Source organism: Orcinus orca, chromosome 15, assembly GCF_937001465.1.
Source record: "Orcinus orca chromosome 15, mOrcOrc1.1, whole genome shotgun sequence".
In the NCBI taxonomy this organism is placed as follows: Eukaryota; Metazoa; Chordata; class Mammalia; order Artiodactyla; family Delphinidae; genus Orcinus; species Orcinus orca.
In genome coordinates, this window is record NC_064573.1 from 12,039,601 (window position 1) to 12,110,755 (window position 71,155).

The window sequence follows — 71,155 nt, forward strand, 5'->3', positions numbered from 1 at the left end:
TGTTACTGGATACTTAATCCAAAAATATTTAATCAGCTTATGTAACGTGTGAGGCAATGTTCTGGGTGATGGACAAGCCATACAAACTCTCTGGGTCTTAGACTCCTTAAAATAAGGGTGGCATTTAGATTATTCCTAAAATCCCTCCCTATTCAAATACTGAATCTCTGTGACTTTCCAGTAAACCCCTTCTTATTCACTTATCACCTTTAGCAATAATAAAACTTATTTATCCCTTCCATTCATCACTGTTAATATTTCTCTCTGATGTCTACCTGAAGGTAAGGAGATCATCCTCACTTCAGCCTCCCTTGAAAACAGAAGTCTTAGAGATTCTGAGTTTTCTAGAACAAATCTGATTTCAGATCAGAAAAAAATCTAATGTCAAACCAGAACAAACCTGATTTCAACCAGAAAAAAAAAAAAAAACTGTTTTCCAACGTGTTGTCTCTGAAAACAGAAGTCTCAGAGATTCTGGGTTTTCTAGAACAAATCTGATTTCAGATCAGAACAAATCTAATTTCAAACCAGAACAAACCTGATTTCAACCAGAAAAAAAAAAATCTGATTTCCAACCTGTTGTCTCTGAAAACACATTTGCATTGTGCCTTGACTTAGGATTTATGGGGAAACCGGTCTCAGTAGAGACAACTAGAAAGCTTTGTTTAAGTACCTTCTGTAAAGCTTTGTGACCCATTGGATACACAAGGCCTCTCCCAGCTGAAGGACTTTCTGGCCAGCTTCAGTCACCAGCTGTGCTTCTCAGGAAGGATAACCAGGTCAGCTGGCCCCAAACCCAGGACTCCCAGGCCTTACCTGGAAGAGGCTTAGAGGGTCTGTGAGTATAAATAGTCTTACTTCAAAACAGCAGCCCTAAAGCAACGTGAGCCACTGAGCCCTGCGGCAGCTTTTTCCTCCAAGTCTTGGTCCTCTAATCGAATGTCTCTCTCTTTATGAGGAAGAGAAGAGATTGCCTGGAAACCTTGGCTAACCCTTAGCAGGCGTGCCTAAAGCCCTGTCTCTGACACAGTCAGCAGCCCTGAAGAACCATTAGCAAAAGCCTTCATTCTGATGAGAGAAACTTCAAAGGCCCCAGATGAGGGAAGAAGTGATCCTGGGAAATGTTGAAACGACAAATAGCAGTATTGCCGCTGACAAAAGATGAAGATGAAACAAATGTTAGAACAGAAAACATGGTTTTATTTTGCCGGGCTCTCACTGGAAACTATCATCAAAGTCTTTAACTGAAATGAAAAAAGTGTCGATATAACAAGCCCACTAGAGCCAACTCGGATTTCTAACAACAAAAGTCATCTCTGAAATAACAAAAGCTTACAAATTAATGAAAAATCTCAATGCAGAAAGTCAGGCGTATGGCCCCAAATAGCCTTGTGCTACACATTCGTTAGACAACATTAGGGCTGGAGGCCACTTAGGGATCAGCTGGGTAAACCCCTTCATGTTACAAAAGAGGAGACTCGGAACACAAAAGAAGTGAAGTACCTTGTTCGAGGTCTTAGAACTAGTTAGTGACTTCTGAATTGTTAGCAACTGCCTTCTCTACATCCGTGAGACCAATCGCTTCTCCCTTCAAATCCAACTTTGCCCAGTTATTGAGGCAGCCCTAATCAGGGCTGAAGTTCAAGTTCAGCAGCTGCTGGGGCCTAGTATTTGTCCTCCTGTCTTAGGTCCATTCTGTGTTACGCTCAGTAAGCCATAGACTTGCTGGGACCCGCCTCCCTACCACCCCACAGCTGCTGAGCCAGAGGTCCGTGTGCAGACCTATGCCCTCTGCAGTCAGGTCTGTCTGACGTATGACATGGACCACAGGGACCATGACTGTAAATTCCGAAAAAATATTGGGCAAAAAGGATGGAGGGCTGGCGAAGGCATGGTGCATCCTGGAAATTGAAGCCCACAGAGTTAAATATTAGGGATAAGGGAAAAGATAGAAAACCCAAAAGATGAAATAAATGATTTTTTTTCAAACGCTGCTTAGTATGAGAGGTCCTGAGGATCAGTCAATAGGTGAGACATTCAAACAATTCAGTCTTTTAGAATCTGCAAAAGATTTGCAGCTGTGTAGCTTAATCTGCCTTTCAGATATACAGATAGCACATTTTTCAAGAATAAGTAAACTTTTAAAAAGTATATATATAGTAAAAGTCATGGAGCCTATAGAGATGAACCTTCAGATCAAAAGGGAAAAAGCAGCATGGAAAATACTCAGAGAACGACAATCTAAGAACAATCTCTTATAGAATCTAAAGATAATGTATGGAATCTGTTTGACACATGCAATAGAAATCAAGTCAATGTGTTGCTTATGAAATGTGATTCTTCTCTCACTATCCAGGAGAGAAGAGTCTGGTATGAAAAGTGAGAGAGTTGGCATAAGGAAGGATTGCTGAAAGGACTCTCAACCCACACTCTCTGCTCAGGTCCTCTGAGTTCCCAGCCACTTCTCTGACCTTTCATCCATCTGACACTCTCTTCTGAGCTCCACACCCAGCTGTGAAGCTACCTTCTTGAAATAATGTACACTTTGCCCTCTGTATCCATGGGTTCCAAATCCATGGATTCAACCAACCACGGACTGAATTCCAGGAATACGGAGGGCAAACTGTAAGTATATGTTGCAAGAATCTCAGTGCTAACCAGTTCAAAGTGGGACCCTTGGTTCCCATCACACCTAAAACTCCCAACCCCTGCTCCCCCTTCAGCTTTTCCCCATTGCAGGAAAAGCACCTCCTTCCATTCCTTTGTTCATCCCAAACCCTTCAGTAACTTAACTTGCCCTCACCACTCCCACACATACCCTGGTACATTCGGTACATTCTGTTTAACAGTGAGACCCGTGGTTCCTTTTTAAAATGTGTCTCTAACGCATTCCCTTTTCTAAGCATATTCCTCTACTACTGTAATGTCATCAGCCCTCATCTCTTGCCAAGACTATTAAAATAATCCTCGTATTGGACGTCTTGTTTCTACTTTTGCTCTATTTTATTTTTCTCCATACAGCAGTCCAATTAATCTTTGGAAACTGCACATTTAAGTGCTTCCTTCTTCAACTTAAAGCCCTTTAATAGGTGCCAACAGCATTAATAGTTAAATGTAAATTTCTTGTGTGACACACGCACCCTTCACGACTGACCTTGCCTCTCTTCAGCCTCCTTTGCACATCCCCGCCCGGCTCACAACTTCCCTCCCACACTCGTACCGTTTCAGTTCTCCTTCAATAAGCATCTTTTAATATCAGGAGTTTGTATGTGCTGTTTCTTCGTCCTGGTACACCTTCCTCATTAACAGCCTGGTTACTCCCACTCAAATTTAGATCTTAAATGGTACTTCTTCAGAGAGGTCGTCCCTCATTGCCAATCTAAGTACGTCTCCCAGGTGACTCCCTCATGGCAGCCTTTATTTTGCTTCTTTTCCTAATACTTAGGATAGTTCATCATTGTATTGTTTTGCATCCTTTTGGCTCACCTTTATGAGCTTCACTCCACAAGGTGTAATGGCACAAGAAGACTGTCCACAAATAGCAATCTTCTGGCATATGGTAAACATGGAACATGTGTTGCCTGCTTTCCCCCTAAATATCCTATTTTGATGACTGTATAGAAGGGGAAAAAAGAAATATACCAATGAAAATAAGAAGGATGAGAGGGAGTTCAATGGTGGGCACAAGGTTCTGGTTGATTTCTGGAAGTCATAATGTATGTGGCAGGATATCAATGGATGAATCAAAGTGAAGGAACAAGCAGCTTGGCACACGTAAAGGAGAATGCTCGGGTACTGGTGGGCTTCAGAATTCCCAGACAGGCTCGGGATTCTGAGTCAGCAGACCCTGAGGGAGAGAGGGCAGAAGGGAGATGGAACTCCAGTGGCTCCCACTGGCTCCATGCCTCCCATCTATCTCCCTGTTGGCAGAGTGATGGGCAATCCAGAATTGCTCCCTAGGGAAAAATAAAACTGTGAACTTTTTTGGTAAAGAAAATTTAAAAATCTGGCCAGAGAGAGAAGGTGCTTTTAATATGGAGACTAGAACCTGAGAGTAGAATTTATCCTACTCTGAAATTTGAAAGTTAAAGAAGGAGGAAAGGGAGTGGAGGCAGGTGGGGAAAGAGGTAGGCACGCCAGGCTTTTCTACCTGCACGCCCTCTGGTACAGAATGCAGGTTACACACCGCTCCATTAAAAGCAGGCTTCTCAGTTAAGCATACTTTTTGACAGAGAGGCCTATTGAATAAAGAGCCCTACCTATACACATAGACAACAGTAGAGGCAACATAGACGAGCTGCCTACATCAATCCTCAAAATTATTCATTACTGGATAGGAGTCGACAATCAAAATGCACAAGGAACCTTGAAGAACATCTTTGGTTTACTATAGAGGGAACGATACTGACACTCAGAAGAGCTGATCTGGAAGAAACAATTTAGACAAGAACGTGAACAATTCCCATTTGGTATTTTTAGCTAATTCAAGAGCTTATTACACACGCTCACACAGACACAGACACACAGACCGATACGACAGAAAGGAATAAACAAAAGGCAAGAAAATATGTTTCTGAAATTAAAAACATTATTGCCAAAACAGTCAATAGAAGGACTTGGAGAAAAAAAATCGGGAAATAGCTCAGGATTTGAAAATAGAGAAAAGTTGAGCTGTAGATGATCAATTCAGAGGGTCTAACACTTGATGGCCATACATTTTGGACAGTAAGATAGGAAGGGAAGAAATAATCAAATAAATTGTACCACATGTCATCAATTCTAAAATGACCCCCCCTCTAAAATGCATTATTATTTCATGTATTGCTAAGGAAATAAAAGCTGTGCCAATTGAATTATGAGACAATACTTTGTTTCACTTGAATTTTTATTTATAAATATGTAAAGAGTTCCTTTAGGTGTGTTTAGATATATATTGTCTTCTTCATATGTAAAATGCAGTATTTTCAAAATAAATTGCAAAATAACTTAAAACCATATTCAGAATCTGATTCTTTTAAATGTTTATGGGGCTTAAAACCATAGATGTTCATTTTTTCATCACAGTATTCTTTATTCTGCCAGCAAGAACTTTGGTATGTGGGCATTACCAAACGTGAGCAAACATAGCCCTATTGTCTGGGATTTTCTTCCAAGCTACTGACGCTCTTTCTGCAAGTTTTGATGTTAGCGTATAATAGGGAACCTATAACACAGGGTTATAGGGTTGTCCTTTCTTAGGTCCTATAAATTATGGATTATGGTCATTGCTTTGCAAGAAAATTGGGAATTTCACTCATTCTTCCAAATCTAGATATTCACTTCTCTAATATCAAATTCCACATCACCGTTTCACTTCAGTAATTTTTGGCATTTACAGTAATTTTTTAAGGCCAGATAATAATATAATGTTTAAAAATTAATGGCAACTATACTCGACACACATAGCATCAACAATAACCTGAAGTGAAAAAAATAAAGACACCTATGACTAAAAACAAACATATATGGACAATGAAAATTACATCTAGACATATCTTACTTTCAGAGGTGTGAAGATGTACAAAAATGGGTCTTATTATGAAGTACAGTATACTGGTGATATTTTTTATCAGATTTCTATTATTTTTTCTATGTTCATCTGTCCAGTATTGAAAGGCATGTTGAAATTTTAATTTTATCTTCATTATGAATCATACCCTTTCTATATCAAAAGACAGCATTTCTCCATTTTAATTCACTTCCTTAAAGTCCACCTTTTCTGCTATTAATAGTTTGACTCCTGCTGTCCCTTTATTTAAATTTCCCTGATAGATCTTTGCTCACTTGATGTCACTTTGTTTGAGGTATGCTAATTGAAAACCACATTTGACCACCGTTTTTCATTTTCAATCTAAAAGATTTTTATCTTTTAATAAGGAAGTCACTTTTAGTTCCACTATTAAATTTACAATATTTAGTCTTATTTCTCTTAGCTGGTTTTAGTCCTCATTGCATCACATTATACTATGATTTCTCCATTCTTTTGTTAAATTATTTTTATTGTGAAATGTATCACTGATACAACACAATGGATATACATATATGTATATTTAAAGATTAATAGTAAGTTGAAGAAGCATCTAATATCCACTATCCAACTTAAGAAACAGAGTATCAGGAATAATTTTGAAGCTTCCTGTTGATCTGATTACATTCTTTCCCTGCCCTGGATTTCGTACTATCCTGTATTTTGTGTTAGCAATTCCTTTGCTTTTTCTCTATAGTTTTCTCTATAACTACATAGATGTAGCTCTAAACAACATAATGACCAGTTTGCTTATTATTTAACTTTGTGCAAATGCAGTTGACACTTGTTATTTTTACTCTGCATTGTTTTACGCTGATAGCTGTGATTAATTCATTTTCCCTAATATATGGTGTTCTGTACAAATTTGTACAACCTTGTACATTGTGTTCTGTATGAAAGGTGCTGACAGTGTGAATGGTGCCCCAGAGCTGAGTAAGGTGATAGCCCTGATTCCTTGGTATGAATACAACATAATTTATTCATTTTAATAATTCAGCATTTTTTCCTAGGGTTTCTTTTAGCATTTTTTCTTGCTGTGATGAAATAGTATTGCTATGAGCATTATTTTACATGTCTCTTGAACATACAGTTTCTCTAGGGTTTCTAACTAGGAGTGGAATATCTGGTAATAGTGTATACAAATACATGCAGTAATAAACTGTCTTTCTCTTGCTAATCTTTTTGTTAAAGAGCCTCAGCTGAAAACCTAAGGTGGTGGCTAGAAGTAAAGTTTCCCTTCCCTACAAAAGCATAAGATGGACTGGACCACCATTGCTGACTTTGAAACTGGAAGAAAGCCACCAAAAAAGGCCCCCAGCTGACAGGCAACAAGAAAGCAGGGACCTCATTCCTACCACCACGTGGAGCTCAGTGCTGCCAGTAACCTGAATGTCTCTGGAAATGGATTCTCCCTCAAAACCCCCAAAGGAGGCAGCCCTGCCGACACCCTGACTTTGACACTATAAGACCGGGGTAAGCCACTGACCTACAGAATTGCGAGACGAAGATCCTCTACTCAAGCCACTGGGATGGTGGTTAAGTGTCAGCAGTAAAAACCAACACAGTGGATGAGCTTGGCTTCTGATAGTTCTGTTGATCCAAATGCTTTTAAATAACCTGATCAATGTTATTTTAAATTAATTGTTTTCTCTAGTTGTGTTAGTCTTTAACTGGCAGGAGGAGGCCATGAACTGAGACGTATCACAGCTCAGTTATGGCCAAAACAGGTTTGGTGGAACGCAGACACGTGATCAGTCTTCCAAGCAACATATTCTAGTAACTGTCCCTAGTTCATCTCTGTGTTTCCTAGCTGCTTTGCCCTTGTTGTTTATTCTAGGATGGACAGCTATGGAACAAAATTTGGCCAACCTAAGACTATGGTTTTGGGGTTGAGGGGTGGAGCTCTGCTTCAAGTGCTGTGGGGAAAGAAGGAAGCTGACACACTGAGAAACAATAAAACCAGAGATGAAGAAAGAGCCTAAGGCACTTGGGTCCATAGTTCTAGTTATTCCTCAAGCACTTTTCTTAACTTGATACTGGATAATAAATTGCTTTTTTCTAAGTTAGAAAGCAATGTGTTTCTGTCATTTGCCAATGGCAAGAATCAGTGTTGAATGCTGTATTCATTTCCTGTTGATGCTGTAACAAACTGTTATAAACTTAGTGACCTAAAACACCACAGATTCACCATCTCAAAGCTCTGCTAGTCAGAAGTCTAACGCAAGTCTCTGGGCTAAAACCAAGGTGCCTGCAGGGCTGCATCCCTCTCTCAGGGCTCTGTGGCAGAATCCATTTCCGTGTCCTTTCCAGCTTCTCCATCCACGTCCCTTGACGGGGCCCCTCTCCTCCATCCTCAAAAGCCAGCAACAGTGAATCTCTCTGTGCTCTCCCTCCATGGTCACATCCCCCTCTGACCTCTAATTTCTATTTTAGTTTGCTTTCTTTTATGAATGAGATTGAGCACCTTGTCATGTGTTTACTGACCTTTTCTGTTTCCTCTTTTGTGAAGTATCCATTTCATGTCAATTTTTCTACTGGATTGTTTGCTGTTTTCTTACAGATTCTTTCATGGCAATATTTAACCACTAAAGGATTTATCCTTTAGTGGTTAAATTTGTTAAACTGTCATCTCCTGGTTTGTGCTTATATTTTTATAATTTGTATGGTGTATTTTAAGCTTAAAGTACCTGTATTTTAATGTAGTTGATTTTGTCCATTGTTTACCTTAACTGTTATGCTTTTTATATATTGATTAAGAAATCCTTCTTTGGGAATTCCCTGGTGGTCCGTGGTTAGGAATCCGTGCTTTCACTGACAAGGGCGTGGGTTCAATCCCTGGTCGGGGAACTAAGATCCTGCGAGCCTTGCAGCATGGCCAAAAAAAAAAAAATCCTTCCTTTCCCTAAAGTCATACAATATTCTGCTATATTTTCTTGTAAAGCATATAAAATTTTCATTTCTCGTTAAGTGTTTACTATCTCAATAATTGTTTTCTTCTTTTAAATAAGGAATTTTTCCCAGCATACTGTATTGGGCTGTCATTTTCCTATTGACCTCTAATACCAATTCTTTTCTGTTTCACATTTCATATATGAATAAGTACGCTTCTGGGCTCTTCTGTACTATTAATCTGTTTGTCTATCCCTGTGTAAACACCACACTGTATTACCAGGGCTTTATGACAAGCTTCAATATCTAGTAGAGCAGAGCTCTGCAACTTGATCTTTTTCTTTAGAAATGTGTTATAAATTTTGGCCTTTTGCTTATTCATATAAATTTTTAAATAAACTTGTCAGGTTCCATAGAAGCATTGCTAGAATTTGGATTAGAATTACATTACATCAATAGGACAAGTGGGGGAGAACTGACAATTTTTTAACTCAAGGTCTATTCGTGATATGAAATATGTCCATTTATTTTGGTCATCGTTAATGACTGTCAATAGCACTTTATAATTTTCAACATAACAGTCTTGCTTATCTTTTGTTAATTATCATTCCTAAGAACATTATATTTTTAGTGCAAAATTAATTACATTTTCTAACTATTGCATTTTAGATGCATAAAAATGCAATTGACTCTTGTCTAATAATGATACTGTGTACAGCTATAGCAGGTATTGCTCTAACCTCTTTATCAACCTATTAAATCCTCTCAACAACTCTGTGAGGGGGTCCTGTTATCATAATTACACTTTATTTTGGCATTCAAACCACCGCATCAATTTGGTCACAGGGAATTTGAAGTAAGGCAGGGTAGGCAGAGTGACGTACAAGGACTGCAGCTCTTTATGGAGAAGAGAACTTGCCGCAGAACAAAATGCTGTTGGTTTCATGGTGCCTGATGAAGAAAAGGAAAGGGTGGTCTGCACAAAATCTTGGCTCAGTTCTGCTGCACCGGGAGTTCCTGACCACCGCGGTGGCCGCAGCTGCCTCCGTGCCCTCCTCGTTGACCTCTACAAAGCACTTGTGCACGACCTTGGACATGGGCACGTTCTTCTTGGCTGACATTCCAGAAAAGTCGGCCTTGGCTTCCTCAAAAGCATCAGTCATTCCTAAACTTCGAAGAAAAGCCTCCAAGTCATAACTCTCCTCCAGCTTTAATCTGGGAAGAAAAACTTGAACTTTATCCTTAGTCAGCTTTTCTGGATTTGTCCAGGCTCTGAACTTCTCATATGTAAGTGCCTTTTCCACCTGAAATAATGAAGAGTTAAATCTTAAAAGCTAGATGACAAGAGCCTGGTACTCACCCATCCCCCCACGCATTAACACCTCCACACACACGCATGACCTGCAGTTAGATGGTGAGATCTAGTCCAAGACAATCTAAGGGATATTTCCTCTTATAAACACACCTGGATTTCCCCTCAAATTCTTGCATTTTCCTTGTTTTATGGACACAAGAACAGTTAGAAAACACCTGAGACAAAGATAGGGTTTTATTTTTAACTATCTGTAGCAAATTCATTTCAAGCATTTTTTTAGTTTAGAAAATTCTCATAACCAATGGATTGTATTCATGCGAAACACTTTACCATGAGTTTGAGAACTTGTTCGACAAAAGGGAGACAAAGCATGGCTCAGAACTCTGATGGATGAAAAATGGGGAAATCAGGGATCATCTGAACGGGAAGGAAGATGTGGATTCTGGGGAGGGGAGAGCAGCAATGGGGAATTCCACAGGACGATTGCTTCTGGCATCCTTGTTTGCCCTCTGCCTGCCCTGGAGTTTCAAAACCTACAAGACCCAGAACTCATTCTGTTTATCCACAGGGAAGAAATAAAGGAGGAAGAGGGGGCTTCCACTTGCGTCCCCACTTCCCTTCACCACCTGGAGTCCAGGTGAGTTCTCCTCTCCCGTGACAGCTGGGTTTGGATGTCAGCTCTATTCCTAGACTCTCCTAATTTTCTTCTCAAGTCGCCGTGACAGAGCTCATCCTTGACTTATGCCAGGACCTTCCTGATTCCATGGAGAAGCCAGGGAGATCAGGCAGGCCCAGCCTCACAGCGGTGTGCTGGTGTGCAGGCGGTGGGCTGGAGCTGGCTTGGATCTCCGGTGAGAGTCAATTGTTAAACCCTCGGGAGCCTAACTTCAGCCATGGTGGGGGTATTGACACCACAGGAATCACTAAATATCATAATGCTTCCCCTCCACCCCAGAGAGCCAGATAACGAGCATACTATCACTCCTGTGCCTCCCACCCTACAAAGTTACTTTCCCCCATCCTGAACCCCCACTTTCCGTCATGGGAAGATGTCTTCCTCGTGTCTGAGATAAATTCCTCACCTGTACTTTAGACGCTTGCTCCTCAAGTTGGTCTATGACCAACGGCATCTGCATCACTTGGAATCTTGTTAGAAATGCAAAATCTCAGGCCATAACTCCCCCCAAATAAAAGTCTGCATTTTAACAAGATCCCATTAGGTTAATATGCACATTAATGTTTGAGGAACACGGCCCAGATTCTATCCTTTTCCTGTCCTTTTGTTCAGTAATTATTGGGCTCTCAACTAGACCCTCCCTTCAAAATAAATAATAATGTTCTTATATTTTTGAAAGTCTCTCTTCTAAGCTTCATCAAAATTTGTCAATACCAGCAATTCCACTCCTAGTTGTACCCTCAACAGGAAATGCATACACATGTTCACCCAAAGACATGCAGTGGTGTTCATTTAGCACTCCTTAAAATAATCCTAAATTGGAAATTCCTCAAATGCTATCTGGTGGATGGACTTTTAAAAATGAGCTTAGCCTGGATCCATGGACACTCAGACTCATTGCCAAGGGCTTACCACAGCGAGATCTGTGTTGTCATCAGGCAGTAAAATGAGCATACTCAGCACCCCCTCCACGTAGGGCAGCTCCAGGACCTGGGCGTGCACCTCCTCCACATACCCCATTTTATATTCAGCTTGCTTAAACATCATCTGCACTGTCTTCTTCTCCTAATAAGAATACAACATTAAAATCAAATTACTGAAAAATGAGCGCAGTGCACTAAAAGATATGTCTGATTCGCAGAATCCCTAGGTACATATAATTATTATTTCTATGCACTTATGCTGATTGATGTAAAGTCTTCATTATTACATATTAGTGTTGAGTATAACATTCTGTTGCCCCAGCAGATCAAGTATTATGAGGCAGGAGAGAATCAATTGATGAATATAGAGAGACACAAAACTATATTATTCTCAGAAGAAATTGTGGGGTTTTTTTCTCTTTTGAGAAGATGGGTAGAGAAGCACTCCCAGGGACCTTTTAATTAAAAGATTATTTCTCGGGCTTCCCTGGTGGCGCAGTGGTTGAGAATCTGCCTGCCAATGCAGGGAACACGGGTTCGAACCCTGGTCTGGGAAAATCCCACATGCCGCGGAACAACTAAGCCCGCGCACCACAGCTACTGAGCCTGCGCATCTGGAGCCTGTGCTCTGCAACAAGAGAAGGCCGCGACAGTGAGAGGCCCGTGAACCGCGATGAAGAGTGGCCCCACTCACCACAACTAGAGAAAGCCCTCGCACAGAAACGAAGACCCGACACAGCCAAAAATAAATTCATTAAAAATATATATATATCTCTAAAAAAATAAAATTATTTCTCCAAGTTAAGGGGAAATTTAACTAATATTCAGGTCTTTAGGCAGAAAGATCTGGTTGGAAAAGGTATATAGGCCAGAGGGAGTTATACTTTTTTTTTTCCCCAATTTATTTATTTATTTTTGGCTGCGTTGGGTCTTCGTTGCTGCGCGCGGGCTTTCTCTGGTTGCGGCGAGCGGGGGCTACTACTGTTTGTTGTGGTGCGCAGGCTTCTCGTTGCGGTGGCTTCTCTTGTTGCGGAGCACGGGCTCTGGGCACGCAGGCTCAGTAGTTGTGGCTCACGGGCTTCGTTGCTCTGCGGCATGTGGGATCTTCCTGGACCAGGGCTCGAACCCATGTCCGCTGCATTGGCAGGCGGATTCTTAACCACTGCGCCACCAGGGAAGGCCCGGGAGTTATACTTCTATTCTGAAAACTTGCTCAATTATATAATTGGCTTTATGGCCTTGCTTTTCTTGAAGGGGGAACCTTGATCAGATGTCTAGGGTCCACCATTTTTAAAGCTTGCATCAAATATAGTCTAGATTTATAAATGTTTGTGTAATACACTGTTATCAAGCGGATGGAGGTCAAATTCCAGGCTAACAGTTACTGACCCCAGCCGTTATCATATTCAAAAGTGAATGGAGAAAAGTGTTTTTAAAGTTAGGCATGTAATTCTAGAAATCAAATATACAACCTGATGCTATAGTTAATAATGCCGTATCAAATACTGGAAATTTGCTAAGAGGGTAGATTTCAGGTGCTGTCATCACAGAAAATATATGGTAACTATGTGAGGGAAAGATATTTTAATTAGCTTGACTGCGGTAATCATTTCACTATGTATATGTTTATCAAATCCTCACTCTGTACACCTTAAATATGTATAATTTTTATTTCTTAAGAAGTTCCAAGAATAAATAAAAACAAAGCTGGCCTGAACATTTGCTAACACTTTTTTTCTTGTGTTAGGAATTGTACAGCCATGAATTCTAAGGCAATAAATAGACACAGTTGTCACTGACTGTTGCAAGAAAGTGTCTAAATACAACAGTGACAGTAAAATACAAACATAATTCCAAGGCTTAGAAGACAGTTTCTTTCAATCCAAATAACATGACCAGAGAGAGAAGATCGATTTGACCAAGGATCCAAAACCAAAATGATCAGTGTAACAATTATTTTCGTTTTTCTCTTTCCCATTCCAATAAGCGATATATAGGGGGCATGAAATTCCTTCAGAAATAATAAATTAAGAATCAAGAAAGTGTGAAATAAATTATGTTTTTCCATTCACTCACAACCTTTCCCAGAGTATTACTTTAGAAAGTAGCTGTATATCTGCAAAAATATGTCCCTACCTTGTTGGTTTTAAAGGTCATTCCCCTTGTGTGCTTTCTGTCAAATTGCTCATTCCACTTTCCTTTGAAATAGGTTGCATTCACGAGGACCAGCTTAGTCAGAGGACCGATTGCCCCAGCCCCCAGTATCTCTGAAATCTTTCCTGTAAAGAGTATGAGAGAAAGTTATTGCTATTGGGGGAGAATAAACATTCTTTTACAAAAGCTCTCTTGACACTGAAAGCCGAGGCTTGGTGGAGGAAAGGCTGGATCCTGTAGTTCCGGCTGCCTGAGGAATCGGGGTGATGGTGTTTCATTCTGTGCACACGTGCAGCGTAGTGTTTGTCCTTAAACAAGAATCTTGAAGCAGGCAGGTCAACGATCATTTTGCCCTCAATTTATAGATGTAGAAATTCAGGTTCAGAGTATTTGCCTGACTTTTTGCCAAGGTCACATAGGCGACCAAGTGGTTGAGCTGAGAAAATAACCCAAGAGTCTCGATTCCAACTGTAAGCTTCTCGACCTTGGCACCGTAATTTCTCAGCCACGCCACTACTGGCATTTTAGGCCACATAATTCTTTGTTTGGGGGATGGTCCTATGTGTTTAGGATGTTTAGCCAGTATCACTTCCCCCAACTATGACAACTGAAAATGTCTTCAGTTATGGCCAGATATCCCCTAGAGTTTGATTCTGATTAAGAATCGTTGCTCTGTGCCCACCTTCAAGTCTCATTTAGGTGAGAAGAGGCTTCCAAAGGATGGGGATACAGATCTGTAAATGGGAGAAGGCAGCTTCCTGGAGGGAGGGAATGGGGCAAAAGAATTAGGGGGATGCAATAAAGGGGCCCAAATTGAGTTGTCCAATGAGAGCGGAGACAAGGTGATCCCCAACCCCCCCTCCAGCTCTGCTATTCTGGGAAACCTTGGGTGGTCAACCTGGTGGAAGGAAGGGTGTGAGCAGCCGTGGAGGGGGAAGTGGGTGGTGGAGGGAGGGTGAGGTGTGGAGAAGCTTCTGGCTTCCCTAGGTGACTCAGTGCTGCTAGATCAACTGGAGAGCCAGAGACCACTACACACGTGACGTACGAAAATATCAACGTGAAAGGCTCTTCCCTTCCGATGGTCGTTGGCTGCCTGCGTGATCACGGGTATTGTGGCTGCCTGACGCGCAGCGGATGCGCCAGAAGATGGAACGGATGGAATAATGAGTGCCAGGCGGGCACGTGAACAAACGAGTGACGTAACCTCCCCGCCTGCTGACGTCTCTAAATTACGTGCTGAGTACTTAGAGTTCTGAAAAGCACGTCCTTTTTCTCTGCACTCTAATTGAGAACTGGCAGAAATGTTTCTGCTGAGACAGAATGTGTCTGGACAGGGCACCCTGTATGCTCCACAGTAGCTGCACTTCCAGAATCTGGAGCAAATTCAGAAAAGCAAACTTAGCCACAGCCAAGTTCAGAGGGCAGGAGAGGGCTGTGGATGAAACTAGAGCGGCTCACATCACCACCGGGAGGTGACATGAAACGTTGTCCCACCTCAGCTATAATCTAAATGGAACGTCCTCCTGCCCTTAGAGCACGGCAGTGTCCTCGCAGGTAGAAGTTAAATGGGGCAACCAAAGAGGAGGCATTTTTCGGGGATGTTCCATTACCTTCCAGAGGGGAGGGCATCTGAGAGACTAACATTAGGTTTAAGCATTTTTCAGAAATCACCACTTTGTAAGCCCAAGAAAAATATCAGAATTGCATCAATGGCCTGAAAGCCCAGCAAACACACATAAACAGGCCACTGGTTACAGGGTCACAGTGGCCACCCGTGGAGGTCACATCCCAGGTTACAGGGTCACAATGGCCACCCCGTGGAGGTCACATCCCAGGTTACAGGGTCACAGTGGCCACCCCGTGGAGGTCACATCCCAGGTTACAGGGTCACAGTGGCCACCCCGTGGAGGTCACATCCCAGGTTACAGGGTCACAGTGGCCACCCGTGGAGGTCACATCCCAGGTTACAGGGTCACAGTGGCCACCCGTGGAGGTCACATCCCAGGTTACAGGGTCACAGTGGCCACCCGTGGAGGTCACATCCCAGGTTACAGGGTCACAGTGGCCACCCGTGGAGGTCACATCCCAGGTTACGGGGTCACAGTGGCCACCCATGGAGGTCACATCCCAGGTTACAGGGTCACAGTGGCCACCCATGGAGGTCACATCCGGCAATCTCAGCTCTGTGTCCCTCATAACACCACATCTCCTGAAATGAAAATCTCTCACCTTCAGTCTTCTCCGTCACCCAGTCATTTACGTGTTTCCTGCATTCTTCAGTGTCTTTAGAAAAGTTCAGTTCCTCCAGGTCTGCCTGATAGAACTTCTGGCAGGATTCCTTAAAAGCCTACAAATGCAAAATACCTAGTTTGGCCACATTCCACTTGTCAAAGTTTCCTAGAAGTGTGAAAACATTTCTTTCTTAACGTGTTTCTAGCACAAATGCTTGCACAGGGCACGCTGTACTTTAAGACTCATTTATGCAATTAATCAAAATGTATAGACTGCTGGCTTTGTGCCTGGTACAGTGCCAGGTGTTGGACACCAGGGTGAAGACATGACCTTGGACCTGAGGTGGCTCACAGTCTGCTGAGGGAGAAACATATACACACGATAATTACAATTTTATTTATTTATTTATTTTGCAGTACGTGGGCCTCTCACTGCTGTGGCCTCTCGCGTTGCGGAGCGCAGGCTCCGGATGCGCAGGCTCAGCGGCCATGGCTCACGGGCCCAGCCGCTCCGCGGCATGTGGGATCCTCCCAGACCGGGGCCCAAACCCGTGTCCCCTGCGTCAGCAGGCGGACTCCCAACCACTGCGCCACCAGGGAAGCCCCTACAATATGTTTTGAGAATACAGACGGCGGCAGCCATGCACAAAACAGCCCGTGAACATTCCTGTCAAACGCTTAAACTCCATATTGACTTTCTGTTTGATTTTGTCTCCCCTTCTAGGTGGTCTAACCCTGTTTTACTCATTTTTGTATCATCAGCACCAACCACAGTGTCTGAAATATCCTTAGGGAATGATGGGGAGGCTCCACAGCAGAACTAGATTATCAACAAATCTTACAGGTTCAGTGTGTGTGTGTGTGTGTGTGTGTGTGTGTGTGTGTGTGTGTGTGTAGGGTATTAGGGAAAACAGTGAAAACAGTGACAAGGGATGAGCCATGGAATATAAGTTGGGATAAAATCGAGAAGGTTGTTATATGCAATACATTAAAACCAAGGATAACTCACCTCATGAAAACTTGTTTTCTGATATAATGTGCCTGGCAATGGGCTCCCATCCTCCGCCCATCTCCTGTTCTCAAACATTTTAGCTTCTACAGAAGAAAGAAGATGTAGAGAGAAGAAGGACCCAAGCAACCAAGAAAAGTGGAGAATGGTTCCCTGTGTCCCCAGTATTCCCCAATTACAGTATTCAAAGGTCAGTCTGATATTCAAAAATGAATATCAATTGACCAGGAGATTCCTGGAATCACGAGTGCTCATCCTAGAAAACCTAACTAGCTGAGGGATCCAGAATCATGTCCAATAATATTTAAGCCCAGAGCAGGCAACCTGCACAGGGCAGCACCCAACAGCAGCCAGAACACGATTGTATCTGAGTCTAACAAAATAACCCTTGGAACTGCTGGCCAATAAGATGGCCGGACTTGTCCTGATCATTTCATTAACCTTAAGATAGCATCACTCTGCATATTATGTGGCATAATTTTTTGGACTTCACTTATTGAACAATGGCAGGCTTTTACTGGACTAGGGAACTTTGGAATTGTATGTTGCAGTAAATAGGAACTACCCAGGTTCAAAACCTTATTTTTTATGAACAGATTTTAATTTTAGAAAGATTATTCTGTCAGTAGTGTGAAAAGACTAGGCTGAATTTGGAGAGATCCATTAGGAAACAATTAAAGTAACAGTGTAGAAGATGTGAGAGTCTGGACCCAGGCAATGGCGGTGGTGATTCAGAAGACGGGACAAATTTAAGAGACTTTGTGAGGCCAGCTCCACAGAAACAGCCCAACAATCAGAGATGAGATCAGGGGATGGCGAGAGTGATGTGGTCACTGAGAAGGGGATCAAGGGGGAGAGGCAGGTCTGGGTGCAGGAAGATGGACAAATTGAAACTGATATCTGGGAAGATATATCAGAGACAATACTTTTTCAAAGGACACAATTCAGAAGGAATCATAAAATTCAAAATTACAATTACAAAATATAATTCTAAGCACATTTTTTTTTTTGCGGTACGCGGGCCTCTCACCGTTGTGGCCTCTCCCGTTGCGGAGCAAGAGGCTCCGGACGCGCAGGCTCAGGGGCCATGGCTCACGGGCGCAGCCGCTCCGCGGCACGTGGGATCTTCCCGGACCGGGGCACGAACCCGCGTCCCCTGCATCGGCAAGCGGACTCTCAACCACTGCGCCACCAGGGAAGCCCAAAGCACATTTTTAAGGCAGCAGAGCTACACTTTATCTCTGCTCTTCTGTAGTTTCTGTATTATTTTCAATTTCTTTTTCATCAGTGTGCGAGCAATACTTACTGGCAGGAAATCGCATGTCTTTTCCCCAAAGAGTCTGTTCGCAGTTCTGAGCAAGTACTGAGGGCCAGATTTGTTCAATTCCATGAGAAGTGACTGGAATCCTTGGTGAATATCTCCACCTTTGTTCAAACAAAGTGCCTGGTAATAGAAGACGAGAACGGCAACTTTTGACATGCCATTTCTCCCCCACAGAGCTATTTCCAAACAAATTTCTACACTGAAAATCACCGCGAATCCTATTTTAAAATGAGTTTTGTTTAACCGTCTAGCACAGGGTTCCTCAACCTGGCAGTATAGACTTTTGGGGCCACATACTTTGTTGGGAGGCTAGCCTGCACATCTAGGATATTTAGCTGCATTTTTGGCCTCTGCTCACTAGATGTCAGTAGCACCTCTTGGTTATGACCACCAACTCTGTCCAGACTTTGTCAACTGTTCCAGGGAGGAAAAATCGCCCCCAGGTGGAAAGCCCTGCTCTAGCAGATTTATCTATGCCAGGAAGACAGCACGTAATAACTCAGGAGGGAGACAGAACAGAACAAACAGGTAGCGGGAATGACCCACAGAAGACAAGATGAGCAGAAATGTTTCATTAGCAATTCCACAGAAGTCCTCCAGACCAGACTGTGACTTAAATGTCAGGTCAGAGTGAGAATCAAGGCTGTTCCCTTATCTCCCAACAACCCCAGTCCAAAGCCTCATTCCTCCAGGGAGCTGGAAGAAAGAGCCACCAGGGATTCAACTGTGGCCGTGGACACACTTCTGGGGGGTGTCTGCGCACCCCGCTATTAGCGGGAACATGTGTATATGACAGTTTTCTGGGATACATTCACCAGACAGTCAAAGAAACTAAGACATAAATAGGGGAAGGTCCACTTTCCTAAAGTAATATCCACTACTTCATTGGTAGCTAAGCGCACATATAACCCATTTCAGATCAATCAGATAATATATTCCCTCTAAAAAACTCCAGAAGATGTAAGTCCTCATTTGTGTTGCATTCATCTTCCACTTATGCATAATTGTACACTAGAAACAACTGATTTAACAAAAAGGTTCATTTACACAGTTGCATTTCAATTTGAAATACAATGTTAGCAAAAGTTTAAAACAGAACAAAGTGGAAATTCTTGGCCTTTTTGTGGAACAGAATTTTAGTTCACCTTTCTTATCAAAGATGCAGAAAATAACATAGTGACTTGATTTCTCCCATGAAAACTAGCAGGAGATTCCGTCTTACACAATTCACCTTTCCACCCATGTCCGCTTTCTCTCCCTCACCACGGTGCCCCTCCCACCTCCCAGCCTCACTGGCCTCCATCAGCTGGAGTGAAGGATGAACAGACCAGCTCTATGAAAGCACAGAGGAAGCCCGCCCTTGGTCTTCCTTTGTGGTGGGCACGCATACCTGGGACATCTGTGCCGCAGTGTTTCCTTTGGCCCCCATTAAGACCATGGTCAGGGCAGAGGAGAGGCTCAGGGGAGAGAAGAACACGTTTCGCAGGTTGTCCTTTTCACCCAGCAGTTTTAATAAGTTGATGGCAAAAGTGCCATTTGCTTCACAGAGATCATCCATCAGTGAAGGTCTGTACCCAAAGCACAACACAGAAGCATGTTAGCCATGCCCTCCACTAGCCACTGCGCACTAGTCACTAGTCACACCTCCAGCCCTGTCTGTGGACACTGGGTATGGGCAGCAGAATAACTGCATCCCCAGACATCCATGTTGAACCTCCAAAACCTGTGGCGATGTTATCTTACACGGCAATAAGGACTGCGCGGATGTGACTGGACTAAGGATCTTGAGATGGAGTCACCTGCATCATCAGGTGGGTTCAGTGTAATCACAGGCTTCTTATAAGAGGAAGGCAGGAGGGTCAGAGCCAGAGAAGGAGAAGTGAGGATGGACGCAAAGGTCAGGACGGTGTGGAGACACAGAACGCAGGCAGCCTCTGGGAGCTGCAAAAGGCAAGGGAACGGACTCTGCCCTAGAGCCTCCAGACTTAAAATGTAGCTCTGCCAATATCTTACGGACTTCTGACCTCCAGAACTGTAAGATAAATCCCCCTATTACTAATAGTTCTTCAGTTTGCTGTCTCTGGCATAATTTATAAGCAATGTTCTATGAATTATAATATACTATAAATAAAAATGACATTTCTGTCACGATGTCACATGAAAACAGCCGGATGGATTTCAACAGATTTTGGAGGGTTTTTCTGGGATGGTCTGCCCTAAAATGTGGGCTCCTGGGAAGACACGAAATTTACTTTAAATCAGAAGGACTCGAAAACAATACACCATTTTCCACCGGAGCTGTTGAAACTGGGCTGGGAGCTGTGAAGGGAGCCCCTGGGCACGGAGGTAGAACATGAAGCCCAAATCTCCAGTCATCAGACGCACACTTTGAATCAGGCACTAATTCTGGATCCAGGCTTCACTTTCCCCCCCAGCTTGACTAAACTTTAGACAAGCTTCTTCCTGCCTCTGGTGCCTGACCTGTCTTTCCTTAGAGCACTTACTTTAGGCAATTTGTCATCATAAGTTCTTCCTCTGCTCCTTTGAGAGGTAAACATTTTGAAAAGCCTCTTTCCTATTTTACAGCCCAAGACAATCCTTCTCAAGTCCCTAGCAGCCATCCCTTTAAAATGTAATTGTCAAGGAAGATCGTCTCCGTGGGATGGTGGGAGCACAATAGCAGCAGGCACCTTGCTGCAAGTTGTGAAAGGCTTTTGCAGCATATTAATTTTTATACTTTTAGAAAAATTTTATAAATGCTGCATTTATTTCTATTAAACCTTCTAGAAACCTGGGCTGCTAGTCAGTAAATTACTAAAGTTCATCAGCTCATCTTGTTTTCCCTGAATCTCTCTGCTGTTACAGTTGAAGACATTTTGGAATATAAAAGGACAAATCGTCACCCATAATCCCATGATGCTATAAGCTATTTTTTCTATTATGCTATCTTTTTTTCAAATGGTGTGTATATTTGTAACTCAAAAATTGTAAAGCTACACAAGATAAATATGTTCCAATTTGGAAAATTAGCAAAGAAAAGTACTGGAAACTCCACCTAGAGATAAGGGTCATCATGCATGCGCTCATTTTTATAAACAGATGGGCCATTCCCTGGTCCTTCTTCTTTCAGTTCCCCAGTGGACTAGAAGGGCCTCCTGCAGCAGTCTTGAAAGTATATTTCATTTCGACTTGGAGGGGGTGGGTCTTCTGGGCCTCAAGGGCAGGAGGGGAAAGTGGGTGGGGAACACAACTGTTTTAACCGGAGCCTCTTCACTGTTGAATGGTTCCTTTGAAGCTTCCTTCTAAGATATTTTTTTCAAGAGGAGATGTCTCTGGTTTAAAAGAAAAAAAAGGGTGGTGGGGAAAAAAAAAAAAAAAAGAAACGGTGTGAAGTTCACACTCTAAATATAAAACAACAGCCCAAACCAGTGCACATTCTTTAAAGTTTGAAAAAAATGTATTAAAACGTCAACCAGGGGCTTCACTGGTGGCGCAGTGGTTGGGACTCCGCCTGCCGATGCAGGGGACGCGGGTGCGTGCCCCGGTCCGGGAGGATCCCACACGCCGCGGAGCGCCTGGGCCCGTGAGCCATGGCCGCTGAGCCTGCGCGTCCGGAGCCTGTGCTCCGCAGCGGGAGAGGCCGCAGCGGTAAGAGGCCCGCGTACCAGAAAAAAAAAAGTCAACCAAGAAAATACAACAATGGCACAATTTGAAAACACTGCTCTATACTTAACAGGTCATTAAGTAGAGGACACAGTGTTAAGTTCCTCACTGCCCTCACTTCAGTAAGTCCCTCCAGAGCCGTCAGCTGCAGGGCTTGAACCCGAGGGCTGCAAGGCTGATGTGTCTGCAGTGCGCAAGTCCCACCGCACAGCAAGCCTCATCCTGCCTCCAGGCCACTTCTCACCCCACATTTCCTCACCTTACACTTGAGGATGTTTCGGAAAATAAAAACCTAGGAGCCCGGAGGGATATTCAAACTTGATAGCACTGAGCCTACCAGAAGGAGGCACCAAAGAGACTCAAAGAAGGAAAGAATTAGGTAAACTGGAGATGAAAGACAGGAATAAATTTGGATTTGATCTTACATGAGCGTAAGAGTTTTGACCTGTGGACTGAACTAAAAAATGCACAACGTGAGATTAAGTCGTGAGCTAAGTTTTATTCGGGGGTCTTACTGAGGACTGTAGGCTGGGAGCCAGCCTCTCAGAGAGCTCTGAGGAGGTAGGGGGAGAAGCATGATTTTAGGGAATGCACGCAGGCAGACAGACATATCAGTAAAGGGTTACTGCTAGTCACGAGGACCAGATATCTCAGTTAGTGATTTTAGTGCTTTCCTACGTAGGAGTGCAAGAATCTGGGTTCATTAAAATTTTTTCCTGCGATGCCTCTCTCTAAGGAGGCTGTCTTCCCGAAGCACAGAGTGCCTCATCCTGTTTTTCATCCTGAATTCCTTTCAGCGTGCACTGTAGGTCAGTGACTGCAATGGCTAACGACTTGATCCTTGTAGAACTGGATGGCGGGCAACGTCCTTTGTTTTACAGGAACCAAGGTGAAGCAGACATAAGCTTGGGCTGATGAGTGTGAGTGTGTGTGTGTGTGTGTGTGTGTGTGTGTGTGTGTGTGTGTGTGTGTGTGTGTGTAGTTGTCCAATCTGAAAAGGCAAAGGAATGAACTGGAATATCACATCAATTTCCTCTTTACATTGTAACTGCTCTTAATTGTAAATGTCTATTTCTGGTTTCTTCCATATTGCCTCTTTCTTCATCTCATTTCCTCACCTCCATTCCTTTTCAACATCCAGGTGCTGGTCAGCAGCAGAGTACTTCCCATCAGCATCTCACCCCCAGCACTGACACACCATCGCACACACACACCAGTGCACCTCTCAGATGTGCCCCAGCTCACACCAGTGAAAAGATTTTATTTCCAGCTAGTAAAATGGATTGGCATTAAACTCGTTTTCCTTTTACAGGTGAACAAACAAGGTCAGAACAATTAAATACTGTCCTCAGGTCTCAGAAAAAACTGACAGATTCAGCCACAAAAGCAAGCCTTCTGCTTCCAAGTAGTTGTCCCTCGGTATCCATGGGGGATGGGTTTCAGGACCCCCGTGGATACCAACATCCAAGGATGCTCAAGTCCCTTATATAAAATGGCATAGTATTTGCTCATAACCTACACACATCCTCTTGTATACCTTAAATCAGCTCTAGATTACTTACAATCCCTAATACAATGTAAATGCTACGTAAATAGTTGCCAGAGGGCGCAAATTCAAGTTTTCCTTTTTGGAACTTTCTAGAATTTTTTTCAAATACTTTCCATCTGCTTTTGGTTGATGTGCAAGTGCAGAACCAGTGATAGAGGGGAGGGCTGACTGTGCTCAGCATCATTCTCTCCTGGGGGCCTTGAATGCCTGTCATCTCCCTGCTCCACTCCCCCATCCCATACTCACATCCCAAAGTGAATCTGTTCAAAGAGCACTTATGTCCAATTGTCCTTATATGATTTTGAAGAAAAAAAATAAAAAACAAATGCCATAATTCCTGACTGGGAGCTCCCACCCTTGGGGAGATACACATGCATGAATGCATGGTTTCAAGCTGGCTGTGCACTCCGTACCAAGAAAACCGACAAAGTGCTAAGGAAGCCCACAGTAAAGCAGAATGAATTCTCTTTAGGAGTTCAGGAGAAGGGAAACAGGACTGGGCAGGAGCTCCTGAAGGTGGTGAAAGAAGGAGGTGAATGTTAGGGCTGTGGCTACGGGATAGGCAGGTACAAAGAATGTAGAGGAAGGCCATGGTTTGTGCGGGGACCCAGGGCCCTGGGTGGGTGTGTCTCCTGTGAGAGAACTGATGCGTGAGGCAGGAGGGACCCCTCACGCCAGGTTTAAAGGTTTGGACTTGAGCTATGGTCTGGAAAGCCAGGAACGGTTTTCAAACAAATGCTATACCTAAGTTTTAGAAAAATATTGCATCTCACCATTTGGTGGGTAAAAAGGCTGTGGACCCTGCCGGTAGACCACTGCCATAGACCAGGGACTGCCTAATACAGAGGAAATTTCTGCACTAAAGACTAGAAGATGGAACTGTCAGGCTGGGTGACTGGGAGGGAGGGGAGGGGGAGGGAGGGGAGAGGGAGGGAGGGAGGGAAGGGAGAGGGAGGGAGGGAGGGAGGGGAGGGGGAGGGAGGGAGAAGAAGAAAAAGAATGAGAAGTTGGAGGAAGTGGAGGAGAACAAGAGGAGAGGAGGGGAGGGGAGGTAGGCGCAATAAGCTGGATCGCAGAGGGGACAGGGACTTGTGCTGTAGGTGGCATTGACCCAGCACCTCTGCGAACCTGCCCAAGGCTCCATGCAAACTCCGGGCGAGGAGGCAGTGGGCGCCACAGTCCTCCTGCTGACCCTGCGGTCCTCCCACTCACTCTCTCCAAAGCTCCCGCCCATCCATGTCCGGGAACCGCCGCCCAGGCTCGGGTTCCCGGCCACGCCCTCACTGCCAGCAAATCGCAGCGCAGCGGCGGCGGCAGGCCGCTTGGCCCTTCCACTCCGGAGGCCGCCCTCTGACCCCGGGCGGGTCTAAGCACCGCGCACCTGCGCTCGGGTCTCGGAGCCCGGTCCTTGGAGACTCACTTTCGAGCCCCAGACCAAGCGGGCCGGGGGCCCAGGGTACGGCAGGGGCCAGGGCGACCCCAGCCCCGCAGCTCTCCTGCCCGGATACCTCCTGCCGTCGTTCCCCTAGTCCTCTCCTCCTCCTTTCCCAACCCCTGCGTCTGCCTCTGGCCTCCCTTCCTCGCCTCCTCGCCCCCTTCCTCCCTTCCTCTCTCCGCAGGAACTCTAGGCTAGAGGCGGCCGCCGTGGGAACCTGAGGGCTCGGGAGCCCTCCCAGCCCTGGTACCTGGGAGATTCCAGCTGTTGCTGTGGCCGCTGCTATTCCAGCTTGGTGGATGCTTCACGTCCGCTTTGCTTTCGGGCCGGCTTCCGGCGGTGACTCAGAGCACCGGCAGATGGCGCTGCCCTGTGCAATCTCTGACTCCGCACTCCCAGGCTGGACTTCCGGGCGGAGGCTGAGGCTCGCGCGCACCCTCCTGCCGCGGCCTGAGAGCAGACGGCGTGGCGGGGGAGGCAAGTAACCCGTCCCCTGAGGGTGTTTGGGGAAGACTTAGCCAATTGGGGCTTTGGTTTGTTTTCCTGGGTTAGTACGCGTGTATGCAAGAGCAGCTTCAGAATCGGAACTCCACTTTGAAAATTAACTAAAAGCAAAACCAGAGGTTAAAGCTTCCTAAAGCCAGTGGTTTCCAAACTGTTTTGGTAGGACGTCCCATCAAAACAATTTTTAAGCATGCGTCTCCACTATCGAATTTACATGTGCTTTATGCTAAATACTAATATATTATGCACGCTATAAAACACGTAAACAAAAAATTTTAAGATAAGAAAAACACTTTTATTAGAAGTACATTTTTGTGCTTACCAAAATTATTTTAAAATTTAATGAGATCAATGTAATTGAATATGTGTTTGCCTGTTTTAATCTTAGTTTAAAGCTTTGAAATACAGTAATTTGAAGACCTGGTTTAAGTTCAGTTTATTTCTAAACTTGGATTGATAGCTATCATAAGAAAAGGCTTCTCAGGAAATGGGTTGATTTAAAAACGGAATAAAGCCATCATTAGTTGTACTTACTAAACACTGACATTTGATTTCCATCCACATACTAATTATGCAAAGATTTCTGGTTAAAATCTAACTGGTAAAAATCTCTTTATCCTCTTGAAAATCATTTGTTCTTGCAAACCAAAATTTTTAAACTATCATATTTTAAATATTTTTGACAGTTTGAAGCCCACCAAATCTTTTCTCTTTCTAAGATTTTAATGAAGTTTAGAAAATTATGTTTCCAAGTTTTTAAGTGCCCAAATATGAAATTGTTAATATCTTTTTAGCAATAAAATCATATAATGGAAAATATCCATATAGATGATCTCAAAATAATCAGTCTACACTCTTTCAAAAGCAGTTGATTTCTCATTCATAGGTAAGATGTACCTTTACCTAAAGGCAATCGACTATTTATTTTAAAGAATACTTGCTAGATTTTCTACTACTAATTAGCCACTTAGGATCACAGAAAAGTTCACTACATTTGGAGCACCAGACTTTAAAAAAAATATGTAAGTAATTAACCTCTTTTTTAAAGTACTTTGGTATGAAATAATAAGCAAGCCTCATTGTTTTTCAAAAGCTATCGATGGTTGCTACACTGCTTATTAAAAAATATTGTAAAAGTTCTACTTTTTAATGTTCTAGGTGGTTGTTTTTAATCACAGTAATACCATCTGGTAGCGTGCATCCTTTGCAATACCTTGCCCAGGGCAGACACATGAGGACGCAACTCTCAAGCCTCTGCATTGTGAAACAGTGGGTCTAGTGCCTGTGCACAGGTTCAAAGAGCCAAGTTGAAGTTCAAATCCAAGTAACTATTCCTGACCCAAAAGTCTGTGCAGTTCAGCTTCTAGAGGGGAACTGAGAAGGCTAATTAGGAGTCAGAGATAAATGGAGACCCTCCAGTCTAGAGCATCACAGAACAATTCTGACGAGTATCCTTGCCATCTCAGGTTTACACTGGGTCAGAGAGTTCCTACTCTGGAAAAGCTTAAAGGAACCACAGCCCTGACACATCATTAACTAAACATGAATGGGATAAAGATCATATAGGGATTAGTTCTCCTGGTCTCTGACAGATAGTGGCAAAGGGAATATCTTTCCTATTTACTCCCAGTAATGGAGGGGTGGCCCGTGGTCCCCTTCACTGGGCCTACCATATCTCTACCCCTTCTGTTTCAAGGAAAGTAAACTTCTTTCTTCTCTAGGACATGGTTCCATTAGTCGTCTCCTGTAACTTTATCTCTTTTACTTCTTTGGAGTCTTCTTATCTCATAAATATACTCAGTCTCTCCCATATTAACACAAACAAATAAACACAACGCCCCACAACTTCCTTACTTCTATACTCTGTAGCTACTGCCCTGCTTTTCCATCCTTCCATTCACAGTCAAGTTTTTTTTGATAGTTTTGTTTTTCCTGGCAACAAAGGAGATTAACAGACCGTGATTATTATTTTTTTTTACATCTTTATTGGAGTATAATTGCTTTACAATGGTGTGTTAGTTTCTGCTTTATAACAAAGTGAATCAGTTATACATACACATATGTTCCCATATCTCTTCCCTCTTGCGTCTCCCTCCCTCCTACCCTCCCTATCCCACCCCTCCAGGCGGTCACAAAGCACCAAGCTGATCTCCCTGTGCTATGCGGCTGCCTCCCACTAGCTGTCTATTTTACATTTGGTAGTGTATATATGTCCATGCCACTCTCTCGCTTTGTCACAGCTTGCCCTTCCCCCTCCCCATATCCTCAAGTCCATTCTCTAGTAGGTCTGTGTCTTTATTCCTGTCTTACCCCTAGGTTCTTCATGACATTTTTTTTCTTAAATTCCATATATATGTGTTAGCATACGGTATTTGTCTTTCTCTTTCTGACTTACTTCACTCTGTATGACAGACTCTAGGTCTACCCACCTCATTACAAATAGCTCAATTTCGTTTCTTTTTATGGCTGAGTAATATTCCATTGTATATATGTGCCACATCTTTATCCATTCATCTGATGATGGACATTTAGGTTGTTTTCATCTCCTGGCTATTGTAAATAGAGCTGCAATGAACATTTTGGTACATGACACTTTTTGAATTATGGTTTTCTCAGGGTATATGCCCAGTAGTGGGATTGCTGGGTCATATGGTAGTTCTATCTGTAGTTTTTTAAAGAACCTCCATACTGTTCTCCATCGTGGCTGTATCAATTTACATTCCCACCAACAGTGCAAGAGGGTTCCCTTTTCTCCACACCCTCTCCAGCATTTATTGTTTCTAGATTTTTCTAGATTTTTTGATGATGGCCATTCTGACTGGTGTGAGATGATATCTCATTGTAGTTTTGACTTGCATTTCTCTAATGATTAATGATGTTCAGCATTCTTTCATATGTTTGTTGGCAGTCTGTATATCTTCTTTGGAGAAATGTCTATTTAGGTCTTCTGCCCATTTCTGGATTGGGTTGTTTGTTTTTTTGTTATTTAGCTGCATGAGCTGCTTGTAAATTTTGGAGATTAATCCTTTTTCAGTTGCTTCATTTGCAAATATTTTCTCCCATTCTGAGGGTTGTCTTTTGGTCCTGTTTATGGTTTCCTTTGCTGTGCAAAAGCACTGAAGTTTCATTAGGTCCCATTTGTTTATTTTTGTTTTTATTTCCATTTCTCTAGGAGGTGGGTCAAAAAGGATCTTGCTGTGATTTATGTCACAGAGTGTTCTGCCTATGTTTTCCTCTAAGAGTTTGATAGTTTCTGGCCTTACATTTAGGTCTTTAATCCATTTTGAGTTTATTTTTGTGTATGGTGTTAGGGAGTGATCTAATCTCATACTTTTACATGTACCTGTCCAGTTTTCCCAGCACCACTTATTGAAGAGGCTGTCCTTTCTCCACTGTACATTCCTGCCTCCTTCATCAAAGATAAGGTGACCATATGTGTGTGGGTTTATCTCTGGGCTTTCTATCCTGTTCCATTGATCTATATTTCTGTTTTTGTGCCAGTACCATACTGTCTTGATTACTGTAGCTTTGTAGTATAGTCTGAAGTCAGGGAGCCTGATTCCTCCAGCTCCATTTTTCATTCTCAATATTGCTTTGGCTATTTGGGGTCTTTTGTGTTTCCATACAAATTGTGAAATTTTTTGTTCTAGTTCTGTGAAAAATGCCAGTGATAGTTTGATAGGGATTGCACTGAATCTGTAGATTGCCTTGGGTAGTAGAGTCATTTTCACAATGTTGATTCTTCCAATCCAAGAAGATGGTATATCTCTCCATCTGTTTGAATCATCTTTACTTTCTTTCATCAGTGTCATAGTTTTCTGAATACAGGTCTTTTGTCTTCTTATGTAGGTTTATTCCTAGGTATTTTATTCTTTTTGCTGCAGTGGTAAATGGGAGTGTTTCCTTATTTTCTCTTTCAGAGTTTTCATCATTAGTGTATAGGAAGGCAAGAGATTTCTGTGCATTAATTTTGTATCCTGCTACTTTACCAAATTCATCGATTAGCTCTAGTAGTTTTCTGGTAGCATCTTTAGGATTGTCTATGTATAGTATCATGTCATCTGCAAACAGTGACAGCTTTACTTCTTCTTTTCCGATTTGGATTCCTTTTATTTCCTTTTCTTCTCTGATTGCTGTGGCTAAAACTTCCAAAACTATGTTGAATAAGAGTGGTGAGAGTGGGCAACCTTGTCTTGTTCCTGATCTTAGTGGAAATGCTTTCAGTTTTTCACCACTTAGGACGATGTTAGCTGTGGGTTTGTCATATATGGCCTTTATTATGTTGAGGAAAGTTCCCTCTATGCCTACTCTCTTCAAGGTTTTTATCATAAATGGGTGTTGAATTTTGTCGAAAGCTTTCTCTGCATCTATTGAGATGATCATTTGGTTTTTCTCCTTCAATTTGTTAATGTGGTGTATCACGTTGATTGGTTTGCGTATATTGAAGAATCCTTGCATTCCTGGAATAAACCCAACTTGATCATGGTGTATGATCCGTTTAATGTGCTGTTGCATTCTGTTTGCTAGTATTTTGTTGAGGATTTTTGCATCTATGTTCATCAGTGATATTGGCCTGTAGTTTTCTTTCTTTGTGACATCCTTGTCTGGTTTTGGTATCAGGGTGATGGTGGCCTCGTAGAATGAGTTTGGGAGTGTTCCTCCCTCTGCTATATTTTGGAAGACTTTGAGAAGGATAGGTGTTAGCTCTTCTCTAAATGTTTGATAGAATTTGCCTGTGAAGCCATCTGGTCCTGGGCTTTTGTTTGTTGGAAGAGTTTTAATCACAGTTTCAATTTCAGTGCTTGTGATTGGTCTGTTCATATTTTCTATTTCTTCCTGATTCAGTCTTGGCAGGTTGTGCATTTCTAAGAATTTGTCCATTTCTTCCAGGCTGTACATTTTATTGGCATAGAGTTGCTTGTAGTAATCTTTCATAATCTTTTTTTATTTCTGCTGTGTCAGTTGTTACTTCTCCTTTTTCATTTCTAATTCTATTGATTTGAGTCTTCTCCCTCTTTTTCTTGATGAGCTGGCTAATGGTTTATCAGTTTTGTTTATCTCTCAAAGAACCAGCTTTTAGTCTTATTGATCTTTGCTATCGTTTCCTTTATTTCTTTTTCATTTATTTCTGATCTGATTTTTATGATTTCTTTCCTTCTGCTAACTTTGGGGTTTTTTTGTTCTTCCTCTAATTGCCTTAGGTGCAAGGTTAGGTTGTTTATTCGAGATGTTTCCTGTTTGTTAAGGTAGGATTGTATTGCTATAAACTTCCCTCTTAGAACTGCTTTTGCTGCATCCCATAGATTTTGGGTCATCGTGTCTCCATTGTCATTTGTTTCTAGGTATTTTTTGATTTCCTCTTTGATTTCTTCAGTGATCACTTCGTTATTAAGTAGTGTGTTGTTTAGCCTCCATGTGTTTGTAGTTTTTACAGATCCTTTCCTGTAATTGATATCTAGTCTCATAGCGTTTTGGTCGGAAAAGATACTTGATACAATTTCAATTTTCTTAAATTTACCAAGGCTTGATTTGTGACCCTTGATATGATCTATCCTGGAGACTGTTCCATGAGCACTTGAGAAGAATGTGTATTCTGTTGTTTTTGGATGGAATGTCCTATAAATATCAATTAAGTCCATCTTGTTTAATGTATCATTTAAAGCTTGTGTTTCCTTATTTATTTTCATTTTGGATGATCTGTCCATTGGTGAAAGTGGGGTGTTAAAGTCCCCTACTATGAATGTGTTACTGTCGATTTCCCCTTTTATGGCTGTTAGTATTTGCCTTATGTATTGAGGTGATCCTGTGTTGGGTGCATAAATATTTACAATTGTTATATCTTCTTCTTGGATTGATCCCTTGATCATTATGTAGTGTCCTTCTTTGTCTCTTGTAATAGTCTTTATTTTAAAGTCTGTTTTGTCTGATATGAGAATTGCTACTCCAGCTTTCTTTTGGTTTCCATTTGCATGAAATATCTTTTTCCATCCCCTTACTTTCAGTCCGTATGTGTCTCTAGGTCTGAAGTGGGTCTCTTGTAGACAGCAAATATATGGGTCTTGTTTTTGTATCCATTCAGCCAATCTGTGTCTTTTGGTGGGAGCATTTAGTCCATTTACATTTAAGGTAATTATCGATATGTATGTTCCTATTCCCATTTTCTTAATTGTTTTGGGTTCGTTATTGTAGGTCTTTTCCTTCTCTTGTGTTTCTTGCCTAGAGAAGTTCCTTTAGCAGTTGTTGTAAAGCTGGTTTCGTGGTGCTGAACTCTCTCAGCTTTTGCTTGTCTGTAAAGTTTTTAATTTCTCCATCAGATCTGAATGTAGAGTAATCTGCTGGGTAGAGTAATCTTGGTTGCAGGTTTTTCCCCTTCATCACTTTAAATATGTCCTGCCAGTCCCTTCTGGCTTGCAGAGTTTCTGCTGAAAGATCAGCAGTTAACCTTATGGGGATTCCCTTGTGTGTTATTTGTTGTTTTTCCCTTGCTGCTTTTAATATGTTTTCTTTGTATTTAATTTTTGACAGTTGGATTAATATGTATCTTGGCGTATTTCTCCTTGGATTTATCCTGTATGGGACTCTCTGTGCTTCCTGGACTTGATTAACTATTTCCTCTCCCATATTAGGGAAGTTTTCAACTATAATCTCTTCAAATATTTTCTCAGTCCCTTTCTTTTTCTCTTCTTCTCCTGGAACCCCTATAATTCAAATGTTGGTGCATTTAATGTTGTCCCAGAGGTCTCTGAGACTGTCCTCAGTTCTTTTCATTCTTTTTTCTTTATTCTGCTCTGCAGTAGTTATTTCCACTATTTTATCTTCCAGGTCACTTATCCGTTCTTCTGCCTCAGTTATTCTGCTATTGATCCCATCTAGGGTATTTTTAATTTCATTTATTGTGTTGTTCATCATTGTTTGTTTCATCTTTAGTTCTTCTAGGTCCTTGTTAAATGTTTCTTGCATTTTGTCTATTCTATTTCCAAGATTTTGGATCATCTTTACTATCATTATTCTGAATTACTTTTTCAGGTAGACTGCCTATTTCCTCTTCATTTGTTAGGTCTGGTGGGTTTTTATCTTGCTCCTTCATCTGCTCTGTGTTTTTCTGTCTTCTCATTTTGCTTATCTTACTGTGTTTGGGGTCTCCTTTTTGCAGGCTGCAGGTTCGTAATTCCCATTGTTTTTGGTGTCTATCCCCAGTGGCTAAGGTTGGTTCAGTGGGTTGTGTAGGCTTCCTGGTGGAGGGGACTAGTGCCTGTGTTCTGGTGGATGAGGCTGGATCTTGTCTTTCTGGTGGGAAGGTCCACGTCTGGTGGTGTGTTTTGGGGGGTCTGTGGACTTATTATGATTTTAGGCAGCCTCTCTGCTAATGGGTGTGGTTGTGTTCCTGTCTTGCTAGTTGTTTGGCATAGGATGTCCAGCACTGTAGCTTGCTGGTTGTTGAGTGAAGCTGGGTGCTGGTGTTGAGATGGAGATCTCTGGGAGATTTTCACCATTTGATATTATGTGGAGCTGGGAGGTCTCTTGTGGACCAGTGTCCTGAAGTTGGCTCTCCCACCTCAGAGGCACAGCCCTGACTCCTGGCTGCAGCTCCAAGAGCCTTTTATCCACATGGCTCAGAATAAAAGGGAGAAAAAGTAGAAAGAAAGAATTAGTAGAAGTAGAAAGAAAGAAAGAAAGAAGGGAGGGAGGGAGGGAGGAAGGAAGGAGGGAAGGAAGGAAAAAAGAAAGAAAGAAGATAAAGTAAAATAAAGTAAGATAAAATATAATAAAGTTATTAAAATAAAAAAATAATTATTAAGAGGAAAAGAAAAACAAAAAAGCAACGGACTGATAGAACCCTAGGACAAATGGTGGAAGCAAAGCTATACAGACAAAATCTCACACAGAAGCATACACATACACACTCACAAAAAGAGGAAAAGGGGAAAAAATCATAGATCTTGCTCCCAAAGTCCACCTCCTCAATTTGGGATGATTTGTTGTCTAGTCATGTATTCCACAGATGCAGGTACATCAAGTTGATTGTGGAGCTTTAATCCGCTGCTCCTGCGGCTGCTGGGAGAGATTTCCCTTTCTCTTCTTTGTTCTCACAGCTCACAGGTGCTCAGCTTTGGATTTGGCCCCACCTCTGCGTGTAGGTTGCCTGAGGGCGTCTGTTCTTCGCTCAGCCAGGACGGCGTTAAAGGAGCCGCTGATTCGGGGGCTCTGGCTCACTCAGGCCGGGGGGAGGGAGGGGCACGGAGTGCGGGGCGGGCCTGCGGCGGCAGAGGCCGGCGTGACGTTGCACCAGCCTGAGGCGCGCCGTACGTTCTCTCGGGGGAGTTGTCCCTGGACCCTGGGACCCTGGCGGTGGCGGGCTGCACAGGCTCCCCGGAAGCGGGGTGTGGATAGTGACCTGTGCTCGCACACAGGCTTCTTGGTGGCGGCAGCAGCAGCCTTAGTGTCTCATGCCCGTCTCTGGGGTCCGCGCTTTTAGCCGCGGCTCGCGTCCGTCTCTGGAGCTCCTTTAAGCAGCGCTCTTAATCCCCTCTCCTCGCGCACCAGGAAACAAAGAGGTAAGAAAAAGTCTCTTGCCTCTTCGGCAGCTCCAGACTTTTCCCCGGACTCCCTCCCGGCTAGCCGTGGTGCACTAGCCCCCTGCAGGCTGTGTTCACGCCGCCAACCCCAGTCCTCTCCCGGAGCTCGACCTAAGCCCGAGCCTCAGCTCCCAGCCCCGCCCGCCCCGGCGGGTGAGCAGACAAGCCTCTCGGGCTGGTGAGTGCTGGTCGGCGCAGATCCTCTGTGCGGGAATCTCTCCGCTTTGCCCTCCGCACCCCTGTTGCTGTGCTCTCCTCCGCGGCCCCGAAGCTTCCCCCTTCCGCCACCCGCAGTCTCCGCCCGCGAAGGGGCTCCTAGTGTGTGGAAACGGCTCCCTCCCACTGGTGCAGGTCCCGTCCCTATCCTTTTGTCTCTGTTTATTCTTTTTTCTTTTGCCCTACCCAGGTACGTGGGGGGTTTCTTGCCTTTTGGGAGGTCTGAGGTCTTCTGCCAGAGTTCAGTAGGTGTTCTGTAGGAGTTGTTCCACGTGTAGATGTATTTCTGGTGTATCTGTTGGGAGGAAGGTGATCTCCGCGTCTTACTCTTCCGCCATCTTCCCGGAAGCTCTCAACAGAACGTGATTATTATCTATTGTTCTAAGGTCTGTTCATCTTCTAAAAAGATAGGCTATATACATTTGCACTAAGGGAGGAAAACAAGTATCATCAGCAAATACTTTAAGCCTCATTATTGAAAAAGCCTGATACGCATGTGCACACACAGGTACATGTGTCTCCAAGATGACTGCAGTTTATTTTGCAATCATTCCGTGCGCTAACATCCACTTTGAGTCCGTTTCTCCCACCAGTTTGTAAGCTCCATGACTCCAAGAGACTGGAGACCAGGGTCTGTTTTTGTTCAGAAGTGTAGTCTTCCAGTAACAATAATTCTCACAAAGAAACAAAGAGCACCAGTAAGAGTAGCTACGTAGGTAAATATGTATAAAAGACAGCATAAGTTTATCCTTGTTAGTAACTTTTCCTTCTATGTGATTTAAAAGATAGCTGCATAAAGCAATAATTATGAAACTGTTCATGGGCTTATAATTCATAAAGGTGTATAGTTGTAGGACAATAATAACATGAGGAAAAGGAGTGATACTGAAATAGAAAAAAAATTGGAGAAAATAAATAAAATACAATAAATCCTTGAAAAAAAAAAAAGTGTAGTCTTCATGCCCCGAATATCAACTGATACAGTGTAGATGCTCAGCAAACATTTTTTAAATGAATGACTGCCTGAATGCATCTTACTAACCTGCAGTTTCTAGTATCATCCTTTTTTTCTGTTTTGTTTGTTTGAAAAATACTGTGTTTAATATTTTCTGATTGTCAGCCTCTGACACACAGTTACTCTGGTCTTCCTTTATCTTGGCTTGGTTTCCATGCTCCCCGTTCACTTGTTACCTACTTTTCTTATGAGTCCACATGATACATAACACTTAAGGACTTTTAATTTAGTAGAACACAGACACAGGGGATTTCTTTCATTGTTACTTAATGTGAGGTATTATGGATAGAGGCAAAATGTTTTATAATGATATGATAAATTGTCATATATAATACAATTTCTATCTTTGGAGCTAAAGCATAGCATCATTTTTTTTTATTCTATGATACCAAACCAAGATTTGATGCAGAAAATACATTTTCTTATACTAGTTTATACACCATTTATGTTGGATCCATATCAGATCATATCTTTCACTTAGTAGATTAAAATGGAAAAAGCAGCCTAGAATGATAGACTCAGTCTCTAAAATTAGAATAACAGTTGATGAGACTACCAATGAGCCATTGCGTAAGAGCATTTTTAATAGAAATTAGAAAAACACAGCCAATTTTATGGAGATAAAGTTTTACTAAGGATATCTTCTTATAACTGACAATACACATTTATATAAATTGGAAATCTAGTCTTCTAGCTTATGATTTTTAAAAGCAAGGATGTTAATGTGACAACTTTCACACGTAATAATTCTTTCCAATAAAATTTTTATTTTGGAATAATTTTAAATTCACAGGAAAGTTACAAAGATAAAACAGGGAATTCCCATATACTTCTGACACAGTTTCCTGTAATGCTAACTTCTAATATTACAGTGGAACATTTTTTTAAAACTAAGAAGCCAACGTTGGTACATTACTATTAACTAAACTCCAGATTTCATTGGATTTCACTAGTTTTTCCATTAATGTCAACATAAGTATTTTTAAAATAGCAGAAAAGGGGGATTTAATTTTACAGTGGTAATTTATGAACCATCAGAGTAATAGTCTTGAGAAAATTCTTGTTTATCAATATATCACCTCTATAAAGATTTTTTTCTTCACTAAATGATGCATGTGAAAATAAGTGACAATGAAAATAGTGACCAGGTAGTTCAAGCATTTTAAGGCATTCAATTGAATAACCGAATTTCTGAAATGTAAATAAAAGTCACGTTAAGATAAAATGTGTTAAACCTAAATGTCCATAGACAGATGAATGAATAAAGAAGATGTGGCATATGTATACAATGGAATATTACTCAGCCATAAAAAGGAACAAAATTGAATTATTTGTAATGAGGTGGATGGACCTAGTATCTGTCATACAGAGTGAAGTAAGTCGGAAAGAGAAAAATACCATATGCTAACACATATATATGGAATCTAAAAGACGTACTGATGAACCTAGTGACAGGGCAGGAATAAAGACGCAAACGTAGAAAATGGACTTGAGGACACAGGCGGGGAAAGGGAAGCTGGGACGAAGTGAGGGAGTAGCATTTACATACCTACACTACCAAATGTAAAATGGATAGCTAGTGGGAAGCAGCCGCATAGCACAGGGAGCTCAGCTCAATGCTTTGTGACAACCTAGAGGGGTGGGAGGGAGACGCAAGAGGGAGGGGATATGGGGTTATATGTATACATATAGCTGATTCACTTTGTTATACAGCAGAAACTAACACAACACTGTAAAGCATTAATACTCCAATAAAGATGTAAAAAATAATAAAACTGAACGTCAGCAAAAAAAAAAGTTAAAAAAGTTAAATTTGCCATTCTCTCTAGCTATATAGGCATGATAGGATAACTAGAATATATTATTTCAAGATAATTTTGCTAATATTTATATGTTAAAAAGAGCCAGGCTATAAACTGGTTTTTATTATAATTGTGTTCTTCCATCATATGTGTATTTTTCACACTGTAAGATGCTCTTGTTTGATGAGAGAGATGCAGAGTTTAAGGGGAGCAGAATCTCCCATAAAATAGAATGCTATTGGTTTTGTTGTGCCTGATGAAGAAGAGGAATGGGTGGTCTGCATTGAATTCAACGGAGGGGAGTTTAATTCGAAAACTCACCTCACTCCCAGTACCAGCTGCGGCCTCTGTACCTTGTTCATTTATTTCCACAAAAGACTTATGGAAAACATTGGACAGAAATAGGTTTCTCTCCATAGACATTCCTGAGAAATCTGCTTTGCTCTGGCTAAAGGCATCGCTCATCCCCATACTGCTCAGGGTTGACTTGAGATCATAAGTCTCTTCCAGCTTGAACTTGGGAAGATGCAGCTGCACGTCACACACCTCCATCATGTCAGCGCTAGTCCACTCACTCAACTTCTCATAGGTGATGGCTTTTTCCAGCTACAGTTTGGAGCCAAGGAAGAAAGAGTCAGTAATTTCAGAGTGGAGTGAGAACTATTCGTTGAGTGAGACCTTTAGATATTATATAAATGAATTATAGTCACTCCTATTACCAAAGGTAACAAAACACACACATTTGGAAATTCTTTGTTTATAATGAGATCCTCCACACATCCTTGACATAATCATTTTGCAGATTAATAGTTCTCAGGATATAGGTTTTCTAGATTAGACCTTGATCCGAAATGGAAGTACTTCTATGATAATATGCAAGACATCAACTACACATGCAAATACATCAATATAAATATACACTTAGGTGTTGTCAACACAAAAGCATATACTCTAGGACATGTTGTATGCCAGGGCACAAAAAAAACTTTAGTTTTATTAACATAGTAAACAATTCCTTGAAAACAAAATCTGAGGTAAAATGTCTATATAATCACGCCAATATGAAACTAGTAACTATAAACTACGAAAAAATAAGGAAAGAAAAGCAAAGAAAGGAAAATCCTCCAATCTTAAGAGTAATGACTTTTTTTTTTTCTTAATCTTTTGGCCTCGCTGCTTGGCATGTGGGATCTTAGCTCCCCAATCAGGGATCAAACCCACGCTCTCTGCACTGGAAGTGCAGAGTCTTAACCACTGGACCACCAGGGAAGTCCCAAGAGTAATGATATTTTAAATAGTGGTTTTGAGGGTGCTTTTTCTCTTCTTTATATTTAAAATTTTTTAAACAATAAATATATATTATATACACATATGCGTACTATATATGATAAACAGTGTTTGATTTTTTAAATAACATGTTTGTTTCAAAGCACATGCTTTTGCTACTTTAAGAATTTTCTAGATCCAAGTATTGCTATCAGTGACATATTTGTAAATTATGTGCAGTAAGTGACAATATCTTCAGGTCAGGAACCTGCACTTTTAAAGAGAAAGGCTTATCTTTTAAGGGTGTAACTCTAATGGTTTAGTATTCACACTTGGTCTTATTTCTACTATCCTCTCCAGTTTCACAAATTTTATGACACTATTTAGAAATCTTTCTACACACTAGTAGGGTGGTGGAAACCTAAAGAATCTGGCACACAAGAAATTAGGCACAGTGTAAAGAACGACAGAACACTTATTGCATGAGAAGCTAGTGTTCAGTTTAGACATACATGCAAATTGCTCAGAAATGTGGTCAGACCAAAGTCAGGCTTAAGAGAAGTTTAACAGATGAACAACTTAAATAATACTTGAAGATGCACTGATACAGACTATATCTCCTGAAGAGTGTTAACTTGATAAAAAATGTTTTTTAAAAATGTTTTAGGGGCTTCCCTGGTGGCGCAGTGGTTGAGAGTCCGCCTGCCGATGCAGGGGATGCGGATTTGTGCCCCAGTCCGGGAAAATCCCACATGCCGCGGAGCGGCTGGGCCCGTGAGCCATGGCCGCTGAGCCTGCGCGTCTGGAGCCTGTGCTCCGCAGCGGGAGAGGCCACAACAGTGAGAGGCCCGCGTACCGCAAAAAAAAAAAAAAAAAAAATGTAATCCATTTAATGTTTTTAAACATATGTCTAAGGCTAGATTAATGCAAGTGATTAAAAAATTAATTAGGTTAAGTCTTATCGGAAGGAGAAGAAAGACCTATATTGACTAAAAGGTTGTTATGATCAATCCACACAGCTTTGTGACTGAAAATAAATATCTCTATCTGTTGTTTGTGTGGTTGTTTGTGTGACTCCCCTATGCTAAAGATGTCTATAGATTACTTAACCTTCCTGAGGGATAGTAATATCAACCTGACAAAGTTTTGTAAAGCTTAAATGATGTAAAAATACAGTACCTAGGGCTCAAGGTACGTTGGTTGCCTTCCTCTGCAGAAATTAAAGAACTGGGAGATCATGTCTTTATGTTTTTCCCCGGAGGGATAAACACTAGAACCCTCTTCGTGTCAGACAGACTCGTGTCTTTTTTTAAAGTTTTTCTCCATACAAGTAAATGTATATGCAAAACAGACACAGACTCACAGATATAGGAAATAAACTTGTTACCAAAGGGGAGAGGAAAGAAGGTAGGGATGAATAGCCTGATCCCTTTACCTGATCCAGCCCACTGATGTCTTCCGGCAGTAGTACGAGTAGGCTGAGGTCACGGTTCTCATAGAAGAGTTGAAGGCCTATGGCTTGTGGCTTTTCTATGTAAAATACTTGAAGTTTTTCTTTCATGGACATCATTTGCACTGGTTTGCTTGTAGTCTGTAGAATATACGTAGCAAAATCACTGGGGAGGTGTTCCACCAAATCCTTAATTCTTTAGCATCATTGGTTCCCAGGAGTCTGGGACACTGGCAAAGCTAGTGATCCTCTGCTAAATGCTGAATAAAATTATTCAAACCTTGTTTTCTGGAAATATGTGTTCTACTGGAGAACATCATCGATAAATGATGTGGGAGTTTCTTCCTCTGACATTGTTACGGCATCCTCTAGAAATCATGGCAAGCTGGATTCTACCAAACACTTAAAAGAGTCTTGTGCAAACTCTGTAAATGCCAATGATTCCGAAACTGAGTAAGGTGCATTTCACACACAAACATTTGTGGTTTTTGTTTTTGTGTGAGGGTATTTTAGTATCATAAAAGCGAAATTCACTAAGAGAATGAAAAGACAAGCAATAAACTAGGAGATGAGAGTTTCAAAACACATAATTGATAAAGGACTTGTATCCAAAATTTGAAAAGAACTCTTAAAACTCAACAATTATAAGGCAAAGAACCCAATTTTAAAAACAGGTGAAAGATCTGAACTGATACCTCACCAAAGGCAGACCTACAGCATATGAAAAGATGTTCAATCTTATGTCCTTAGGGAATTGCAAATTAAAACAGTGAAGATACCACTACTACAGATCTAATAGAATGGCTAAAAGTTCAAAACACTGATAACATAAACTTCTAGCGAGGGTGGAACTGACATTCTCTGCCAGTGAGAATGCAAAGTGGAAGCCATATTGGAGGACAGTACGGTGGTTTCTTACAAAGCTACATACAGTCTTACCATGTGATCCAGCAACTGTGCTCCTGGGTAATTACCAAAATGAGTTAAAAACGTGTCCACACAAAATCTTGCATGCAAATGTTTATAGGAGCTTTAATCATAATTGCTAAAAACTGGAAGCAACCAAAATGCCCGTCAGTAAGGTGAATGGATAAACAAACTGCTACGTCCATACAATGGAATAGTATTCTGCAACAAAGTGAAATGATCTATCAAGCCATAAAAAAGGCATGGAGGAACTTTAAATACGTATCGCTAAGTGGAAGAAGACGGTCTGAAAAGGCTACATACTATGCAATTCTGATTCTACGGCATTCTGAAAAGAGCAAAACTCTAGCGACCGTAAAGAGATCCGTGGTTGCCAGGGATTTAGAGGGAGGGATGAATGTTTGGAGCACAGGGCATTTTTAGGACAATGAAAGTATTCCGTATGATACTGTAATGGTAGATACATGACATTATGAATTTTTAGTAAAGCCAATGGTGAAACAAAAGCAAAACCCTGCAATTCAGACATTGTAGACATATGTTATTTATCCACTCTATGTGGAGCTAAATGTCCATCACAAGATCCTACTGTTCTGCTAAGGTAGTGGCCATGTGAGCAGGTCTGTTCGTTCAGGATACTCTGTGATACGGTGATTGTCTCAGTGATAAGCGTATGAATGGCACCAGCCGGAGTCCTCTTTGGGAGCATTCTGTCAGAGCCAGCAGCCAGGACTTCGTCTATGTAGTAGGGTTGTGAAGCTAGAATATGGGGCTGTCATATTCCCTGGTCATATGGATAAATCCCATCTTTAGAATTAGAGAATGATGGCAAAAAGGAGGGGTCAGGGGTGGGGCAGAGAAAGTGGATTATGTTTGAGATTCAAAGATCCCACTCCCAGACTTCCCAGTTCCTCTTAGTTGCATAAGCTGGTGCTAACACAATGCCCATTTTACTGGAGCTAGTTGGGAATGCTTTTCTATCACTTGCATCTGAAAATTCCTGGTGAATATATTAAGCCAAGTAACTATCCAGCACATTTCTAGTTAGCCTATTGCGTTATATGTTCAGTTCCTTCCCCATCTTTACCCCACTGATTATCTGAAAACCGCCTACTGCACATAACCATATGGTTACAGCAGTAGGTCCTCAGCAGCACTGTTTATGTGAGGTGATCCACCCCAGGACCAAAATATGTTAACAATCTTTGGCCAATCTGTTCCTTTCCTAGGAATTTGGAATGAGACCTATCAGACTGGTCTGTAGAGTGGAGGAGATGTGGGTAGCCATGTTCTGCCTTTGTGGACTGGGCCGCAGAGGAAGTTAGACTTCAGTCTGAGAGAAGAATAATGGGAGAAACAGAGTTGGAAAGATAGAGGATGAATCCTGACAACATTTGAATCCTTATTTCCACTCAAGTCCCAAGACCCAGCCACATCCAGCCCTTAGGTGTATCTGTCAGCTTCCATTAGTCTCCCTTGTTGCTGAAGTAATCAAAAACAAGTGTGCTGTGTCCTAACGCAGAAGGAAATGTTAACGAAAGAAATAAGATTTTAAAATTTTATTTCTTTTTCTTATGGAAGGGTAAGAGTTTGGTACACGGTGGTACTGCCTTAATAGAACAAGAATAGAACTAGTAAGCGAAGAGTTTGGGGTTATGGTCCTGGAAGCCTTCAACTTAAGCATGGCTCTAGTCACTTAACCATGCTGCATTTCTGACCTGGGAAATAAATGTAATAAATACCTTACCTACTCTACCATAGTTGCAGCAAGGACTGAGTAATAAAATATGTGAATAGTCCATTTTCAGAGAAAAAATAATGAAAGGGGAATTTCCAGGTAGGATGGAACTGGGGTTTTTAGCACAGTCATCCCTGCCCTAGTAAGAGCCATAGTTTACAGGAGCATATAGTCAGAGAGAATAAATTTAAAATAGAATTCCCTTTGCAATGCCATGTAAAAATTCATACTGGTTATTAACAGGTTCCTACCTTGTTTATTCTGAAAGGCTTTTCTGTGGTATTTTGGACCAAGAATTGATGTTCCCAAATTCTTTTAAAGTAAAGGGCATTTACCAGAACCATTCTGGTTGCAGAATCCACAGCATTATCAGGTAGGAGATTCAGGATTTTTCCTAAAAGAGCCAAAGGACAGATTTCAAATGATGTCGTTACATCCTGGTGAAAAGCCATACATAAAAATGATGATTATGAAATACCGTTAAATGATAACATCTTGTATCCACCAATGATCCAAGCCAGGAAGTTAGTATTAATAGAATATTATTAACAGATCCTATTTAAATTTCATCTGTTGTTCCAATAAAGTCCTTTTTTTCCTGGACCAGAAATCAATCCAAGAGCTCAAGTTGCATTTAGTTGTCATTTCCTTTTGGTCCCCTTTTAGTCTTTTTCTTTCATTCCTCATTCATTCTTTGTCTTTCATGTTCCTCATTCATTCTTTGTCTTTCATGACCTTGATACTTTTGAAAAATATTTGTAGAATGCTCAATTCTCAGTTCAAGTTTGTCTGATGCTTCCTCAAGATAATATTTAGGTTATACATTTTTGTGAGAATATTACTTTTGTGGGCTGAATTGTGTCATCCAAAAAGATATGTTAAATCCTAACCTCCGGTCCCTGTGAATGTGATCTTATTTTGAAACAGAGTCTGCAGATGCAGTCAAGTTCAAATGAAGTCATAGTGGATTAGGGTGGGCTCTAATTCAATGACTGGTATTCTTATAAGAGGAGAGAAACTCGGACACACACACACAGAGTGTGAAAACATGGAGACATAGGAGAGACAAAGAAGAAAGTTATGTATCAACAGAGGCAGAGATTGGAGAGATGTGTCTACAAGCCAAGGACTGCCAATAACCATCAGCAACTAGGAGACAGGCGTGGAGCAGTTTCTTCCCTGAAACTTTCCAAGGGAGCAAGGCCCTGCTAACACCTTAACTTCAGACTTGCAGCTTCCAGAACTATGAGAGAATAGATTTCTATTGGTTTAAACCACGCAGTTGGTGGTAATTTGTTATGGCAGCCCTAGGATTTATGGCATATTTCTATCATCACAGGAAGATCCAGACAGCTCTGTAATCTAGAGCAGCAGTCCCCAGAGTATTTGGCACCAAGGACCGGTTTTGTGGAAGACAGTTTTTCCACGGACCAGGGCTGGGGGTCGGGGTGTGGGGATGGGCGAGCGGGGACGGCTCAGGCGGTGGTGCGAGCGACGGGGAGCGACGGGCAGTGGCAGATGAAGCTTCGCTCACCTGCCCGCCGCTCACCTCCTGCTGTGCGTGCCGGTTCCTAACAGGCCCAGGCCCGGGGGTTGGGGACCCCTGATCTAGAGAGATGGATCCTGTCATGCTCCTTGAGTGTGTCAGCCTGTGCGGGGGAAGCACGGCAAGGATCCTTTTGCAAACCGAGCTTACGCCGTGTCAGACAATGACTCTCCACTCAGCTCAGAAAGGGGCGAAAGATAGCAGATGAGTTGCTCCCCGCCTTCCTGTCTGTAGGGTCCCCACCTGTCTTCCAGAGAACAGAGTGGGCACTGGGTAGGAATTTGAGAGCTGAGATTTAGTTCAGCTCCAGCACTATTTTTTTTTTTAGCGGTATGTGGGCCTCTCACTGTTGTGACCTCTCCCGTTGTGGAGCACAGGCTTCGGACGCGGAGGCTCAGCGGCCATGGTTCACGGGCCCAGCCGCTCCGCGGCATGTGGGATCTTCCCGGACCGGGGCACGAACCCGCATCCCCTGCATCGGCAGGCGGACTCTCAACAACTGCGCCACCAGGGAAGCCCTCCAGCACTATTCTTGCCCCTACTTCTACTACATTGAGTTTGTGTTGTATATTACAATGTGCTTTTGCTTATAGAATCACATTTGGTCCTCATGTGAACTGGAACAGTGCAAGTAATTCCTTTCTGTAAATGCTTGCTAATCTGTAGTCCTCAAAACAGACTTACTTTTAGATGAATCCAAATCAGGAATAAGTTAAGGATAATGGTCACTCTTGCCTCACCATGGCTTCTGAGTCACTAGTCCAGTGAAAAAGGAACTGAGAATTTAGGGCTGCCAACTTCCTCAGTTCACTTCAATAAACATTGCTCTGAATAGCTACCATGAGCAGGGCTGTTATCTGTTAGTGATTCAAAGCAGAAACTCAAATAAGGTAGTATTACTGCCCTTGGTGTTCTTGAGTTTAGTGGGAGAGGCAGGGACTTCAACAGTTAATTTCAATAACAACGTGGTAAGTCAAGGTAAAGGTTCCCACAGGGCACTTTTGGAGCAACGAAAAAGGCTGTCAGCTCAGCCTGGGAGCCAGGGGAGGACATTATGCCTGAGCGAACCCCTGAGATGTTATCCAGTGGCCATGAAGGGGCTGGGAGTGGCAGGGGAGGGGACCGTGTTTCAAACTGAAGGGACACATGAGCAAATGCATGGGGTCGTGAGGTAGCACAGGGAGTTCCAGGGACTCTGTGCCACTTAGAATTCCTGAGTATCAACTTTGAGTCAGAGAATGACAAGAGTTGAAGTGGAGAGACAGACAAGACTTCACGGTCCTGTTGGACCTTCTATGTCAGTTTAGGCAGCTTGAATTCATCCTGTAGGATGTGGGGCACCATGATGGATTTTGAGTACGTGGTCCACTTGGTCGAATTCACATTTTAGGGAGGTCATTCTGATGGCTGAATGGAGGTTGCATTTGAGGGGAGCAAGATGAGAAACAGATTATTGCATTAACACAGATAAATGATGACAAAGCCGAGAGCAGAGGAGGAAGAGATTGGAAAGGAAAGATGAACTCAGAAACACGCAGGAGGAGGCAAAGGAAAAGGGAGAATTTAGAGTATCTCTCGGACTTCTGATCTGGGCAGGTGTGTGGTAGCCACCCATCCGCCGGGATGGAGAATGAGTGCACGGAGAGGACAAGGTGTGGATAAGCTGTTCTGAATATGACTTCAGTATGTCGAGTTTAAAGTATGTGGGACCCTCTGCAAGCATATCTGGCAGGAATATACAAATGAACTCTGAAGTCTGGGGGGAGGGGGATTACCTAAACATTCCATGTTCGTTGCTGCAAAGCAAAGGCTTAATCATTAATATTCATTAGCGATTACACCTTTGGTATTTCTTTGTGAGATATAATGGACCATCAACAGACATATCGATTGAAAAGGAAGCGTGGAATATTGAAATGAGTTCAGACTTCAGAGCTAAACTGACTCAGATTTCAGTCCTATTTCTGAAGCTTTAAACTATCTGATCTTGGTAACAGTTTCTCTAAAGCCTCAGCTTCCTCATTTCTAAAATAAGAATCATAATAAAAAACTGCTAAATCGCCTCTGAGAATCCCTCTACTATTCCCTTTTTAGAAATAGAATGCTTAACTTTTAGGTAGCATGTGGCTACCCAGCTAAAAACTACATTTTAAAGACCTTTATTACAAACTAGGACAAGTTGGTCACCAGAGCATAAAATGGGCCATGTATCCAAATTTGGGATATGAGTGGAACTGGTGTGTGAAAGTTTCAGGGCATCCCCTTAAAAGCAAAGAGGCTTTATTTTCCCTATTTCCTGCTGACTGTAAAACTGACAAATGTAAGAATCACCTTAGACAAATATAAAAGCCATGTCTCGAGGATGGCTGAGCTAACCCACTAGTCTGGGTCTCTGGATGCCTTCATGGAACAGAATGCTTATCTACCTTGTGACTGTTAGGTCAGAGATAAACTTCTATCTTATTAAGATATTGTATTTTGGGCTCTTTGTTGCAAGAGCTCAGCCCATACTCTAAGCTAATACATGACCTATTTTGGAAATTACTTAAGGTTATGTAGTACATTTACTGCCACATTTTCATTGTTCATCAGCAGCTATTTTTCTTTAGAAACCACAAGTGCAGCAGTATTCCAAAATTCCTTTTTTGCATTTTTCTGCCTTTTATCCCTGGAGTCCTCCTTGGATTAGTGGAATCTGATCATTCTCTTGTCTACTTGGTAAAATGGTTGTCTTATCTGTTTTAGATAAGACTTATTGCAAAAGCTATAAATCAAAAATTATGGGCATGAATAAAACAAATGTTTTGAATATTTAGAATGTGTCCACAGTTCTATTTAAGAAATGCCTATACTTATACATAACACAAATTCAAAATAATAAAGCGATACTTGGAGAAAGTGCACCGCTGAGTACCTTGGAGAAGGCTTACCTTCAGTCTGGCTTTCAACCCAAGAGTTGATCTCCTTTCTGATTTGGTCAGAAGCTTCCATAAAGTTCACAGACTGTGGCTCTGAGCCAAAGTATGTTTTCATGTCTTGTAAATATTTCTGGAAGATATAGGTAAAATCTCCTTTTGTAGAATTTTTCCAGAATCAATAAACAAGTCTATTTAGATTATCAAAAAAAAAAAAAGAAAAAAAAACCCCAGCTAGATGGACAATTGCAAACTGCCACCCCATTGCTCCCCTCAATCTTTCCACACTCCAGCTTCGGTTAAAAACGAAACACCGCCCTGTGTAAACTTAGCTGGGCACGGACTAGCCATGCAGAGCCGCGGGTATGGAAGGAAGGCCCGTCTCCCACAGCTCTGGAACCTCCACATCTTCGTCTGTTTTTATTCGTCCTTGGGAAATGGGGCTGGGATGAAAAGGAGGACCATTCTAGGAATCCCAGGAGCGACTCCAGCCAAGGAGTACTGGGCTTTCTGGGGTAGAGATGGAGCCAGATTGAGAACCCTGGATCTGGCAGCTGCCGTCTATGGGCTCTAAACACCCAAGAGCCTGGGGAGGGCTTCTGAGGGAAGCTGTGGCCTGCCATGGAAACCGACTTCCAAGACCGGTCAAAGGTTTCATCAGGTATTCTAAGGGCAAAAGCAGGCTTCTTCCTTCGGGCTGTCGATGCTGCCCTCAGTGGCCATCATCCTAAGTGGGCTATAACCAAGGTTGCTGCTTAGGGGGGCACCTGCCTTGAAACAGAATTTATTCCCCAGGACAGCTGTGGCATTCCTTCAATTTATTACTTTATAGAGGAATTGTGTGCAGTTAAAAAGTGTTGAGTTAATTCAGCTTCCAGGCAGTGGTTTGGAGATTATGAAGTCTACGTTCTGTACAATTTATAATCCAGTAAAAAGAAAACGTAAACATTCTCGAGGTACCTATTCCTTGTCTTGACTCGTGGGTTCTGATCAACCTCTCTGTGCACAGCTAGGGCTTGTGGATATTTTAAAAGACATACCATTTTGTATCTCTGTGTGCTTCTTTTTACCAAGTGCCCACCCAGCTCAGTCATCTCTCCTACTTACGAATCAAGCCTGAGTACATGAGACTACCAGTAATAAAAATGTCTTTAAGACTTCACTTGGCTGCTTTTTTGCCTTTAGTAATGGCAAAGCCCAAGTTCTGAGCTCCCCGGAATTCACTGGGTATGGGCAGGGATAACACTGCTTGAAATCACAAGATAGCTTGACTTTTCCTGTTGCTATCCCTCTCCCTATTCAATTTCCTTACTCCTTACCCACTGGGCACCTGGGTCCTCTGGCTTTCTTCTGAAGTGTGCCAAAGGATGTGATGGACAAACATGAAAGAAGTAAATGCTTGGCTTGGTTTGGAGTTGAGTCCTCTGAGGAGCCCTTGCATCTGAACTGAAGATGAACTCATGGTCTGCACTGTGGGTGTCTCAACCATCAGAGCAGAAGAGAAGTTGATTCAATTCCATGTTAAGAATCTTTCTTAAAGTGTCTGAAGTCAAGATGTGAAGTGACTTACCTGATCGCAAAGTCAACTTTGCTCTTGAGGACACAGTCTCCTGCCACACTCCTATGACCACACCACCCTCTGCTCCTTCAGACTCACCATATTGAGTTATTCTATATCTTTTGCTCTGTTTCCCATGAAACAAATGTTGGCCCAGGGATTATATAAACCACATTTCTACGAGTCTTCATGGGTTGTTCCTGGGGTATACCCCTTTATTCTGGGCATAAATATCTGATCACCAGATTTGGTTTGAAATATGTTACTGGTTTCCTTTACAACTTGACACATTGGTCAGGCTAAACGATTGTTTATCAGAAATGCTGACCACATACTCCATATACATTAAGATTGTCCCTGGGATCCCCGGAGAAAAGTACAAAGAGTTTATTGATTGATCTCATGTGACTCTTCCCCATCAGCTTGAAATAAGATGTTTGCACTTACATTGTGAAATGGATACGTTTTCTCCCCATAGATCCTGTTGGCTGTTTTAAGTATGCAAGCATTGCTGGGATTGTTGATTTCTGAGATAAGTGTCTGGAAATTAGAGCATATTTCTTCAGCCTTGCCTACATCGAATTCCTTTAAAAGAAAGTAAATTGGTTAAATAAAAATGTTGAACAAGAACTAAGTGTATATGAACAACTTATAGTAAATGAAATAATTTAAAGTTTACGAACAAAGGCCGAAATCGATTGTATGGTAGATAAAAAAACCTTCTCTTTAGTATTATTAGTACAGGAATGTAATAGCTGTTGGGACATCATTTTCTTCACACTTAGTTTGCAGAAGTAAGAACAATGTTGAAAGAGTTTGCAGAAGTAAGAACAATGTTGAAAGTAGAGTAGTTTTGAAGGGGAGGGAAACGAAGAGATAAGGGAAAAGAATATTACCCTTCCAAAAAGTGTAGACATTCTGCACTCTAAAAAATTTCCCAGGCTTCCCTGGTGGCGCAGTGGTTGAGAGTCCGCCTGCCGATGCAGGGGACGTGGGTTCGTGCCCTGGTCCGGGAAGATCCCACATGCCGCGGAGCGGCTGGGCCAGTGAGCCATGGCCGCTGAGCCTGTGCGTCCGGAGCCTGTGCTCCACAACGGAAGAGGCCACAACAGTGAGAGGCCCGCGTACCACAAAAAAAAAAAAAAAAAAAAAATCCCATAATTTTAACATATATTTTAAAGAAAAGTTACCTATTAAAGGTTGCTTAATTTAGCCACTAACGTGCCAAAGTGCTTTCTCCTTAATTATCAAATAGATATTGAAATATAAGACATACCATTTTCCTTTTCTTTTCAAAACTGTCAGGACAAGATTTGCTGTCCTGGTCTCTGCTAAACTGAAGAACCTGTAATTTCAATAAAAAGGCAATATGTGAATGCACTTTGCAGAGATGTAATCATATGAAATACACATCAGCAACTACAAGCCATTTGTTCCTATAGATACAAAACATATAATTAATGAACCACGGGAGCGCTGATTTGACTTAAATGGTGTGTTACCTGACCTAGTAAGAGTAAGTCAAGAGCTGCTTTTAAATACATTTTTAAGTTGAATTTAAATTGCTAGTCTCTTTATTTTAATACTTTTTATGGGACGTTGAGGATAATGTTGGGAATAGCCTTAGAGGTAAAATTCTCATGTTTTCCGAGTTTCATTTTTATCTATGATTGGTTTGAAAAGAAGCCTAGGTATTCAACTGAGACCATCACTTAGATAATTTAAGCAAATGCCATCATGGCCCCAGTTATCTGGAAAATTCAGGAATTTTAGTTGCTTTTTCTACTTAAGTGCTTCAGTTTTCACTGCCTACCACCATCTGACATATGGAGATAGAGTCTTTGTCTTCACCCCAGCAATTCATGTGACAGGTCACAGGAAGGATGTGGACATTGTGTTTCCCCTGGGAAAACAAAGTGATAATTCCATCTCCTGCATGCATCCTGGACCCAGCTTACAGAAAGGAATAAAGTCAACTTTACCAAAGTTTGTGCTGACACATGGCGACAGACAGGAACCACTTGCCATAGGGAAAAAAAAGGGGAGGTGCCTAAGCAACTCATTAGTCTCAATTGCAAACTGAAGCTGTTAATATTTCAGTGACATTGAAATAAAACAAGGGTAAGCAACACCCAGCAATGTATTTATATGGAGTGGAAGCAAATTGACATTTATCTAAGATTAAGTCTGTCACATTCATAGTTAAACCTTTTAATTATGACCCAATTATTAACTAGCTGTGAACCAGGATTTTTCTGTGAACCAAGATTTTGTTGTTGCTATTTTTAAACCACACAATAGCTTGTAAATTATGAGCATAAGGGGCATATCCTAGACCCAAACTGACAGAATATGTATTCTGCCTGTCTCATTCAGAACTGCTGGCTGTGCCCATTTCCATACTTGTCACAGAGGCCAGCTTCTTGGTGGAAATTTTGTCACTTAGCCTTTCAATCGTTGTATGATTTAGAGGTGAATTTACTCTCTTCTATTTTTATTTTTACTTAAAACACACACATATATTTATATGTTTACACCAGCATAGATACAGATACACATATATGTGGCTATTTGATATGTTTTGCTATGTAAGGCTACACACGTACACATGCACTTGCTATGATTTGAGGATGCTTACATCAAATTGATAATTGCTTATACAATAATCCTGTTTTGCCATTTTAATGCCCTTAATGGGCTCTTTAGATTCATCTAGACAACCAGGGACCAAACAAAGTAACAACCAAACAAAGCATGAGGAACAGGATTCACCTGATTTTTCTATTTTGTTCTTCAAGAAAATCCTTCTGAGATTAGAAAGATGATGACTAATTCTATTATTTAAAGTATGAGCCATTACTTTCTTGAAATATTTTAATAATCAAAATAAAATTGTTTTTGGTGTTGAACCAAACTCGATAACCTCTCCATGTACCATTTTGTATCTCTGTGTGCTTCTTTTTACCAAGTGCCCACCCAGCTCAATCATCTCTCCTACTTACGAATCAAGCCTGAGTGCATGAGACTACCAGTAATAAAAATGTCTTTAAGACTTCACTTGGCTGCTTTTTTGCCTTTAGTAATGGCAAAGCCCAAGTTCTGAGCTCCCCGGAATTCACTGGGTATGGGCAGGGATAACACTGCTTGAAATCACAAGATAGCTTGACTTTTCCTGTTGCTATCCCTCTCCCTATTCAATTTCCTTACTCCTTACCCACTGGGCACCTGGGTAAGGGCACATCATCTCTCCATTTGATTTTGCCAGAGAACACTGGTTCTTAAACAGTATTCCTAGAAAGAGTTTTCAAATTGATTCACTTTCTCAGATTTCTTTTTATGGTCTAGAAAATTTATTTAAAGTGTGTCTTTTATTTTGGAGGACGTGGTTGTAAAACGTGGGCTCTTTGGATTTCAGGAGAGAAGTGAACAAAAGACAAGAAAAGCATTTCATTTTAAGGCAACAGAGGATGGTTGACTTTTCTCACTCACCTGGGACATTTGGGCTGCCGTGGTGCCTTTGGTGCCCAAATACACCATGGCCAAGGAGGTTGAGATGCCCCAGGGAGAAAAAAAGATATTTTTACCCTCGGCAGATTCAGCTAGCTTCTTGCTAAGCTCCAGAGCAAATTGGTTGACGGATTTTGCTAGAGAGTCCATTGGGAAAATCTAAGAAAAATAAAGTTAGAGAACATGTTAATAATCCTTTCCATTTATTTAACTTTTGTAAATGGATTTGTTGGCTTACATAATTATCTTTTTTAATTACCCTTCATTGAAATGACGAATGTATTATCCAATCTGATTATATATATATCTGATTTTATATATATATAATATGTATATATACACTCATAAGAGCTGAATAAACTTTAGAAAAATTCCACTCCAACATGATTTTAAATATTTTAAAAATGAAGTCCAGAGAGTTTAAGAGAATTGGCTCAAATTTCAGAGTTAGTTCACATGAGAGAACAATTGGATTCTGGTCAGTCAGCGGCTCCCTGTTGAAAATGCCAGGATATAAATGGCAGAGGAATCAGCCCAGTGCCTCTTACCAACACACCACATGCCTACGGACTTTACCCAGTAAATGAGGAATAATTATACCCCTTTTCAACTTTGTACTTTTTCTCACTTATCTTTCATCCATATTTTTATACTTTTAACCTTTTTTATTCCTTCACACCCTGGTGCATGATATCCTGGTTCCTTTATCCTCCTTTATTCTCTTGAAATCCAACTCTGCTCCGGTTCTTCTTTCCCTCTGGAAGCCTTTCCTGAACTTTGGGGTTCCCAGGAGCACGTCTTCCACCAAAGACCCATAAAATAGCTTTTACTGCCTGCTTGGAGCTTATCATACTGCTAGTTCTGTTTGCATAGATTTATATCTTTTCAACTCTAGGATAATTTCCTTGAGAGCAAACTTTTCTTACTCAGCTTTGCGCATCCAGTAACACCCACCTCAGGACTTTGCACAAAATGAAAACTTACAAATACTTGTTTATTTCTCTTTTAGAGTGTTTGGGCTCTAGCCACCATTTTTTATCTATTTAAACTTGAAATCTTTCACAGTTTAGTGGAAATGCTCATAGAGAAGTAGAGAACTCAAGCCTTGCTTGCCTTTATCCTCACTCACGTGAGACCCTCTGAAACCAATCTTAACAAACAAAGGAACTCAAACTTTCTCATTTTTAAAAATATTATATTCACCTTCTAAATTTCACGTCTAATTACCCTGATACTTTCATTTAAGTCTTTTTAGACTGGGTCTCTCTCAAAGAAATAGTGAGTTCAATCTATTGTCATTTTATAGCCAAATAATTTCTCAAGCTGATTAAATGATTAAAAATAAACCAAATTCCTAAGCCTAGAAACTCCCATTGGTGCCAGTGTCATATAGAACTTGGTCCTGCACTGATATCACCTGGCCCTCAGAGAAACCTAGAATGAGAACTTTAGAAAGGTCAGAAGATCTCTCTAGTTCAATGGTTGAATGAAGGGAGAGGCATGTGTAGGCAAAGTTTTGGTTTCATCATGACTTGGATTAACAGTGATACTGTTGAAATCCCTCCTAGTCATAGGCTTACACTTAACCAAACAGCTTCCCAGCCTCTAAATCATCCCTAGTCATAGCTCCCACCTATTTCGGAAGCTGATGATAATCCTAGGCTAACATTATCTTATTAAAGAAGAAAAGCAAGAACCTCTACTCTTGTAGCAATTCTACGCCCTCATAAAACGTTCGAAACTTGTGTATCAGTATTTCCCTTGACGGATCCAATGCTGTCTTGTAAATAACCTCCCTGTTTTCTTTACAGCTGTATTCATGCAAATGATGCTTTGCTTACTGCCTGTATATGAAGCTTTATCTTTTAAGAACTCGTGAATTCTTTCATATGGAAAATGCTTGGCTCCGTGGCCAAAGCATAATCACTATGAAGGGAGGAGAGGAGAAACTACCATTTTAAGGCTGAGGATTTTTATCTTGCTACTTATTATTTATGGTTATTCTAAAGTTTAGTTACTTGTAACAAATCCCTGAAAACAATAACTCTCTCTAATGAAAAAGCTAATTTCTTGTGGAAAGTTAATATCCAGGTATCTTCAACTTCATTAATTCTCTCATTAATATCATTAATATATCAGGTGTAGCCCAGACCATACAAGAAAAATAATTCCTGCCTTTAAAAAAAAAGTATAGAAGTGCTAAGCCAGTGCTGGATAAAATTATCCCGGCAGTGAAAAGTGCTTTCTGAAAGATGCGGAATTTGGGGATGAGATTCTACATGAAAGAATTTATCCATACAAGGGTTCGACAGTGATCGTTTCAGAAAAGACTATAAATGTCTAGATCAGAAGCCAACTATGCCCTTTTCAGAATAAATGGCTCTTTTGCAATTTTCAGAAGGTATATGGATATATCAGTTTACATACATATAAATATACATACATATGTAAAATATGTAAAATCTCTATCTGTAAAGGGGCTTAACTAAAGAAATACGAAAATAAGAAAAGGATAGTATCACTCGTCAATATGTCTCATCAAAGATACACATACTCTTCACAAATCAGGGTTGGAAAGAACCTTGGAATCCCTCTAATCAAATTGCTTCATTTTATCTGCTAGGAAACTGAGGCCCAGAGAGGTTAAATGTGCTGACGAACATGCACAGCTAACTAACAGCAGAGCTACCGTTGCAGTCCCATTCTCTGGACTCTAAATACAAATGCTTTTGTCATTATATCTGACTGTCTTTAAGGTTTTACGGTGAAAGGGAGGGATTGGGTGACGAAAGAGGATGAATAGGAGGAGGAAGAAAGAGAGATGATGATGAGCTGGAGGAGGGAGCGGGAAGGACTCTCTTCCCCTTTTCCATTAGAGGACATCCAAGGCCTCCTGACTTTCCGATGATACTGATGATATTGTCTACTTGGTGGAGTTGTGCATATCAGAAAATGACCCCCCAAATCCACAGCACTTCAATATTTACCTAAAGCCACTTCTGAGGGAATTAATAGTCTGGGAGGATTTATGATGAGCATGGAGTGTAAGCTTAGGGACTTAGGTTATTCCACGAAAGAGAAGAAAGCTAATGGCCCATGGAATGGTAGCCAAGACATGAAGGTGTGCGTGGGCGGGAGGGTAGAGAGTCAAATCATTAGTTCCCTACATTAGTGACTAAGCTCAAATTCATGTTGCCAAGTCCGCTCTTCTGAAGGGTTAGAAGGGTTTTGGTTCAATACTTCTGAGAATACCCTGTTTCTTTTTACCTGACAGATACAAAGGTAGCAAATCCAAAAATGTGACTGGAGAAAACTCCATTCATAGTTTCACAATTCACGGCAAAACTACCTTTCTGACGTCTTCGGAAGTGAATGCTCTCTCCCGTTTAGCCCGCTTTCTAGTACCAACTTTGAATCCGCTCAGGGTTCAATCTCTCAGACCTGCACAGAATTCCTGGGGGCTGGCCTTCATCTATTATTTCTGTTTTGTGGGAGTCTCGATAAATTGTTCTTTAGCTAGGTACCTCAACAAAGAAAGAAAACATAAAACAAAGAACTATTTACAATACCTTGTTTTCTTACACGGGAGCAGAATTGGCAACTGGTTCCTTTAGTAAGAGACCGTGGCTGAGTTAAGTGACCTTTAACTGTAGAAATAATTTTTAAAACTTCTAGCACCACCCTTTCCTTAACCCCACCCTCTGATTCACTTTCACAAGCCCATACACTCTTCCTTTCAACTTCATCTTGGCCAGAAGCTCAAATAAAAAGACAGAGAGATAGACAGAGTTTTGCTTGAATTACTTAATTACCCACATTTTCCATGTCTGTCTGCATGTACAGACTGGAATTCTAACAAATTGTAACTCACACTTTCCTGGCTTATGTCCTCTCGAGTCTGCCAACTGGCAGCAATTCGTGGTTTTCCCCAGTAGATTTATTTTTTCAACAACAGAAAGTTTTAAATTAGTTTAAGTTAGTGGAATAACAATGGGCAAGGAAATGGAGAATATTATTGGTGAACTGTTTACTGTTAAAGTTGCTCATAAGGTACTAGGTGAAGCATCCAGGAAATGTTTCTGTTCTTCTCATTTGGGTGTTGGTGTAGAACCCCGAGCACAACCCCAACTTGTCCCATGTCCACTGTCCCCACCCCAGGGACATGGGGTCTGGATCGACGTTTTAGACACAGTTACTGGGTGAAATGTTACTTCATCACTTTCTGCTTCTCTTCCGTTTCTCCCTGTGAATGTTCCTCCTTATTTATTAAGAAGAGAAAACTCTCTATAACAGGATGCAGGGCATGGAGGAATGGTGAAGGGGGTGAAGAGAGAGAGACGGGAATGGAGCACAGTCCAGAAGGGACTGAGGGAAAGGAGAATTATCTTTGTTAATAGCGTATGTGTGTGTTTTTTCTTCACGCAGTTTCTGTTTTTCTCTTCATGGGGCACACGTGGTAAAGTGGCTCAGAGTTTAATAGTTGAACGTTGATGTGGAACCCAGAGCAGAATGTTGCTTTGAATTTCACTGGGGGATGCAACTTGTGGCTGCAGATTCCGTGGTGCCTGCCTGACATGTGCTGAACAGATGTTATTATCCACAGGATGCCTGCAGACTATTATTAGCTGAAAGTATCATATGGAGGCTCTAGATAGAGGGGCTGTGCATCTTGACTGCCAGTGGTCCAGAGAGTGACTTGGGCTGCATCACCGCACAGCTCTAGTTATTTATGTTACATTTAATGCATCGATATAGATTCTGGGAAACCAGCCAAGAAATTGTTTCATCTTCTCTAAAGACACAGACTAAGTTTTATTCATGCTTTCCCACAAACCTTCTTCAGATTGCTTTCCACTTACCTCTTGTTTAAAATCTTTATATATTGATATATTGTTATGTTGATAAAATTTTGGTTTTGCTTTTTTTTTTTTTTTTTTTTTTGCGGTACGCGGGCCTCTCACTGCTGTGGCCCCTCCCGTCGCGGAGCACAGGCTCCGGACGCGCAGGCTCAGCGGCCTTGGCTCACGGGTGCAGCCGCTCCACGGCATGTGGGATCTTCCCGGACCGGGGCACGAACCCGTTTCCCCTGCATCGGCAGGCGGACTCTCAACCACTGCACCACCAGGGAAGCCCGGTTTTGCATTATTTTGATGCCTGTTTGGAGGGGGCAGGGAAAGAGAAAGGAGTAATTGTATCCTAAGTTAACAATATAATAATCTCAGCATAATTTTGCTTGTTTGTTGTTAGTTATGGCCTGCCCTATGAATATTTAGCAATATGTACAGATATTACTAATGGGGATGGGGGAGTAGGAACTATACGAATGGGCAACAGGGGTGGGAGGGAGAGTTTTTGCTCTAGTCTTTTCATATTTGATGTTGAGATTGCATGAATTTATTAGGTATTCAAAATCTTTTAGAACCGATAAAAGAACTCTAGGTACATCAATATTATTCAAATAGGAATCCAGAAGAAGAGAGTAGATAGGGTGGGGCTGAGAGAGTTGAGTGGATAATGGTTTTCTTATTCAGTCTGGGTTGACATAACAGAGCACTGCTGACTGGGTGGCTTAAACAACAAGCATTCATTTTTCACAGTCCTGGAGGCTGCAGGTCTGTGATCGGGTTCTTGCTGAGGGCTGTCTTCCTGGTTCACAGATGGTTGCCTACTTGTCTTTACTTGGTTGAGAGCTTTTGTTTTTTCATTTCCCTATAAGAACACTAATTACATCCCGGGGACTTACCCTCATGACTAATTCTAATACTAATTACCTCCCCAAGGCCCCACCTACAAAGACCATCACATTGGGGATTAGGTGTTCGACATATGTGTTGGGGGAACAAACATTCGGGCCATAGCAACGGCTGAGAGTTTCCCAGCAATGAACCAAGGTACAAGTTTCCAGATGGAAAACATCTCCTGATGAACAAGATAAAATTTTTAAACCATTTAAAAATACTCTTAATGCAATGAAATATCAAGAACATCATCAAAAACAAAAATAAAATAATTAAAACTACAAGAAGCAAGAATTATCTTGACATCAACTTTCCCATCCGCAACTTTGGTGCTGGGAGATGATAAAATTGTGCCCTTAAAGTGCTGAAGAATGCTTTGAACCTAGAATTCTATACTCGTGCTCTAATTCAATAATCATGGTGAAATATGAATATCTTAAGACTCACAACAATTCAGAAAGTTACTACTTATCGCATTGCTGAGTGAATTATTAAAGTACATTTAAAATATGAATCTAAAAGTAAGTAGGAGAATGCAAGGAAGAACCCCTAATTTTCAAGAACGTCTGATTTAGAGGAAACAAACCACAATTCAAGCCTTAAAGAATTATAAGAATAATTTTCTGGGACTCTATGTTTGACCAGCTGACAGTGAGACAGTTTTATTACTGACAAAGAAAATAATCGTTATCGCTAGTATGTATTAAGTACTGTACATGCTAAGCATTCTTTTAATTGCTTGTTCTGTATGAATTCATTTTACCATCACAGCAACCTTATGAGAAAAGCATTGTTTTCCCTAGTTTACACTGAAAGAAAACTGAAGCATGAAGAAGCATCATTTCCCGGCTTGTGGTTAAATAACTCCTAAGTGTTAGAACTGGGATTTGGATGCAGTTAAGTCAATGTCCTGAGGTTACCTTTTTAGCCACCATGCTCCAGTAGGTCACCCATCCCTGGCTTTCATCGTAGGGACGGTGACACCGGAATACATTTCCAGGATCCAGCCACACTTCTGTAGCCAGAATCTGCAGCCAGCTCAGCTCCCTTAAACCTCAGGTCTTCCTTCGTTCTTTTTTTTTTTTTTTTTCTGCGGTACACGGGCCTCTCACTGCTGTGGCCCCTCCCGCCGCGGAGCACAGGCTCCGGACGCGCAGGCTCAGCGGCTATGGCTCACGGGCCCAGCCGCTCCGCAGCATGTGGGATCTTCCCAGACCAGGGCACGCACCCGCATCCCCTGCATCGGCAGGCGGACCCTCAACCACTGCGCCACCAGGGAAGCCCTTCCTTTGTTCTTAGGACTTAAATTATGTTCTTCTCTGATCCACTCAAAAGCATTCAGTGCTATTTAAGAAAAACACACTTAGGCAATATTTCCCATTGTATGTTGCCCTTCTGCTCTTGAGCCAAGTTCATCTCTACCCCTCTGAACGCTCACCTCAATCAATGATTATGACCTTGATTCTATGTCTGGACCACTAGACTTGGTGTTTATTCCTGATGTCCTTGAGGTTTGAACACAGGTGTCCCCAAAGGGCTCTGACCCAAGCTATTCTTTTGAATTGCTATACCTTTTGCTGCTGTGAGAAGACAGCTCTAATCCATTTTTCCCACAACTCCATCCCCCCCGCCAACATTGGAGCTCCTTGCAAGACGGTCGCTTATTCCTTTGGCTCCTTTTATTGTCATTTTTTTTTTATTGGAGTATAATTGCTTTACAATGTTGTGTTAGTTTCTGCTGTAGAACAAAGTGAGTCATCTATATGTGTACATGTATCCCCATATCCCCTCCCTCTCACGCCTCCCTCCCCGCCACTCCCATCCCACCCCTCTAGGTCATCACAGAGCACTGAGCTGAGCTCCCTGGGCTATACAGCAGCCTCTCCTTTGGCTCCTTTATTCTGTTTATTTCTTCTTGGTTCTCACAAATGAGCCATGATACCTGATTCCTGAGAATCAAGGTAAACAAGTCTTATGACCTAAAGACCCAACAGAATGACAACAAACGAATAGTTGTGTGGAAACATGTCTATTTTTAATATATTCACAACCTTCCATAAGTTACAGACACATCTATGTGATACATAATGCTAGAAATGCACACCACTCATATTTTCCTGTTGTTCAATGCTTGCTTCTAGGTTTTTATCACAGAAGGGCATGGAAGGACACCTGCTCGTCCTTCATTATAAGAACAAATAAGTGCATTTCCTTAGAAAGAAAAATAAGTGATGACATGCTTCTGTAACTGTATCAGCTACACTAGACAGTGAACAATAATAAAAAACCATTATATAAAATAATAAATAATACAGTAAAAGGTAAGGCAATAAAATAAACTAAGGGTAAGGAAGAACTAAGTGACATATCATCCCATTTTAGGAGACCAAATGATTAATAGGGTGGTAATGTTATGACTGACAGATGTCAAGCTACTTCTGTATTTATATTCACTGTGTAATAGAAGTTGTTCAGAAAAACAAATATGTACAGAAGGTTGCTAAAGTTTCGGCCCTTAGAGCAATTCTGAGGCTTATACCTCACATTACAACATCCTGTGCAGAAACGGAAACTAGGGTGAGGCAAATCTGCCAAAAAAGAGGATACTCTTGGTTATCTTGTGCATGATAAAGAAGAGGAAAGGATGGTCCGCCACAAACCGTGGGCCTCCATGGCCAGTTCTCCCCGACATAATGGCCCCAGTGCCAGCAGCTGCTTCAGTGCCCTGCTCGTTCACGTCCACAGAGGCTTGATGGAACACTTCAGACAGAAACAGGTCATTCTTTTCAGACATGCCTAAGAAATTGGCTTGGCCCTGGCTGAAGGCATCATCCATGCCCATGCTCATGAGAATGGACTTGAGTTCATAATGCTCTTCTAATTTGAACCGGGGGACATACACCTCCACATCATCCTCAACCATGGTGTCTTCGCTGAGCCACTTGTTGAGTTTGTCATAAGTGATTTCACTTTCCAGCTACAAGTCCAAAAGCAAAACCAGTGAGTGCTTAGCAGAGAAGGAAAACAACTTCTGATGTTAACAATCAGTGACTTTAACTTCACTATAGCGTGGGTGATATTAAAATTTACTAGTTTGGTAAAAATTTTGCAAGAAAGTAGCATGTATGACGTAAGTTTAAGCCTTTGAGTGAAAGTGTGAGACCTGGCACTGTTCCTCTCAACCAATTCACATATTTCCATGAGAAACTGCACACCATTTCCCAAGTTGTAGACATATGCCAAGGTAAGTTTAGCCCCAGAAGTTTAAAACAATGGAAGTTGGAATGCCTTACCAACTCCAAGCCAGTAGAACATTCAGCAATTTCATCTGGAAGCAACAGGAACATACTGACATATCCAGCATAGGGCAGTTCTAGAATCTGGACCTTTAGGTCTTCTATGTGTCCAATGTTCAGCTTTTCATGCAAGAACATCATCTGTACTTCTTTGCGCTGAGTCTAAAATTATTAAAAAGTAAAATATGAAAGTAGATACTAAGATGTCAAAAGATTTACAATCAGACGTAAAAGAGAATGGGTTCTGCTTTCGTTCTGAAGAACTATGTTTCTAAAAATCAACAAAATAAATTATTTGTATACCCTGACAGTGGCTCTGATCTATTTAGCTTTTTCAAAATTATACCCATTAGTAATAAGATGGACAATTATAATAATACTGAAACACTTGTTGAGTACCTACTAGGGGCCAAGAACTCTGCAAAATCTCGTTGAATCCTTACAACAATAATTTGAGTTGGATATTATTATTAATCTAGTTTGACAGGTCAAAAAATGGAATAGAGTCAATCAACTATCCAATGTGCATAACTTATAACTAGCAAATTATGTGCAAGTATCAGTGAGTGGTCCCTAACTTTTCTTTCTCTATTTTGTCAAAGGCCCTAAAATATACGTTAAGAAAATCTGTCTCATTGTCTCGTACCAAGTTCACACGGAAAGGATAAAGCCTGTTTAATTTCTTCTGAAATGGAGTTTTCCAATTTCCTTTGAAGTAGACAGCATTCACCAGGACCATCTTGGTCTCTGCATCTATAGAACCTTCAGGTAACAAGTTTGGGATTTTGCCTACAGAAAATATGATATATGTTTAGGTTTCATGATTAAGAACTGTAAAGTTATCATGATTTCTTGAATCTTTTGAGTCACCATCAAACTCAGCATCCACATTTATCAAACTCTGCAGAGATGTTGACCTTCAAGCTTAAGTTTTTCTCTCGATTTACCTAAATCATAAGTAAAACTGAGACCAGATTTCTGAGGTTTGCAAAATCCAAGAGAAAATGAAGAAGTAATGCAATTAAGGTTTAGAATTACTATCAGACTTGGAAAAAAATTTTAAGTTCCTTTTATACTCTTTCTCAAAGTTTTGTAGTTGTATGAAGTTAGTTAATTCGGATGGGAGTGAAAAAGAGTCACTTAAGGAACATAATAGTGCCTTTCCACAGTACATATGTCACTAGGGCTCCTTCAAGATCTGGTCTAGACGGTCTATCCCTGTGACCCATTCATTGACCCAAAAACAGTTTTTTGGAAGTTGGGCTAGACCTACACCAGGAGTAGCACAGATTCATGAAGTGAGAAAGGAAGATTTGTCCTGGTGGGACTGAGAATATTGGAAGAGAGATTCTAAATCAGTCAGGAAACAATGTGTGATAAGTTCTATAAGAGAGCTAAATAATGCAGAGAACTATGACATCACAGAGAAGGGAGTAAACAAGTGAGGAGTCAGAGAAGGTTCTCAGAAATGATAACATCTGAACGTGATTTTTTTTTTATAGTTGGTTTAAGAGACAGGCCACTTATAGTGAATACCTGCTCTGCAATATTTCAACCACTAAATACATTATTTTATTTAATCCTCACAACTACTCTAGTAGGTATTATTATTGTCATTTTATACAAATGAACATCATAGTAAGAGAGATTAGCAACCCTCCCAAGGTCGCAATGCTTGTCAGCTGGTCAGAATTCCACCGTCTTCCATTCCTACTGACAGATATAGGACACGAACAAAAAGGTCACTGTAGTCTGACCAGCTTCAGTATAGTCATTCAGTATTTCTATTCAATATATCCCTCAGGGAATTAAAATTCTTGGTTACCACAGAAATCTACTAGGACTTTATTTAACTCTGTAATGCATATGGAAAAACTAGTATTTGATCCTAACAAATAAAACAGAAATTGTCTCAAATTATTATAAAATTTTCTAAAACAATGAGCCCAAATGACTACTTGGCATTTTGGCAATTCCACTGATTGATTTACAGCCATTCAACACAAATGCTTAAAGAGAAGAGAAATTCTTGCTGTTCTCAAAAAAGCAAGACTTTCATGAGTCTCTTTAATTTTGCAATACCTTTTTACTTTCACTTCTGTTAATCTTCACTTTCCCTGCTTCATTTTTGTCAGTGGTGTGTCAATATTTTACAGCAGTAATTTAAAAATCTAGAAATGAAGAACTAAAGTAGATCAACTATTTTCAGAGAAACAAAACATTTTTTAAAAATTCTATAGAACTTAGTTCATGTGTTTTTTCCACTGTGGTAACGAAGAAACCAAGACACCACACTATGGCTTGAAACAATGTTTTAAACACAGGAGGTAAATGAAAATCCATTTTTTGCATTAAGTTAGCAAACACTTTAAACATCCAATTGAAGAATTCCAGAAATAGACTAAGGCTCAGAAGAAGAGGGAACCCCAGCTTCACTACTAACAGGTAGTGGGATTTTGGATGGGAATCTAAGGAAAAAAAAAAAAGGTCATGAAGAACCTAGGGGCAAGATGGGAATAAAGACACAGACCTACTAGAGAATGGACCTGATGATATGGGGAGGGGGAAGGGTAAGCTGTGACAAAGTGAGAGAGTGGCATGGACATATATACACTACCAAACGTAAAATAGACAGCTAGTGGGAAGCAGCCGCATAGCACAGGGAGATCAGCTCAGTGCTTTGTGACCACCTAGAGGGGTGGGATAGGGAGGGTGGGAGGGAGACGCAAGAGAGAAGAGATATGGGGATGTATGTATATGTATAACTGATTCACTTTGTTATAAAGCAGAAACTAACACACCATTGTAAAGTAGTTATACTCCAATAAAGATGTTAAAAAAATAAAATAAATTTTTAAAAATTAAAAAACAACAAAGAATTAAGGACATGCATTACAAAGGTAGAAGTAGCTTAGACAATCCAGGAGAGATGGAGCAGGGACCAAAAGAACTTGACAACATACTGACTCTGAATGGTGAAACAGAAGAAAGAGTTAAAATTTTATGATCCCTCCTATTTCCATTGCTAGTATTCTCACACCAATTACTCATTTGAAGGTCACGCCTTTTTTCTTTGTTTTTGTCCACAGTAGACACAGAGTCACAATTATTCCAATACTGGTATGTCCTATGTTAGAAAAGAGCTGTCTCCTCTTATATTCTATTCTAAGGTAATATCCAAAATCAGATTATTTAAGTACTGAATATATGTCTTCTATTAGTAGACCTCAATTATTTTTTTCTCACTTAAAACACCACGTGGCTCAACAAGAATCAGGTTACATTAATCAAAATAACTAAGGTTGGGAGTAAGGGCTAAGGATGGTTTTCTAAAAACTACATAAGTGCTTTCTAAGTGGAAAGAAGAGCAGAAACTACTTCCTTGGTTTTACCTTTGGTTTGAGTCTTGACCCAGGAATTAATCTTTTTTCTGGCATCTTCTGCACGTTCTAGGAAGTCAACTGCCTGGGGTTCTGTAGAGTAATATTTCTTGGAGAGCTGCATGTATCTCTTTAAAGCAAAAAAAAAAAAAAGACAAAGTTTACATAGAATATATACTGAACAAGCCTTGGTGTAATTATAAATTACAGGCTTCCTGTCAAGACTGGGGAGCCTGAGGTAGGGGTAGGGGTGGAGGTTGGCTAGGGGGGCTGATTATATGTGTTCTCTTGACCTCCACCCCCAACTCCAGTCCCAATTCTATTTGCTGTCCTGCACGCTTTGCATTATGACCACTGGGTACAAGGGGAGACGTCGGGTGTGGGGATAGAGGCTCTGGACATCAGCTGTGCTCTTCCTGACTTACGACTCACAGGTGGGAATTTTGCAGCAGGGAGAGAAAGCACCCACAGAGGGAGCATAGGGATAGCTGCGTTGGATAGTGTCCAATGGCCTTAGGGAGTCTAAGGGAACCCATGTGGAATTCTGACTCCCTCAGCATGAATAAGAGAGAACAGCTTTAAAACTGACCTCCCTGTAAGTTTGGGGCCCTGCCATTTAAATCGCACGTTTCACTTACTTCCCTGAATCTTGCAGACTTATCGCCAAACAGCTTATTGGCACTTTCCAATAAATACTCCCCTGTGGACGTTTTCATGGCGGAGCTGAGAGAACGGAAGGATGAATGGATTGTGTCTGCAGCTTGTGCCTTAAACAGAAAAGAGAGACTCTCTTTATGTAACTCAAGACTCCTAAACAAGATATTTCTTAAGCAATGGTATTTTTTCCAGTACATCAATAAAATGCTGTATTAAAGTATACTTTTTTCTGGCGCGTTAGAGGAATCTCTGAGGAAACATTGTTGATATGGATAATATCAGCTAATTTTTTTTATTTGTTTCAGATTTTACTGTGCCTACGGACTGGATTGAACCATGAAGTAACAAAGATCCTAGAAGAAAGGCTCCTTTTACAGTCTCCTGAACTACAAAGTCTGTAAGCAATTTTTATTATATTAAAATGTTGCCTTAGAAGTGTTCTTTAAAAAGTTCATAGAACTTCTGCAAGTACCGTTTTATAATTAAGGGGTAGTCTGTGAAGTGGAAAATCTGGGTTTTAGAAAGCAGGAAATTGAGGGAAATTCCAATCCCCAACCTGAAGTTTGTAAGCACGATGACACAAACAGGGCTTAGTCACCACAGCGCCTGGGTGAAGCAGAGGTCAGAGCCCTGCAGCTGGACTGCTGTCCATTCAGACCTGGCAGCATCTCCATACTGAAGGGGCCTCTTCCCCTCCTAAGTCCATAACTCCCCGACTGACAGGCAGATGGAGCATCAGGATTCCCAAGGAGAAAGCTATGTGGGGTATCTCCCCATAACCTAACTTAGGAGTGTGATCGTGGAAGTTGTTTACCCATAGGAGCGCATCTCCTACAATGTAGCTGGATAGCTGGTGTTTAAGGAAATGGAGTATTGGGAAAAGAAATGACTACGTGAGATAGATTAGCTGAAGAGATTAGATAGATAGATAGATAGATAGATAGATAGATAGATAGATAGATGATAGATAGTAGGTAGATAGATAGATGATAGATAGGTGATAGATAGATAGATAGATCATAGGAGATAGAAGGGGAGGACATAAAGGATATTTGAGGGTCAGTGACCTTTCATGAAGTCACCAAGCCGGGCCTTCTCCATTCCTCAATTACTTGTCACCCCTTACTCTGGAAATCTGCATCTATGCATGTGTATTCTAGGAGTCTCCACAATGGCATTAGAATAAATTATACATCCCCAACTAATGGCAGAGTGGGGTGATGGAATTTAGAAGTAGTCTTGGCCTGGAAGTCGTGAAGTCTGGATTCTACCCTGGCTCTGCCCTTACTTATCAGAGTAGGATATTTACTCAAGGACTGTGAGCCTTAGTTGTCTTTCTATGAAGGAGGGAAGTTGTACTAGGTTCCTTCCCTGTCTAATACTGTGATTTTAAGACAAGAATATTCTGGAAATAAAATACAAAAGAAATAGAAATGGATGAGTCAGATACCTTCAGAATAGCATCAGGATAAGTGCCCCTCTGGATCTTCTGTGTGAATTCACAACTGGTGAAGATCTCTTGGGTGTCTGGGGCGACTTTGTGGTCTCCACCTTTGTTAAACTGAAGCACCTACAATTGGAATTCCAGAGAATTGGGTACATTTTCCTGCTGCATTACGTAACTTTTAAACCAATGGCTCTCAAGCTCCTCTTAGTGGTCCTACTCTCGTTTCCTGTCTTTGTGTATGGTAACAAGCATAGATGCTCTTCATATGTAACATGTGTCAGCCAGCGGAAGTGTCCTTCACAGGACTCAGCACGAACTATTTTATACTAATTCATAGGCTGGCCATTCTGACGGCAAATTGTTATGATGAGATGATTTATAACCTCTAAATTATCTAAATTATAACCCAACCCATAAGTTGCCTTGAAAACATGCCAGTATTCTGAAGGAAGCAATAAGGTTAACTCCCAACCTTGTATCTCTCTATTCAGTGGCCTTATATATTACACACTTCTAACCTGTCAAAAACTACAAGCCACAGCTAGCTTAAACATAAAAGCAGGTCACTCAATATTACAGGGATCACCTAAAATATTTGCACATCCCTTATTTACACATAAAGAAATCCCACACGTCTGTCCATGTGGGGGGCAAATGGCAGAGGTAAGATGACAATATGAATCTCTTTATGTTGTCAGTGGCAGATCAGGATAGCAGTGAAGCTGGTAGGTGCACACTGGCCCCGGGAGGGCCCTCAGGAGGCCTTCCCCAAACTGGAGCCTTCCCAGCCTGGCTCAGCCAGTCTCAGCACCCCCGAGCCTGGCCCTGCTACCCACCCACTCCCACCTCCAACATCCTTTGGGTCCCATCCCCGTGGGGTCCTAGGAGAGGTAGACGTTCTGCTAAGGAAGGAAAGGCAGGCTTGTCCAGCAGGTGGTGAATCTCCAGGCTGGAAGGAGAGGTGTTAGGATTTGTGGGGTCTCTCTCTGCTCTTCAGATCACACATTATGAGTCTTACCTAATACTCTTTGAAAAGAAGTGGTCTGACTCTGCCGCCACGTAAGGGAAGAATATTTCATGTAACAGCTTCTCCGGTTGTCCTCCCTTTTAAGGAGACTGATGGGGTCTTGGAGCTAGCACTAAAGGCCTCCCGAGTCACTGCGAGAGTCTCTGCAGGAGGGGGGATGTGAGGTGACCCGGGCCACGCTGAGGGATGCACCCTGCCCAGAGAGGCGGCTCGGCCTGGGCAGGTCCGTGGCCTTACCCTAAAGAGAAGAGCTGGTAACAGTACAACTGCTGCTCTCACATCGCTTGTGCTCTGTAAGAGTTCATCCCTTCCACGCATTCCTTTATTCCATTACAACTATGTCACCTTTACCAGCTGTATCAATTCCCAACTGTGTGGCCTCTTCTTGCCCTAAATTTCTCATTTCTATGAAAGGACTATGGTAATCAGAGCACCTACCTCACAGGATTTTGTATTCTGTGGGTAAACTATAAAACGTTCTTAGAAAGGTGCCTGGCCAGGGCACTATAAGTGTCAGCTATGATAACTTTTAGTTCTAACACGTGCTTCTCCTATTCTTTCTAATCTTCACACCCATCTTGCCGGTTATGCATTTTCATTCTCCTTTTAAAAATATGAAAACTGGGCATCCCTGGTGGCGCAGTGGTTGAGAGTCCGCCTGCTGATGCAGGGGACACGGGTTCGTGCCCTGGTCCGGGAAGATCCCACGTGCCGCGGAGCGGCTGGGCCCGTGAGCCATGGCCGCTGAGCCTGCGCGTCCGGAGCCTGTGCTCTACAACGGGAGAGGCCGCGACAGTGAGAGGCCCGCGTACCACAAGAAAAAAGAAAGAAAACTGAGGCTCAGAGAGTTGAAATGCCTTCCCTCACACACCTGGTAAATGGCAAAGTTACCACCCAAACACAGGCAGGTCTGTCCCCAAAATCCCTGCTTCCTCCTCCAACCAAAGAGCTTCTCCTCGTTTTTTAGTAGGGAATTAACCAAATTTGTCTTTGAATTTTAAAATCTGCCCATGCAGCACAGTTACAAGAAAACTATATAAACCCCTTGTCCCATGTGCTGAAAGCACTTGCCAAACACAGAAAAGCTGTGTTGTGTCGAGTGACCAATAAGTTAATTTTCCTTTTGCATCAAAATCCCATTTTTTACTTTACGTACCTAGAGCACTTCATTTGGCATTTGTCCTCAAAGAAATATTGCTTCTGATGCCTTTACATCTAAAAAATGAAGACCCTGATGTTCTCTAAAGTTTTTAATAGAGTTCACTGCACTTATTCTTTTCAAGGCAAAGAAAATAGAGGGAAGGAGTTTTGCAAAATGTTGCTGCTCTCAGATGTGAGCAACTGGATTTTGTTGTAAGTCTTGATGTTTAAACTGCCACAAACGCAGGGAGTGACACTTCCATCCCTTTTCCTGCTGCAGTGAGATAGGCCAACGCTCTCTGTGGGCCACTCCAAACAAGACCCATCTTAAATGGGTCACCGTGTACCTGGAAGGAGATATCCATCTATCTATATGCACACACTCAGTTGCAGTTCTCCTGGGAAACTCAAAAGTAGCCGGCAGCATTTTGGCGTGGCTGAGAACAGAATCCTTGTTGGTGAGAAACCAGAGCCTGTACTTAAAGCATTCAATTTTAATGTTTGTACATATGGGAATAGGAAAGAATTTTAATTATATATTACTTTGTCTGGTCACTGACCTGGGAAATACAGGATCATGTGAATTTTAATGGTGCTGAATTCATCCCATAGGACCATTGCCATGTACAGTTGAAGTAGTTCAATATATTTCCATGGCCCCAGACTTAGTGAAAGGGTCCCCTGACTGAGCTGGTGTCAGCTTCCTTCACCAAGGAAGGAAGCCAGTGGCCTTAACAGAAATAGCTCACAATGCTGTCCCACACCCTGTCCTTGACTTTGAGGACTGGCCATCACGTCAGCCCCATTTTGTTGACGTGAACTCATGGGGTTGAGAATGTTGGCTGAGGTCCTCTGAAGTCACACTGCTCTCTGTGCATCTCCCAGAGTGCAGAGATCATGGGTCTGGGATATCTTTTCCCTTGGTGACACTCTCTTAAAACCACTGGAAGGAATTCTTTACATGAATGGAAGGAACCTGAGCTAGGAGGGTGGAAACCAGAAGAAGCCCTGGGAAAAGTGCTTCATTCCCACTGCCACTCTCCCCACTGTGTTAAATAACACTTGTCTTAAAACCAATAGAGATAAAGCTTGCAAATACTTTGAAAAATATAAGCATTTATACTATCAAATATAAGACGTTGTCACTATTAACCCTTTCTAACCTTGCAGGATAAGAAATTCTGGTACAATTTCTGCTGTCTACCACTGAGGGTGTTTGTGGTTTGGCTGTTTTATAGATTTGAATCTAAGGAACTTGTGTTGTAATGGCTTGTGATGATTGCTGACCTTGTTAGAGTCAAGATGTCTCAGGCATGTAATCAGAGCAGTTCTACAATTCAGTTCAGGAATCATTCTGTTCTAATTTGGAACTTTAACAGAAACCTACTTTGGCCATCTGGTCTGCAGTGTTGCCCCTGGCACCCAGGTAGATCATGGCCATGGTGGAGGAGATGCTCCATGGAGAGAAGAAGAGATTCTGGGTGGCAGCACTTGTATTTGCCAGATGGCTGAAGAAACTGAGGGCAAAGATTGTGTTTGCCTTGCAAAGTTCTTCCATTGTTTCAATCTAGAAGGAAAGTGAGGGGAAAAAAATAAACAGCTCTAAAAGATGACTCAACATTTTAAGTGATGTCAGCAGAGTAGTACAGGCTGTACCCTGCACGGGGCAGGGGTTCCCTCTCTGTTCTCCTTTCATCCAAGAGCATGAGGTAGAGCAGGGACAGCAGCATCGTGATCCTGGGACCTGTGCAGCCACAAAGGGTCCCACACTCGGTACGATGCGCTGCTCCCACAACCTTGCAATTCTTCATAATTTTAAACAAAGGGCCCTGCATTTTCCTTTGCACTGGCTACTGCAGATTATGTAGCCAATCCTGAGATAGAGGGAGCAGTCATGTGATGAGTAGTGACACTGCACATCATAATAATACCAGCAATAACAATAAATAGCCTTTATCGAAATCTTACTGTACAACGGAGGCTGTTTTAAACATCTCACCTGTAGTAACCAGTTAATCTTTATGGAAACCCTCTGAGGAAGGCATTGCTATTCCTGTTTTACAAAGGAAGAAACTACTGCCCAGAGAGAAGAAGAAAAGTGACCAGTGTCACTCGACTATAAGGGGAAGGACTGGAAATTGAAGGTGGTAGGTGGGTAGCCAGCCTCCAGGGTCATGTTCTCAGCCTCTGTGTTGTACCCACAGATACACACCACACACACACACACACACACACACACACACACACACAGGCAAATACATGCATATTCACATGTATGCCACGTGCATATACACTCTGATTGGCGCCAATGGAGATGGTCAAACTTCTTTCAAATTTCTTGCTTCTAGAAGTGACCTAGACTCACCGTTTGAGAGTGGGCATTTTTACACAGCCCTACCTCGCATACCTACACCCCTCCACTCACACACACCATAGCCTTTCTACCAAAGCAATCCCTGAGCTGAGCAGTTCATTACTGGGAGAGCTGGAAAGGCCCCCTCCTCCCACCATCCCTAGTAGGGAAGTCAATGCCAGGTCCCATTGCAGGGGTGGTCCTGGGGCTATAGAACACACACACACACACACACACACACACCATCCACCATCTGAAGATAAATAACAGACACGCCCTCCATGACCTAAGGCTCTGAATGCAGCCGAACGCTTGGACACACCTGTTGATTCTGGCCGACAAACTGTACCTTATGATTTCGTA

General features: G+C 41.7%; 3 protein-coding genes and 1 long non-coding RNA gene across 8 annotated transcripts in view; 1 reads left to right on the forward strand and 3 right to left on the reverse strand.

Moving 5' to 3' along the window:
* Window positions 1–9,240: 9,240 nt before the first annotated feature.
* LOC105747919 (serpin B8) lies at window positions 9,241–27,300 on the reverse strand. 4 transcript variants are annotated; one of them, XM_049698012.1, is made up of 7 exons: window positions 24,985–27,300; window positions 19,478–19,655; window positions 18,070–18,207; window positions 15,753–15,870; window positions 13,506–13,648; window positions 11,359–11,511; window positions 9,241–9,759 (listed from the first exon to the last, which is right to left on the reverse strand). In XM_049698012.1, exons 2-7 carry the CDS (start codon window positions 19,643–19,645, stop codon window positions 9,355–9,357), a joined length of 1,125 nt encoding a protein of 374 aa, XP_049553969.1. In that variant the 5' UTR covers window positions 19,646–19,655; window positions 24,985–27,300; the 3' UTR covers window positions 9,241–9,354. The 4 variants fall into 4 exon arrangements, with proteins under 4 accessions (XP_049553969.1, XP_033280900.1, XP_049553970.1 ...); XM_033425009.2 differs by lacking the exon at window positions 24,985–27,300 and adding an exon at window positions 21,143–21,419; XM_049698013.1 differs by lacking the exon at window positions 19,478–19,655 and having other exon boundaries at window positions 24,985–27,297.
* LOC125961255 (uncharacterized) lies at window positions 15,190–15,822 on the forward strand. 2 transcript variants are annotated; one of them, XR_007471704.1, is made up of 3 exons: window positions 15,190–15,303; window positions 15,433–15,600; window positions 15,685–15,822. It is a non-coding gene; the product is annotated as an uncharacterized LOC125961255 (long non-coding RNA). The 2 variants fall into 2 exon arrangements; XR_007471705.1 differs by having other exon boundaries at window positions 15,433–15,558.
* An 8,492-nt stretch (window positions 27,301–35,792) lies between the features above and the next one.
* Window positions 35,793–55,480, reverse strand: LOC105747920 (serpin B10). The gene is made up of 8 exons (XM_012532423.3): window positions 55,324–55,480; window positions 51,737–51,913; window positions 49,524–49,592; window positions 48,695–48,832; window positions 46,705–46,822; window positions 42,480–42,622; window positions 39,549–39,704; window positions 35,793–37,453 (listed from the first exon to the last, which is right to left on the reverse strand). The coding sequence occupies exons 2-8, from the start codon at window positions 51,902–51,904 to the stop codon at window positions 37,049–37,051; spliced, it is 1,197 nt and encodes a 398-aa protein (XP_012387877.1). The 5' UTR covers window positions 51,905–51,913; window positions 55,324–55,480; the 3' UTR covers window positions 35,793–37,048.
* Window positions 55,481–59,505: 4,025 nt separating this feature from the next.
* Window positions 59,506–71,155, reverse strand: part of LOC101270776 (plasminogen activator inhibitor 2) — a 14,440-nt gene continuing 2,790 nt past the window's right edge. Inside the window, exons 2-8 of the mRNA XM_012532432.3 lie at window positions 69,827–70,006; window positions 66,276–66,395; window positions 64,807–64,935; window positions 64,181–64,298; window positions 61,435–61,577; window positions 60,786–60,950; window positions 59,506–60,469 (exon numbers count right to left, since the gene is read on the reverse strand). Of these exons, the coding sequence (XP_012387886.1) occupies window positions 60,065–60,469; window positions 60,786–60,950; window positions 61,435–61,577; window positions 64,181–64,298; window positions 64,807–64,935; window positions 66,276–66,395; window positions 69,827–69,997 (1,251 nt within the window). The 5' untranslated portion in view covers window positions 69,998–70,006 and the 3' untranslated portion in view covers window positions 59,506–60,064. The remainder of the gene's footprint in view (window positions 60,470–60,785; window positions 60,951–61,434; window positions 61,578–64,180; window positions 64,299–64,806; window positions 64,936–66,275; window positions 66,396–69,826; window positions 70,007–71,155) is intronic.

Excerpts from the sequence above, each read along its gene's own strand:
- LOC105747919 (XM_033425009.2), bottom strand. The coding sequence starts at position 21,195 with ATGGCCCATCTGTTTATAAAAATGAGCGCATGCATGATGACCCTTATC. Across the intron at positions 18,208-19,477 it reads CTGCGGCACAGATGTCCCAG|GCACTTTGTTTGAACAAAGG; the intron begins GTATGCGTGCCC and ends TTCTATTACCAG. Across the intron at positions 13,649-15,752 it reads GGTGACGGAGAAGACTGAAG|GAAAGATTTCAGAGATACTG; the intron begins GTGAGAGATTTT and ends TACTCTTTACAG.
- LOC105747920 (XM_012532423.3), bottom strand. The coding sequence starts at position 51,904 with ATGGACTCTCTAGCAAAATCCGTCAACCAATTTGCTCTGGAGCTTAGC. Across the intron at positions 46,823-48,694 it reads AAACGTATCCATTTCACAAT|AAATATTTACAAGACATGAA; the intron begins GTAAGTGCAAAC and ends TATATCTTCCAG. Across the intron at positions 42,623-46,704 it reads GGTTGAAAGCCAGACTGAAG|GAAAAATCCTGAATCTCCTA; the intron begins GTAAGCCTTCTC and ends TGGCTCTTTTAG.